This window comes from Spinacia oleracea, chromosome 1 (genome assembly GCF_020520425.1).
Source record: "Spinacia oleracea cultivar Varoflay chromosome 1, BTI_SOV_V1, whole genome shotgun sequence".
In the NCBI taxonomy this organism is placed as follows: Eukaryota; Viridiplantae; Streptophyta; class Magnoliopsida; order Caryophyllales; family Amaranthaceae; genus Spinacia; species Spinacia oleracea.
This window is the reverse complement of record NC_079487.1, coordinates 79,751,733-79,823,821: the sequence shown is the minus strand read 5'-3', so window position 1 is coordinate 79,823,821 and position 72,089 is coordinate 79,751,733. Positions and strand designations below refer to the sequence as shown.

Genomic DNA, 72,089 nt, shown 5'->3' with positions numbered 1-72,089 from the left:
CATTCAAGGTAAAGTTTCAAACCATAGTATGCTGGGTTGCTTACAAACATAAAAGAGAATTTTATCTCAATATCTGTTTAAATGGCAAGACATGTGCAACAAATTTGATAAGGTCATAAGAGCAACATTAGAATCTCCTTATGCTGCATTGCAAAAGCTACAAAAAAATATCAGAATATACAAACATAAGTGAGGCTAAAAATCGTACTTTCCAAATTGATAATTGATGTATGATTTTTCTTTAAGTAATCATATGACTGCATTCACAATGGAACACATGTATAGTTTCAAATGTCACCCACTTCTTACAAGGCACAAGGCATAACTGAATTTACAGGACCCAGTGCAATCAATGAAATAAGAAAGAGCATCTAATGCTAGTGACAACTCAAACCAAGAGACTTTAACCTCCTCAGCTCTGTCAAATGTTCGTCGTTTGAAACAAAAAGTTTCATACGGAGGTTTGTTAAAGCAAATTCTTGTTGCCAACTTAAGGGACCAGACGCATATAATGTTTCTAAAACGCATCGATAACCATATAAATCTAACTCATGTGTTCTTACACAATCTCCTCTTTCTGACTGACCATCAGACATTTCTTCCTCCACTCCCAAATGACTATGTGACTCTGCATCACTACAAAGAGAAGCACTATCCTGTCTACTTCCTGCTGAAGAGTGGCTGAGCAACCTATCAGAAATGGCATTAGTGATGCTACAACTACCAACAGATGATACACTACTGACACAATCATCTAGCCCCAAGAAACCATTGTGATTTCTGGTGTTAGCTTTATTAAATCTGATTGTTTTCTCAGTAAAATTTTGCACATTATCTTTACCAAGATTTCCCCTTTGGTTAGCAGGGTTGTCTACCTTTCCATTGAAGGAATATGCATCACCATCTATGGCATCAAGCTCGACCTCTTCGTCTCCTAATCTTCTTTTCTGGACACACTCAGCATAAGCTTCAGCAGTGGATGAATGGTCAGAAAATGACCTCTTCAATGACTTCGAAAGCAAATTGGATTCTAGAACTTCCTGCTGGGACTTGTTGTGCACATGATTTTCAGAATCCTGTATTCATTGAACATAACTGGTAAATATAATTGTATAGGCAAGGATCAACACTTGAAAACAATAAAAATATGCAATACGTATTGAGTACCCACTACCCACTAACCAAAACCAAACTGATAATATAAAGTAAACAGCAGGAGTAAACATTTGTGATTACATAAAAGCAAACTAGTGTCAATGTCAATAAACAAACAAGGCATATAAAATCCACTTTGGAATAACGTATTAAGCACCACTGAGAAATAAAGAGACGTTAGAGTACCTTATCCATCAGAATCCACTTGTTTTGTTTCCATTCTTGTCGTGCTCTGATACTAGAGTTATTCACTCTAAACTCATCCAAAGATCCAATAACCTTGATGTAACAATAACCATCTTCCAGAACCTCTTCAATCACAGAAACCCTCCAATAACCATCATCTAATACTTCCACAACTTTACCAACAACCAAATTGTTAGTACCCATCACTGGTCTTGGGCAAGGCCTGACTGCTTTAGCTGAAACCTTGTCAACACCGTCTTTAGCTATACCTGGACAACGATAATATTTGACTGTGTAAGCATCTCCATTGTCCTCCACGATTTTTGCACACCGCCAAAGGTCTTTCTTGGACAAGACCTCCACCATGCTTCCTTTCTTAAACCTCGTCATTGATAAATCACCAAAAGAAACCTAAAAAATCAACAAGGATCAGCAAATGAAATATGTATTCATTGACTATATACATTGAAACATTAGAAATAACAACAGTAATTCAAATATTTTAGATGAAGAATACAAACTCAGAAACCGTCAATTATCTGAAAACAATTCACACAAAACCTAGACGAAGAAAGACTACAAATTAACCCATACATTGCAGGCGAAAAACATATTGAAGTTCCAATTCGTCAAACAATCAATAAAATAAACAGAAACACACGAAATAATGACTTCGTAACTAGGGTTAACGCAGAATTCATCACCCGTGTACAGAGAAACAAAAGTAATAGCACAATTCATCAAGCAAGAACAACGCTAAAATCAAAGTAACATCACAGCGATATCAAAAAAATTAGGGTTTTCGATATTATCGGAATAAAAATCCATGAATCGATAAGCAAGTAAATCTGCACAAACGTACCAATAATTGACGAACTTTTATGTAATTTCTAATAAAAAAATTAAACGCCGATGAATCGCGAGATTTACAATGAATGAATAACGATGAATCGAAGCTAAAAAATTGCAGAAACTCAAACTGAAATAATAAATTGGGACGATGAATTGGAAAAGAAGCATACCTTTAACAAAGAATTGAAAAGGAATCGAGAAGTCGTTGAACTACAGATCGATTGATTGAATGAACACGCAATTTGTTGCTTTGCGAATTAAAACTAGGGTTTGTATAATTTCAGATTTCCGAATGTGAGTGGTTATAGTTTGAAGTGACTGATTTAATCAGGAATTAACAAAAAGCCAGGTAATTACAGGTCGGTTTATTAGTCAGATTTGGGCTCAGGAATAGGTTACCGCTTACGGACCGGAACCTAAAGCCCAGTTATATTTGAACTTAGTTTGACCGGATCCAGTAACCCCTAACTGCTGTATCCGGGTACAGCCAGTTGTACCCTCAAAAAAACGACGCGCCTATTATTTGTTGTTTGTCGACTGTTTGTTCTTTCTTGTTGTATTGTTTGTTCTTTCTTGTTGTAATGTGTGTTCTTTCTTGTTGTACTGTTTGTTCTTTCTTGTTGTAATGTTTGCTTTTTCATGTTGTTTTTAAATTCATCATCAAATTTTCATAATTGTTGTATTTTTTGTTCTTTCTTTTGGAATTTTATGTTCTTTTTTATATTGTTTGTTCTTCTTGTTTATTTGTTTGTTTATAATAATCATATGGTTAATGTTCATAATTAAACTCTTCATTAATCTTTTATTCTTTCTTTTTGTATTGTTTGTTCTTTCTTGTTGTATTGTTTGTTCTTTCTTGTTATTTTTTAAATTCATTCATCATTCTCTCTCCCTCTCTTATTTTCTAGGGTTTATTTTCTTCAACGCGGGGATGGTGCAGGGGCCTGCACGTAGATCTACGTGCACCTGCACCAAAACGCAAAAAACAAAAAAAATACAAAAAGAACATAAGAAACTAAACTGAAAAAACATACTAGGGTAAACGAAAAGAACATTAACCAAAAGCTGAAAAGAACACTAATGTTAAAAAACTAAAGAAAATGTACAAAATTGAAAATAACATATTCTCTCCTGATACACTATAAAAAGAACAACTATTTTACAAAAAGAACATCAAGTGAAAAATGCAACAGAAAAACAAAAAAAATATTATCGATAATATTATAAAAAATTAAGAAACAGTAAAAAAGTTAAAAAGTTAAAAAGAACACAAAATAATTAAAAAAAAGAACAACAACTTTTTTTAGAAAACACAAAGAACAAAATCAAAAGAAAAATAAAATAACAAAAACTCAAAAAATTTTAAGAAAAAAAGAACAAACAAAAAAAGAACAAGAGAACAAAACACATGAAAAAGAACAACATTTTCTTTTTCCTTGTCAAACAAAAGAACGGAATGAAAGGGACGAAAAGAACAACAAATCTATGTTCTTTTATTAGTTGTATTTGTTCTTTTCAAACCACTTACTGTTCTAATTAAAAAGACAAAAACGACGATATTTTGATGCACATAAAACTAGATCTATATTTTTATTTAAATGTATTTTTGTTCTTATCCAACACATCAGATCTATGTTCTTTTATTAAGTGTTATTTGTTCTATTCAAACGATTTTATGTTCTAATTAAAAAAAGACGAAACGACGATTTTTTGATGCACTTAAAACTAAATCTATATTTTTTTAAAAAGTAATTTTGTTCTTTTACCACGAATCAGACTATGTTCTTTTTTAAGTGTTATGTGTTCTTTTCAAACCATTATATGTTCTATTTTAACAATTTAATCTATGTACGTTGATATAAAGGAACAAACTATGTTGATTTAAAAGAACAAACTATGTTGATGCCACAGTAAAAGTAAAGTTGTAAAAAGAACATTACAATTTGAAAAGAACATTAGAGGAAAGAACAAGGAAACGTACCTTAAACACTTGATCAACATTTATCAGGAGCATTAATATCTTTTAATAAATCTTCAAAAACTGATCTCAATCCTCGGAAAATATCACGCTCTCTAGATATTCTCTTGCTTCGAAAACTAGCCAAATTGAACTAGTGTTTTTCTTAATTCACTCATTTTTCAACAAAGGAGAAACATTCAGAAAGAATTTTAGAGAGAGAATAAGGAGAAAATATATTTTTCACTCTTTCACTCACCATCTCACTCTTTCTCTCTCAAAAAATCTCTCTTATGTTGATAGAATATAAATCCTCTCCTCTTTCTCTCTCTAAAATGTATTTATAAAATGACTAAGGGTTATGATTCATAAGTACAATTATTATATATATAGTTGCTGAAAAATAGAAAATGAAAAAATAGGAAGTAGAATCAAAGAATAACAGAGAAGGAGAAAAGAAAGAGTGCATAATGAGAACTAAGCACGTGTTTTTATTTTGTTCTTTTAACAGAATATTATAAAAAGAACAAATGAAAAGACTAAAAGAACAAATAGAGAGACTAAAAGAACCAGTCAAGTACCTTATTCAACAAATAGAGAGACTAAAAGAACAACTCGGAATCATCATTTTCATCATTCTGTTATGAATTATCAAGCACAATATTCATAATATCTGAAAAATAATAGGTTAACATGTATAAAACCAAGAAAAAGAACGCAACCAAAAGAACAAAGGATAAATAAAAAGTAAGAAGAAAAATAACACAATAAAATAAAAAGAACAAGTTATGAAGCGCAAATGAAATTGAAAATAATAAAAAAAGAAGAACACAATAGAATGAAAGAACAAATTATGAAACGCAAATGGTCTATTTTTCTACTATAATGAAATTGTTCTTTTAATACGAGCATAAAGAAACTGTTCTTTTAATACGAGCATATGTTCTTTTAATACGTAAAACTGTTCTTTTCTGGAAAAAAAATCGTAATTACATAATCCAAATCTTCAAAATCAGCGATTTCAACGAAATCAGCGTGTTGTTACGTAATTTGATTCATTAAAATCATCAAAACCATCAAAACTTGATTATTACAAAAACAAAATCATCAAAATAATCAAAATCATCAAACACACGATTATTACAAAATCAAAATCATCAAAACCTAGAATTTATTATTTCAAAATTGGAAAATTACCTCCCAAAATTTGATTATCAGCTGTAAAATTCAGATTTAAGAAGAAGAATCGATTTAATTTGATGTTGAAGCAGAAAAATCAACGAATTTTTGGGAATTTTCACTACTTTCTCTCTATAAGAACCATTTTAGAAAACCTAGTTCATACTTTCTCTCTCCTCTTCACAATTTGAGTTCAAAACATAAAATCTAGAAGAATATATATCGCAAGAAAAAAGCAAATCGAATAAAAAACGCGAAAAACAGAGCTGAAAAGAACAGAGCCTTTAATGTTCTTTTGTTCTAGGGTATTGTTCTTTTGTTGAAGGAAAATATTCTTTTGTTCCCGGGATTTAATGAAACACGCGCGTTTTATGTGTTTTTATGTCGTTTTGTTTCCGGTGCACCTAGAGCACGATGCACACGCCTGCACCATCAAATTTGCGTATTTTCTTGGTCGCTGTAGGCCGAAAATAGTTTAATTTCTTCGGAAATTAGACTATTTTCGACCCTTTTCCTTCATTTAATTCAGTTATTTTCTCTTAATTTCAATAAGTTTTCACCATATGGGCGGAGTTCGTCCTTGTTCGTTAGTCTCCCTATGGTGGAGTTAGTATTAGTATGTTTGGTTTGTCGATCAATTGATTTATGTAGAATTGGTTCGTTGGTAAAGTTTTATGCGGGATCGGAAAAGATTTCAATTTTTCGACTACATTCAGATGAATCAAGTGGAAATCATCCTCGCGGCTACAACAAATCGTTAGACCCTCTCTCTGAAAAGGCTAAATGTTCCAGCGTTATATACGGGAGACGTTCTACAGTGAAGATTCATTCAACGACCGTAGTTTTGATGAAGGAAACCTTTATTTGATTCAATTTGTCATGTATTTGTTAGATCTATATTTCTCTTGTAGATGTCGTATGACTCTTTATTAATGAATTAATTTTCCTTTAAAAAAAAAAAAATTCATTCATCAAACTTATTGTTGTATTGTTTGTTCTTTCATGTTGGCTTTAAAATTCATCATAAAATTGTTCATAATTGTTGCATTGTTTGTTCTTTTTTTCTGGAATTTTATGTTCTTTTTTGTTGAATTATTTGTTCTTTTTTGTTTATTTGTTTGTTCACAATAAACATATGGTTAATGTTCATAATAAAAATTTTCACTTCATTGGTCTTTTATGTTTTTACAAGCGCCTATATTGTTTATTTCCAAATAAATAAATAAATAAATAATCATTTCCAAAATAGTAAATATTCATTCCAAATAAATAAATGTTCATTTCTGAAATAGTAAATGTTCATTTTTGTAGTTTATTTCCAAATAAATAAATAAATGTTCATTTCCAAAATAGTAAATGTTCATTCCAAATAAATAAATAAATAAATGTTCATTTCCAAAATAGTAAATGTTCATTTTTGTACCAGTATATTAATGTTCATTTTAAACAACACAAAACGACATCGTTCTGAATGGGGGTATAGCCCGCTTTATAGCCAAAATTTTGGCCTAAGGCCCTATTTGGTTCACTATTAGTAAAGGAAAGGAAGAGAAAAGAAAGGAAGGGAAAAGAAAGGAAAAGAAGGGAAGAGAAAGAGATTTTATTTTACTGTTTTTGGTTCAAGGGAAAGAAATGAAGGGAAGAGAAAGGAAATATAAATGACAGCTTTTAATTTTCTCTTAGTGAAAATTTTATAAAGGAGCTTTCCTTCCAATTTCATTCCTTTCCTTCCACTTCCCTTATAATTATTTGTACCAAATACAGGAAACCTTATTTTACCTTTCCTTTCTTTTCTTTTACTTCCAATTCCTCCCAACCAAATAAAGCCTAAATCCACTACCTCCATTACGAAGACCCAAAAACCCAAAAAAAGCAAAACGAAGAACAACCTCCATTGCTCTCACTTCTACAGTCTCCAAAGCACTACTCTAGTCCGATTACTGGGGCGACATGATTCACCATGGCTGACCACCCAACCTGCGCAAGAAAACTCAATCACGAAAAATAAATCAGAAAAAATATCCAAAATAAACTACTCACCATAGTTGCCGCCTAGCAAGCTGTTGATTTCACCTCGATCGGTTATTCACTCTAAATTCATTCGAAAATTCATCAGAATTGAAAGGTTAGTTTCTCTATCGATTTAATTTTCTACAATTTATGAAGTAATTAATCGTAATTGAGGTGTTTTTCGTGATTTGAATGGGTTTGGTGTGTTTACGGGTTTTGAAATTACTCATTCACGTTTCGCAATACTCGAGTGCAGTGATATCCGGGTTTTATTACTGAATTAGAGGTGAATGCCGTATTTAAGGACAAAAGCTTATTAGGAATTACATTTGAAGTAGAATAAATGATTAACCAAGCGTTTGTTTCAATGGTGGCGGTGTTGGTGTTGTGAGGTATATATGTGTGGACGTAGTCATTGTTCTGGCTTCTGTTAGTTCTGCCAGAACTGGTATTGTTAGGAAGCTACTGTTTACGGCTGAAACTTCTCCCCTTACTTCCTAAAGTATTTCAAGGAAACTGAACTCAAATTAGTAAGTACCTATCACTGTTTCGCAGAACTGCAGAAGGCCAACAGCCTTAAGTGCCCCTTCTCTGAATTCAGTTATGCCTGAATTGTCCAGCACTCGTCCTGATTGCTGTTGTTTCTCCATGCCTCCATTTGTAAATGTCTTCTGAGTTCCTCCTATATCCCTCCTATATCCCTCCTCATCATACTCCATAGTCCATACATAGGAAGTAGTATCGTTCGCTCGGGATCCGTTCAGGTTGGATTTGCAATCATTGACTTGGGCCTTCACCATTGAAACTGAAGTTGTTGTGCACTTTTTCTTCTTCGTAGTAGCTTCCACCTTGGCTCTTGGGTTCCAAAGCCTCTTAGCAGTACTATTCATGGTTTTATCAGTTGACCTAGTAACTACAACTCACAAGAACTTAAGCTTCCGTTTATATATGCCAAAAAAGGCTAAAACCCCTATGTAGTTTAGATAATTATCCACTTGACTCTTGTTTTCCTAGATAGTTTAAGTTGCTTAAGATTGAGGTGGATGCACCTGCTTCAACGCTGACTTTATCTTTTTCCTCAATAGAAGCTTTCTAAGACTGATGGTGTTATACAAGAATTCGAGAGGCTTGATTAAAACATAAAACAACTTCATTATTTTCTCTCTCCCTACTCTAATAGACAATTCTGGTTTCTTAATTCTCACTTTAGGTAGTAACAGAGGACTTGGTGATTTGATGTACCTTGAATTCTCTAAGTGACTTCCTGTCTTTCTATTCCTAATTCCTCCTCTTTTTTTGAGGGGTCTTTTGTTGTAAATCTTGTGATGTGATGGTTTTGTGTTTTTTCCTCTTGTTGTTAGGGTAAGCCAAACTCTTTGCATTTTTATGTATGTGCAAAATTGGGTAGTAAGTTTATATTGAATTATTGATGCGAGAAAACAATTGATTTTAACAAAAGAGCCGTAGTCTTTAAGTGGAGATGGAAAAAATTGCCCCATGGGTATGTTGCACAAGAATGAAAACAGAAATTGGTGGTACAACACTGGGGAAATGTGAAAATGCAAAAGCAGAAACTGTAAATCATTTTTTTTCTTAGAGGAATTAGTTTGAGTATATACAAAAATATTTTATAAAGGTGAAAACTGTAAGAATACTCAAGGTGGGAAAACTTGCTGGTCATTCAAAGGAGAGGTCCCCTTTATGAGAGTGTTCACTGCCTCAATGACGGTTAGGGATGGCATGATGAGTTTGATTAGATCAGATAATTGAAAATGCTATTGCGATTCTTCGAGACCATCCCAAAGCCTTTCTCAGCTTAGATTAATTACCATAAACTAACCAAACAGTAGCTTAATTGACTTGAAAAATCAGAAATTGTATCACAGGCATATTTATTTGTTTCTTGCAGAAGGGATAACTTAAAAAAATCTCAAAATCGGGTCAACTGTTGAGTCTGAACTCACCAATGTGTTTATAGTGTCTTTGAATTATTGGTCTGCCAATATCTTCTACATAAAATAATGGGAAAAAATCGAGAGTAGATGAAGATAGCTGGAATCTCTTGCTAACAGTGCCTATTTTTTGCTGCTAATTGAATCCATCAGTCAACCAATCTATCCCCCTATTTATGTGTCTCTCACTCTTAATAGCTTCTGCCCACCTACAGTCCCCCACTCTCCTCACCTAACCAGAATTCTCTAGCACACCATAATATTACTATTTTGACTTTGAGAAGAACATTACTCACTGAGGCCGGTTAAGAATGCTTGTTATGTAACTTGGGAGTAAAAATTCAAAACAAAGATACTACTTTTTACGGTTTTTTCATGAAATGCCCTCGAGGTTTCACGGAATGCACCAAATACCCCTCCTGTTCTCAAAAAACATATCATACCCCTATTTTTTTTTTCAAAAATGCACCAAATGCCCCTAAACTTAACGAAAGTCTAACACCGTTAGTGATTAACCGCTAATTAACCCCTTAATTAACCCCCTAATTAAACCTAACTACTACCTAACCACAACAAACACCACCCACCACTATCCTAATACCAACACCACCACACCACCATACCTGCACATGCCATGTCCTGACTCTAGAGCCGCCGGCGAACACCAGCTCCCTCGCTCGACACCCGCGCTGGAGCCGTCAGCGCACCTCACCGCCTTCTTTCTTGCTCTCTCTTTACACAGCGGCGCAACCACGCCTCCACACCCCCAACCCTTTTCTTTTTAACTCCCTGCGCTGCCCACCACGCTAGTCACACACTCACCATCGAAAGCACCGACTTCACTCGTATCTGTCGCCAACGCTTGGGCCCAACCATCCTCCGTCTCGTTCTCCCCCTTGCCCTTCTCTTTCATGGCAGCACCATCCTCGATCTGTTCTTCCAGCATTCCTCTTTCGATTTTCTCTTCTGTGGATTTCGTTTCACTCTCCCCTTCGATCTGGTAATTGTCTAAGTGAAATTCATGACTAAATTCGACTATGAAATACTCGGTTAATTCCTAATTCGAATACTTTTTTTTACCAAGAACATAAACCCTAAAAATATTTCCCCCAGTTTAATTTGAATGCAAATTTTGATTTCATATGCTACAATTCCAGACAAATTTAATTTTTTTACCAAATATTCAAACTCATGACCAAATTCGCACCAATATTATTCAAATTTTGCTCAAATTCAATAACATTTTCTTCAAAGTCTGGGCTTATTATGGTGGTTGGGCATCGGAGCAAGAAAAGGGTTGGGAACAACAATGGGCTCAGGCGAGGTGGGTGAGTTGGGGGTTGGGGCGGCAGCGAGTCGTCGGTGAGAAGGGTTTGAGGCAGTGACGGGAGTAGTCCAGGTGAGGACGGGTCCGGGGGTGGCGCCGGGCTCCAGGGTGGTTAGGTGGGTGGTTGTGGTGGTTATGTGAGGTTTAGGTTTACTTATGATTAGTTTAGGGTTGATTAGGATTAATTAGGTTAATTAGCTACCAGACCCATTGTAAACCCTTTATTTAAGCTAATTAACGATTAATCACTAATGGTGTTAGACTTCCGTTAAGTTTAGGGGCATTTGGTGCATTTTTGGAAACATAGGGGTATATTATGTTTTTTGAAAATATGAGGGGTATTTGGTGCATTCCGTGAAACCTCGAGGGCATTTCATGAAAAAACCGTAGTTTTAATAGAATATCAACCTTTATCCTACACATGAAAATCACAGAACTCTATAACTTTAGCACTGTTAAATTTCATAAATTTGCAAAGTAGATTTCTTAGTAGCTAGTAAATCAAGTTACATTTCGTAAAAGATTCGATTATGAACAAATAATATCATCAACAATAATTGAAGTACCTAAATAAAGGGTTTACAATGGGTCTGGTAGCTTCTGTTCATAGCTATAGTCTACATTCGGTAGATTTTTTTAAGCGTCAAGTATACAAAAGGCTTTTGGAACTCAGAAGTATTGAGTTCAGCTACTGCACCTTAATGTTTTTCATATAGATAGTGGTATCTATTTTTGAGTTCCTTAAATGATCTTAAACTTAAGAATTTAAAATCTTTTTGTTCAGAAGTTGCAGCTGCACCTACCCCCTCTAAAATGAAAGCTGCAGTATTTAACATAGAGGACAAAACAATGATTCAATGAAAATTTTAAACAACAGACCATATAAACAAAACATAGATCGAGCAATCTACAAACACAACTATGAGCATTGATTTTGATTCACCTGTAATTCATTGAAACGGATCTTGCATCAACAACAGCACATGTAGCAGCAAAAACAGTAAAAAGTCGCACGTATTTAACGTACTCTAGAGGAAAAACGAAATTAAGAAGATATGTAAGTGTAAATTACAATTGATTCAAGCACATAATAACATAATTATCTAGTTCTAATAATAATTAACAGAGCATGTTAATTAATGTTGTAAAATACCTATGGCATCAAGTTTCTTAGCAAGGTTCTCGATCATCTTGAAGTTCCCAGCGATTTTTAAACCTCGTCCTCGGTCCTCTAGTCATACCTTTTCAAGTTCTAAACGCTCGGTTTTCTAAAAGATACGCCTTACAAACCTAAGATAGATTTGTCCAGAATTCCTGCAAACGTATTACCAGAATAAGAACTAATAGGAAATACATTTAGCAGCACATATCAAGTACATATCAACCAGAGTAATGGGAGCAGCACTGGATATTATTTCAGATGCTGAAACAAGAAATGAAGGAGACCAGATGGGTAGATGGTCAACATGCATAGAGAGTTTCCAGTATATCTAACTGTAAAAAAATGCATTTATGGTCAACAGGCATAGAGACTTGCCAGTATATCTAACTGTACAAAGAGCATTTCTATCACAAATTGACTTGTCAAGTCATGCACGCATGAAACTCAGAGGGCTTAGGAAATCTAATAGCCTTGTTAAGAACAAAAAGGAGTAAGCTTGTGGCAAAATCAAATGTCAGAAATCAAAGGCACCATAACTGGCCTGAAAAATTAAATCCCGATTATTTTTGGTAATTTAAATTTGTTTTAATATTTGGGGTAATTTTTAGGATTTAAATCCGGGTTTTTTTTGGAATATTAATTAATTAAAATAATTAATTATGATGTCATTAGTGGACTAATTAGTAGGAATATGGACTAAGGTAGCAATGGACATTAATTTTTAGAGAGGTAGGTAGTAATTGACAAGTTTTCCTTATATGAAAGGCAATAGCGTGAGAAGAAAATGTGAAGCTGGCTTAACAGCTACTGTTCAGATCGTTTGGTCTGTTTGAACTTAGAAATAGTGATAACAATAGATATATTCCTAATTCCATACTTGTATACTGTTATGAAGAGTTGTATGGAGTCTTTACAGTAGAGAAATGGGGCTTAGACTGAGGAAGTTCAGGGAATGTTCGTTTCTAATAGTTCTACCTTTTATAGTTTTTGTTGCTTTTTTTCTCTCTTCTCCTTTTTTATTCTAGAGTCTAGACATTGTGATCTTGCTGGGAATTTCCCTTCAATTCTGGTTGTCAAATCTTCTCTCATGGGTAGCACACCATGTCAACAATTCAAACATTTATGCACCACTCTTGTGCTGAAATGAAGTTGGTTCTCCACATTTTTCACCCCAGGAAATCGTCATCTGGCAATTGTTCCGAAGCGAAGGATATTATTTTACAGGATGAAGCCGAGTGCAGAAGCAAACTTGCATGATGAAACCATCAAATCTCATCAATCATCACCCTTACCATCCCCTCAGCCACCACATCCAGTTCATCAGAGTGATGCAGACAAGGAGGATGAGAATGTGAAGCAACTCGGGGATTGCTCTTCTCTGTACTTGTCCTTACAGGTAAACATGATAGTATGGTACTAAATTATAACTCTGTACCAGTAGATTTAACGACATTGTTAATAAGTGCAACATGAATATATTTGCAGGATTGTTTAATAAAAACTGACCGAAACTGGAAATCGTGCCAAAAGGGTATGCTTTATCTTCATCCTTCTCTCTGTTTCCCCCTTTTGGTTTGCATTACCATTTTCATCTTTTCTGCTGTAGGAGTAGAAAGTTTGTAACCAGGACTTGTTATATTTCCACCCTGCGATCAATTACCTATTTAGAATTTATATCAGTTAATGTGTGCTCAAGTTTGTGATGATTTCTTCTTACACGTTTTGCACTGGTGTAGAGGTTCAAGCTCTGAAGACATGCAGTGAAAGCAGGAAGAAAGGGAAGTGAGAAATATGTTGTGCCGGAGGATATCATTGATTGAAGCACCAATTCCCAATCGCTTGTCAAGAAACTATCGATGGCAAGCAACTAAGCAAGCATCATGGGTTTTAAGTAGTTTGCCTTTCCCATTGATCCATTGCTAATGGTGGACGACATTTCTCCTTTGTACTTTGGGAAGTTGGCATAATTGGCAATGCTTAATTTGTAAATTCAGGAGACTGGCACCCCGACAAGCTGTTTAGGTGGAAACATGTTGGAAGTTTGATTGAATAAGTTGTCGTGGTAAATTGAAATATTTGTGTTCTTAGGCTCTTAGCAAATGTCCTTTTTGTTAAGGTGTTTGTAAAGCTAGACATGATATACTCCCTCCGTTCCTATTTGTTCTACCCATTGTGAATCTTGGGTGGTTTTTAAGAAAATTGAAATCTTGGTTTGTATGGGTATAAGTGTAATGATTAGTTGTAAGAAAAATGATTGTGTGTAAGAATGTGTAAGAGATTCTTTTTTAAAGAATAAAGTAAGGAGAGAGAAAATAATAAAGAAATAAGAGAATGCTGAGATATTTGATTAAAATAGTCACAAAAAAAAAAAAAAAAAAGAACCTAATTCAAGTGGGGATATTTTACATGAGGTGGATGAGGTGGGGTTCCTCTTAACAAAAAAAAATCAACCAATGAGCATTCAGCAGTAGCAAAAAATAGAAGGGAAGGACTTTCCCAAAACAGAAAGTCCATTTCCCACACAAGATTTTCCCTCCAAAGTTTTACTAAAACTTTTCCCTCTAAATTTTCCACTTAAAACAACACACCTTTATAAAACAAGTGCCAGATCTTAATGAAGTGCCATAAGAAGTTCCACATGAATGTGAAGTGGGAACACATCAAACCCAAACTTCAGGTGTATCAGACCTTCGGTTGGTTCCATTTATTTTTTATTTGAACATCTCAGCACAAGAAGAGTCCATACCATCTCCACTACATCAAACAGAAACACAATAACATCATCATAAGCCTAAGACCCCTAGAATTAACAACGAATTAAGGCTGGAAATCTTGTTGTTCCTGCTCTTAAAAAAACTTAGAGGGTCAAAAAACCTCATTTATGGTACAATTGAGGTGGCTGTTAGAAAGTTTGGTTACACAAGGAAGACAATTAGAGGGATATGGCAGAAAGCTAAGGGACAGAAGGCAACCATGGATTCATATCTTTATGAGAGCAAATATCACAACTGTGGTAGGAAAAGAATTGAAGTAACATATGAATCTATATCATCAATAGACATGGGGATAGAACAAGCATTAGAGATCTTGCAAAGATGTTGAATTTGGGACCAACAACAGTTTGGAGAATGGTGAAAAGAAAACAGATTAAAGCACATTCAAGTCCCTTGCATCTAGGCATTACAGAAGAATGCAAGATGTCAAGGATGAGGTGGGTACTTAGTCTCATAATGGATTACTTTATACCAAATGATCCCACATATTACAACATGTATGATTTCATTCACATAGATGAGAAATGATTCTATCTAACACAGAAAAGTCAAGGAGTCTATTTAGCAAACAATGAACCATTTCCACACAGAAAGGCAAAATCAAGAACAAAGATACCAAAGTTCATGTTCATGGCAACAGTAGCAAGGCCAAGGTGGGGAGAAGATGGACAGTGTGAGTTTGATGGCAAACTAGGTATATTTCCATTCACAGATGCAGTGGCAACAAAGAGAACATCCAAAAACATAGCGTATGGGGACAATTGAGACAAAACCAATCAAGTCAGTTAATCAGATTGCAACTAGGGCCATGCTAATCAACTACTTAATCCCAACAATTAAAGAGAAATGACCACCACATGAGGGGGAAAAGGTGATCTACATCATTCAAGAGAATGCAAAGGCACACATTTTGCAATCTGATCAAGAATGGCAGCAACACTACAAGCAAGATGGGTTTACATTGATATTGACTCAACAGCCAGCAAACAGTCTAGATTGTAACATCTTAGACTTGGGGTTTTTCAGGTCAATACAGTCACTTATGCACAAAAAGATGCCCAAAACAATGGAATATTTAAGTGGGGCAGTGATTGACTCATTTAATGAACTGCATGCAAAGACTCTATCTAATGTGTGGATGTCACTTCAATATGTTGGAAATGAAATACTAACACAAGGGGGACAACAACTACCAACTGCCACACAATAAGAAGAAAAAAAATTAGAAGGTGAGGGCAATCTTTCAGAACAAGTGAAGGCACCAAGGTGGGCTGTGAATGAGTGTACACAACTTGTTGAAGAATGGAAAGCAAATCAGTGAAGCAAAGAGAAAACAAATAGATTACTTTTTGTATTTTGGGGACATGTTTTGAAAGTAACAAGAACAAATATTATGTCACTTTTGTAAGCTTGAATGAAAGCATCACATGTAAGCAAAATATTTTGGAAGCAACATATCTTTTGGAAGATTGAATGAATGAATTTATTGTTGTTAATCATAGTTTAGTTTTTGCTCATCATAATTACATTTTTATTCTAAGTTTAACTAAAACTTAAGACATTAAATGATTTAGTAAGCCATGGGATCAAATGAACATGAATTAAATGATTTAGTAAGCCACAAGGCATCAAATTAATGAATCAGCCATTCCTTCAATCATCAAGGAAACATAATTACATCATTGTTGTTATTCTCAATTATTAGTTGGTTTTCATCATTGAATCCTATGACATTAATATCCTCTTACCAAATGGAGTAAATGACTAACACAAACAGAAACGGGAAAGGAAACTCAGTCCATTTGAAAGAGGATACTAAGGGTCCAGGAAACTCAGGACATACAAAATCACATCCATAAACACATCGGCTTCTAAATTGAATGAATGACTATCACATCATTTGTAAAGGGAAATTATTTCCCCTCAGAAGTAGATGCGACAACAGAAGTAATAATTCAGTTAAACAACCATTTCATCATTGATAACAAACGAAAGACTCCTCACATTACATCATTGGGACATAATCACAGTTTAATGCAAGAACCTAAGGTACATTCATGAACATGGTAAGGTAGTTAATTACAACACAATGAACAAGGCATGGAACAAGGGGACATGCAAGAACCTAAGGTACATTCATGAACATGGCAAGGCATGAACAAGACATCAATAAAGGTGACATGCAAGAACAAGGCAAGGCCTGAACAAGGCAACAATGTACAAGGCAGCAAGAACAAGGCAAGGCATGAACAGGGCAGCAATGAACAAGGCATCAATGAACAAGGCAAGGCAACAAATTGGTCAATGATGAATTCGTTTCTAAATTATTCACAACCTCATCATCCTTTTACCAAAGGGAATACATGATCACTTCGACTCATGTGAAATTTGTTTCTGATAACATTTTGTTGGCTAGTGAGCTGGTGAAGTGCTATTCAATTCCAGAAAATATGTTTCACCTAGATGCATGATTAAGTTGGATCTGAAAAAAGCTTATGATTCCTTGGAGTGGCCATTCTTGAAGTCTATGCTTACTGAATTGGGTTTCCCTGCAAAGTTTGGGTGATGCAGTGTATTTACTCTATGTCCTACTCTATTCTCATCAATTGTTGTCCCACAAAGCCAATCCTTGCAAAGAAAGGCTTAAGGCAAGGTGATCCAATTTCACCATATTTGTTTGCTCTAGGTATGGAGTATCTGTCTAGGAGCTTAGCCTCTCTTGCTGATAACCCAGATTTCTCTTATCACCCTAGATGCAAAAAGCTTGATTTGACCCATATGATGTTTGCTGATGATCTGAGCAGAGGTTCTCTAGAGCTGATGAAGGTGCTGTGAAGGCCTTGTTTGCTACTTTCACCAAATTCTCTCTAGTTTCTGGTTTAGAGGCTAACTTGCACAAAAGTGAGGTCTACTTAGCAGGTGTTCCTAGCCATATAGCCAGCATTATAATTAACACAATTTGGGTACCTCATGGGTCATTTCCTTTTAGATACCTTGGAGTTCCTCTTACAACAAGGAGGCTATCTTTTACAGATTGTAAACCTCTTCATTGACAGAACAATTGCAAGAATCAAGAGCTGGACAGCTAAGTTTCTCTCTTATGCAGGGAGACTTCAATTAGTCAAGTATGTTCTGTTTGGCATCCAGTTATATTGGTGTCAAATCTTTGTTATGCCAAAAAAGGTGATGAAAGAAATTCAGAGAATTTGTAGATGTTTTCTATGGGCTGGTACTGATGCAAGATCTAGAAAAGAAGCAGTCTCATGGGAGCAGTTGTGTTACCTAAAAGCTGTGAAGGGTGGAATCTTAAAGATTTAACTGTTTGGAACACAGATCCAGTACTGAAGCATTGTTGGGCTTTGGCTTTGAATCAAGATAGGCTTTGGGTCAGATGGGTGCACTCTTACTACATACAACATAGGGAATTCTGGACTATGCCTATTCCTAATGGCTTAACCTGGTCATTAAGGAAGATTTGGCATAATAGAGAAGTTTTTTTGCAGACAAATTGAGTTGATCAGTTTGTGCAGGCTGGGAACTTCAGAATTCAGAAAATGTACTCCCTCCGTATTTATTTAAGGGACACATTTGCCTTTTTCGGCCGTATTTATTTAAGAGATACACTTACCATTTTTAGTAACTTATCAATTCCACCATCTGATTAAATAATACATCTAATTTACCCTATGACCCACCATCATATTAAACAAATAATTTTATAAACCCACCCTACCTCCCACCCCCAAAATGACATGGTCCCCACTTGTTTAATTATTAAAATATCTATCCAACCTCACTTGCTTTATTATTTTATTTCATCCAATTCTTCTTCTTAATACCCGTGCCCAGCCAAGTGTATCTCTTAAATAAATACGGAGGGAGTATAAGGTTTTACATCCAGCTGGAGATTAGGTAGTATGGAAGAGGCTTATTTGTAACAACCATGCTAGCCCAAAGAGCACTTTCATTATATTGGATGGTTAGCAGTTCAGAATAGGCTTGCTACAAAGGACAGATTGATAAGTTGGCATTTGAATATTGATGGTACTTGTGGACTTTGTCAGCTGGAGGATCAGAGTTTGACTCATCTGTTCTTCTCTTGCTCTTATTCTAAGGAAGTTTGGAGCCAGGTCTTGCAACAATTGAGGGTGATCAGGGGTGTTTTGCCTTGGCAAGAGGAAGTTCATATTGCAATCAGGAAAAGCAGAAGCAAGAAGAAGAATGCCTGCAAATACAGTGTAGCTTTTCTTGAAACTGTGTATTGTGTTTGGTTGTAGAGAAACTCTAAGGTGTTTAAGGATCATGTTGATCTAGTTAAAGCTGTAGTTAACAAAATTATGTTTAATGTAGAATGTAGGTGTCAGTGATGACTGTTGTGTGCCATTGCTCTTGTTGAGCTTAGGTTGTTTGGTATTAGGTGGATTGGTGTATTGTTGGTGTTTTCAGAGTTTGTTAACACTCTGATTACTTGGTAAATAAAATCTAAAATTATTTGCCAAAAAAAAGGAGAGGAAGGACATTTTTAGAAATGAAAATCTCAGGTTATCAACAATTACATCATTGAATATCACTAACACCACATTACTAAAATCACCACACTACGATCTCAGAATGTCCCCAAGCATCACTGACACAAACCCTATCCACTAACACTTAGCTCCTGAAAAGTATCAATGATGCTAATGGCGCATGAGTGTTAATGGAAGAATGGGTTTGAGTCTCAGCACAAATGATGACTCATCATAGATCAAACATCACAAAATTCAGAAAGGCATGAGCAAGGCAACAATGAACAAGGCAAGGAATGAAACAAGTAAGGCATGGAACAAGTAAGGCATGCAAATAAGAATATAGGGTTTCAATCTCAGTTTAGTTGATTTACATCATTGACCAAATTTGTTTCTAAATTTTTCACAACCTCATCATCCTCTTACGAAAAGGAATACATGATCACTTCGGTTCATGTGAAATGACCTTTATTCCCTTTCGCAAGAGGAGACGAAGGACATTTTTAGAAACTAAAATCTCATAATATCAACAATTACATCATTGACTATTACTAGCACCACATTCATGCATGTTGTTTTAGTGTTTTGGTGGTCCTTCCAAAAGGAATTGAGAAACTGTTAACTATCACATTGGATTGTAAACAATCACTCAACCCCCTTCGAAGGACCACCTAAAGACTAAAAGTCATTCATGCAAAACATAAATATCCATCTCAGAATATCCCCAAGCATCATTGAAATAAATCCAAACTACAAACACCACTAGAGGAAAAAACCTTATAAGTTGCTCATCAAAAGTTGCCCTTATACAACAAGAGCAACTATAATGGTTAAAAAAAAAAAAAAATTTAAATGTTGCCCTTATCTAATAAGAGCATCTTTTAATTGACAAAAAGTAAAAAACAAAAAAATTCTCCCTTTTTCTTCTCGCTGCTCCCCTTTTCTTCTCGTTGCTTTGCTACTCGCCCACACTCAAAATTCTCCCTCGAACTCTATATCTAGTTTTGGACGGCTTTTGCTGATGGGGCTGGCGGTGGTAGTGGTTTGTTCAAGGATTTTGGACGGCTTTTGCTGATGGGGCTGGCGGTGGTGGTGGCTTTCGTTTCCCAAAAATTCATCCAAACTCAAAATCGCAATAAGACGCACAGAACCCAAAATTTCAAAACCTAATTTTGTTACTCACAAACTACTCAAAAGACTCGAGCAAACTACGACCAGTCGACCATCGCTCGATTGATCTATAGCAAACCCCAAACTGCGCACCACCACCAGTCTCAAGGTTGTACGGCCTCCGCACGCGACGGTCCACCACTCTGAATTTCGAGGTTAGCATCCTTAATTTTGTTCTATTAACCCGAACCAAATCTATTGTTCTAAACAGATTCAATCAGTCTCTGGGTATTTGAAAGTCTTATGGATTGAACCGATTACTATAGTTGTGTGTGACTTTTTTCAACTAATTAAGCAAGAGTTCTGCATTAGTCTATCAAGTAAGCAAGTAAACCACCTGTTAGAGAACAATAGAATGCAAGTGCCAGTATTTCTGCATAGTTGTTTCGATTGTCTTTGTGAATTGCAGTCGAACTAATTTCTCAAATGAAACCTTTAGCATCTGCAACTTGTTTTGCTATACTCTTTATAGTTCTTGTCACTCAATTTAGAGTTGATTTTACTTCATATTTTTCCTCTGAATTTTCCTGTTGCAGTTATTTGTTGGTTTTGGATTGCACAAACCGGAAGACAGAGATCCTCACCGGACTCTTAGTTCCGTATATTTTCTTCAGTCTTCTTGGGTGGTGTTTGACCTTCTGAGGTAGGTTAATGTTCAGTAACCTTGTATTTAAATGCTGTCTCTATCTTGATGTATCTTCTTACCTATTTGTTTGGCAATGCAGGGGATAGATTGGAATGTGGATTGCTTTTGCGACTGTCATATTGCACGTTTTCTTTCCAAAAAACTATCCTGGTATACATCTACATACAAAATCTTAGTTTGACATCACTTTTTTCATAGTATTTATTTTGTTAGATAAACATATAACTTTACCTTTTCCTATGGGTCTACTTTATGCATTGGTTCATAGTTAGTATCTACGAGTGCCAATTACTCTTGGTCATTTAATACTCATCCTCTGCCCTTTTAGTACCATTCGGGTAATTTGGGTTAGATTTTTCACTTTGACTTGTGAGTAGCCTTCAAGGTAGGATCTATTTATACTCTAAAAAAATAACCGAAATGTTCCTCTAATCAACCCACAAACGTCGAATCATAACTTATAGAAGCAATGTTCGTCAGACCTTTACTAAACATTGATTGAAAGTCTGAACATTGTTAGAATAATTTATCTCGTATATTTACCCTACCTCCTAGACTTGTGGTAGACTCCCATTCTACATTGATTATTTGTATAATAAATGACAAGAGGTTGAAAATTAGCTTCAGGAATCAAGATATGACTAACATCTAAAAGATGCACCTGCTGGAACTCTTAACTCTTAATTGATACTTGGGTGAAGCCTTCTTAGTGTGCCCATAACACTCAGGTCGAGATAATACCACAGGAGGTGCTATTGTGATGGGTATATCAAATTGGTTGAATGCCATTTTTCTAGCATTGTACATGGTGTTCTCTTCCTTGTGTGCAGCTACTTGTTCTCCACTCTCCATTGAAATATTTCATGGAGTTGGACAATTTTTTCGGATTTGCTATTCCTTCTGCTGCAATGGTTTGGTATGCATTCTAATCTACTAGAATGTTTGAAAGTTGTATGATTAACCGACCTGTTAATTACAATTCAATATCTTTATGCTTGTAGCTTAGAGTGGTGGTCATTTAAGCTGTTGATTTTATTATTAGGATTTCTTCCAAATCCAGAACTTGAGACTTCTGTTCTCTCTGTGTTGTATCGTTATTGTTCTGTGTTCTGTGTTCTCTATCAATTGAGTACAATGTGATTCTTTGTTACCTTTCTTATGGAATTACTAAGTGTAAAATTTTTGTTGTCTACTTGTCAGCAGTCCCTCTGTCGTCTTGAGATGCCGCTCCACAGTCGTATCTCCAATTCCCTTCTCTCTGCCCCCATAAACACTGATGTGAAGGTTTAAGTGTACTTTACTCTTCAATATTTAAAATTTGGTTGTATTTTATCATCTTTTCGATTCTCCGTTGTTTTAATTCTTTATTGAATATTGCTGCTTCTATTTAATTGTGTTTTCCAGATTATGATGTTAGCAATAAAAATCTTTTGCTGTTTCTTGATCAGGCAAAGAATATGTCTCATTATGTAATATGTAATCTATAAGCTTCTTGCCTTTTCTTTATCATTGGTGTATATTGTATCGTAGTCAACTTACTGAACTGTCTTAGGTGTTTTCTGCCTTTCCAGGTGAACTTGGATTTTAGTTCTGAAGCTGACATGATCAGAAAATTTCGTGCTGGTTTAGCATTACAACCTGTGAGTGAAATCTTGATTTTTTTTTTGATGTATTGGCAGATTTCTTATTCCTTTAACAGTTTAACTGACTATTGAATGAATTGAACAGATTGCAACATCATTATTCGCGAACTAACCTTTCAAGGAAGGAAAGCCCAATGGTTATATCAGTATGAGAAGGTTCTATCTATTTTCCTCAGAGACCAAAGTTGATGATGTTGGTTCGTTTTCTTATTTCAATCTCTTTTTTTCTTTTACTTATGCCCCCCTAGTTGATGCTTTTTCAGCTTTATTTGGTCGGTCACTGATAATAATCGTGCTGGGATGCTTCCCTTTGTCTTTACTGCTTCTGTTGTTGCTTTGTGGCTCTGCTCTGATCTTTACTGCTTCTATTCTGCTCTATACTTCTCGTTCTGCTCTGCTCGGCTCTGTACTTCTACGCTCTGCTACTGTTTCTGTACTACTTTATACTGCTGCTGTAGTTGACTAGTTGCTGCTGCAGTTGGCTCTGTACTGTTGTTCTTGTGGCAACTGCAGTTGGCTCTGTATTGTTGTTGTTGTTGTTGTTGTTGTTGCTGCACAACAAATAAGTAGATCAGTAGAGCAGTAGCAGATCAATCGAGAATAGCCATGATAAAGTATAACTTAAGGTCTCATATAATACAACCAACACTATATCATGATGTAAGAACAACTAAACGAATACTAAATCATTAGAAAGAAAATCATTATTGCTGTGAATTGTGTAGATAGTGGTTAAGGCTCGTTCGATTCTTACATGTCATATTTTGACTAAAATAGTCGTTTTCGCTCCCAACACTTAACTAATGAACCAAAATAGGAATTCTAAAACCTTTGCATGTTTAATACACTTAGTATTAGGTTGTCAATCCTTTTTCTCATCTACTTTGGTCAATTTAAGGCTCGTTTGATCCTTACATGTCATATTTTGACAAAAATAGCCGTTTTCGCTCCCAACTCCCAACTCATGAACCAAAATAGGAATTCTTAACCTTTCCATGTTCAAAATACTTAGTATTAGGTTGTCAATCCTCATTCTCATCTACTTTGGTCAATTTATGCACATTTTAGGGTCGTTCGATCCTTACATGTCATATTTTGACAAAAAATGCAGTTTTCGCTCCCAAATGAGACTTATGTGTGCATAAAGAACTTGAAATGAATCTTAGTAACCTCTAACTAAGCATATCAAATATTAAAAATATTTAGAAAGTGTCATTAGGTTCATTTGTTGATATTTGGGATCAAAAATGCCATTTTTGGCCAAATATGACCTATATCGAGCCAAATGAGCCTTAGATGTGCATAACGAACTTGAAATGAATCTTAGTAACCTATAACTAAGCATATGAAACATAAAAAAGGTTTAGAAAGTGTCATTAGGTTCATCTGTTGATATTTGGGATCAAAAATGCCATTTTGGGCCAAATATGACCTATATCGTCCCAAATAAGCCTTATGTGTGCATAAAGAACTTGAAATGAATCTTAGTAACCTCTAAATAAGCATATCAAACATAAAAAGATTTAGAAAGTGTCCTTAGGTTCATTTGTTGATATTTGGGATCGAAAATGTCATTTTTGTCCATAAATGACTTATATCGACCCAAATGACCAATATGCGTGCATAACGAACTTGAAATGAGTCTTATAATTATAGAAATAATCATATAAATCATGAAAAAGGTTTAGAATGTGGATATAGGTTCGTTTGTTGGTAGTTGGGATCGAAAATGCCATTTTTTACCATAAATGACCTATATCGACCCAAATGACCCATAGCGTGCATAACGAACTTGAAATGAGTCTTATAATTATATAAATAATCATAGGAATCATGAAAATAGTTTAGAATGTGGATATAGGTTCGTTTGTTGGTAGTTGGGATCGAAAATGCCATTTTTCTCCATAAATGACCTATATCGACCCAAATGACCCATAGGCGTGTATAACGAACTTGAAATGAGTCTTATAATCATATATCTAATCATAAGAATCATGAAAAAGGTTTTGAATGTGGATATAGGTTCATTTGTTGGTAGTTGGGATCAAAAATGCCATTTTTGGCCATAAATGACCTACATCAACCCAAATGACCCATAGACGTGCATAACGAACTTGAAATGAGTCTTATAATCATATAACTAATCATAGGAATCATGAAAAAGGTTTAGAATGTGGATATAGGTTCTTTTGTTGGAAGTTGGGATCGAAAATGCCATTTTTGGCCATAAATGACCTATATCGACCCAAATGAACCATAGGCGTGCATAACGAACTTTAAATTAGTCTTATAAACATATAACTAATAATCTAAATCATGAAAAAGGTTTAGAATGTGGATATAAGTTCCTTTGTGGTAGTTGGGATCGAAAATGGCATTTTTGGCCATAAATATTGAGACAAATGACCAATAGGCGTGCATAACGAACTTGAAATGAGTCTTATAATCATCTGACTAATCATATAAATCATGAAAAAGGGTTAGAATGTGGAAAGAGGTTAGTTTGTTGGTAGTTGGGTTCGAAAATGCCTTTTTTGGCCATAAATGACATATATCGACCCAAATGACCCATAGGCGTGCATAACGAACTTAAAATGAGTCTTATAAACATATAAATAATCATATGAATCATGAAAAGCGTTTAGAATATGGAAATAGGATCGTTTGTTGGTAGTTGGGATCGAAAATGCCTTTTTTGGCCATAAATGGCCTATATCGACCCAAATGACCCTTAGGATTGCATAACGAACTTGAAATGAGTTTCATAAACATATAACTAATCATATGAATCATGAAAAAGGGTTAGAATGTGGAAATAGGTTCGTTTGTTGGTAGTTGGGATCGAAAATGCCATTTTTGGCCATAAATGACCTATATCGACCCAAATGACCCATAGGCGTGCATAACGAACTTGAAATGAGTTTCATAAACATATAACTAATCATATGAATCATGAAAAACGTTTAGAATATGGAAATAGGTTCGTTTGTTGGTAGGTGGCATCGAAAATGCCATTTTTGGCCATAAATGACCTATATCGACCCAAATGACCCATAGGCATGCATAACGAACTTAAAACGAGTCTTATAAACATATAAATAATCATATGAATCATGAAAAACGTTTAGAATATGGAAATAGGTTCGTTTGTTGGTAGGTGGCGTCGAAAATGCCATTTTTGGCCATAAATGGCTTATATCGAGCCAAATGACCCTTAGGCTTGCATAATGAACTTGAAATGAGTTTCATAAAAATATAACTAATTATATGAATCATTAAAAAGGGCTAGAATGTGGAAATGGGTTTGTTTGTTGGTAGTTGGGATCGAAAATGCCATTTTTGGCCAAAAATGACCTATATTGACCCAAATGACCCATAGGCGTGCATAACGAACTTAAAATGAGTCTTATAAACATATAACTAATCATATGAATCATGAAAAACGTTTAGAATATGGAAATAGGTTCGTTTTTTGGTAGGTGGCATCGAAAATGCCATTTTTGGCCATAAATGACCTATATCGACCCAAATGACCCATAGGCGTGCATAACGAACTTAAAACGAGTCTTATAAACATATATCTAATCATAAGAATCATGAAAAAGGTTTTGAATGTGGATATAGGTTCATTTGTTGGTAGTTGGGATCAAAAATGCCATTTTTGGCCATAAATGACCTACATCGACCCAAATGACCCATAGACGTGCATAACGAACTTGAAATGAGTCTTATAATCATATAACTAATCATAGGAATCATGAAAAAGGTTTAGAATGTGGATATAGGTTCTTTTGTTGGTAGTTGGGATCGAAAATGCCATTTTTGGCCATAAATGACCTATATCGACCCAAATGAACCATAGGCGTGCATAACGAACTTTAAGTTAGTCTTATAAACATATAACTAATAATCTAAATCATGAAAAAGGTTTAGAATGTGGATATAAGTTCCTTTGTGGTAGTTGGGATCGAAAATGGCATTTTTGGCCATAAATATTGACCCAAATGACCAATAGGCGTGCATAACGAACTTTAAATGAGTCTTATAATCATCTGACTAATCATATAAATCATGAAAAAGGGTTAGAATGTGGAAAGAGGTTAGTTTGTTGGTAGTTGGGTTCGAAAATGCCTTTTTTGGCCATAAATGACATATATCGACCCAAATGACCCATAGGCGTGCATAACGAACTTAAAATGAGTCTTATAAACATATAACTAATCATATACCAATTGTCTGTTGGTTTAGTGGTGATTGGGGCTGAACTTGGTAGGGAGAACTCGTGTTCGATCCCCCGCAACAACAATTGGGAGGGGACTGGAACCTATCCACCCAGAACTCGCCCCGAATCCGGATTAGCCCCTAAGGGTGAACCGGGTGCTAACATCAAAAAATCATATGAATCATGAAAAACATTTAGAATATGGAAATTGGTTTGTTTGTTGGTAGTTGGGATCGAAAATTTCATTTTTGGCCATAAATGACCTATATCGACCCAAATGACCAATGGAGTGCATAACAAACTTAAAATGAGTCTTATAAACATATAAATAATCATATGAATCATGAAAAGCATTTAGAATATGGAAATAGGTTCGTTTGTTGGTAGTTGGGATCGAAAACGCCTTTTTTGGCCATAAATGGCCTATATCGACCCAAATGACCCTTAGGATTGCATAACGAACTTGAAATGAGTTTCATAAACATATAACTAATCATATGAATCATGAAAAAGAGTTAGAATGTGGAAATAGGTTCGTTTGTTGGTAGTTGGGATCGAAAATGCCATTTTTGGCCATAAATGACCTATATCGACCTAAATGACCCATAGGCGTGCATAACGAACTTGAAATGAGTTTCATAAACATATAACTAATCATATGAATCATGAAAAACGTTTAGAATATGGAAATAGGTTCGTTTGTTGGTAGGTGGCATCGAAAATGCCATTTTTGGCCACAAATGACCTATATCGACCCAAATGACCCATAGGCGTTCATAACGAACTTAAAACGAGTCTTATAAACATATATCTAATCATAAGAATCATGAAAAAGGTTTTGAATGTGGATATAGGTTCATTTGTTGGTAGTTGGGATCAAAAATGCCATTTTTGGCCATAAATGACCTACATCGACCCAAATGACCCATATACGTGCATAACGAACTTGAAATGAGTCTTATAATCATATAACTAATCATAGAAATCATGAAAAAGGTTTAGAATGTGGATATAGGTTCGTTTGTTGGTAGTTGGGATCGAAAATGCCATTTTTGGCCATAAATGACCTATATCGTCCCAAATGAACCATAGGCGTGCATAACGAACTTTAAATTAGTCTTATAAACATATAACTAATAATCTAAATCATGAAAAAGGTTTAGAATGTAGATATAAGTTCCTTTGTGGTAGTTGGGATCGAAAATGGCATTTTTGGCCATAAATATTGACCCAAATGACCAATAGGCGTGCATAACGAACTTAAAATGAGTCTTATAATCATCTGACTAATCATATAAATCATGAAAAAGGGTTAGATTGTGGAAAGAGGTTAGTTTGTTGGTAGTTGGGTTCGAAAATCATTTTTTTGGCCATAAATGACATATATCGACCCAAATGACCAATAGGCGTGCATAACGAACTTAAAAATGAGTCTTATAAACATATAACCAATCATATGAATCATGAAAAACATTTAGAATATGGAAATAGGTTTGTTTGTTGGTAGTTGGGATCGAAAATTCCATTTTTGGCCATAAATGACCTATATCGACCCAAATGACCAGAGGAGTGCATAACAAACTTAAAATGAGTCTTATAAACATATAAATAATCGTATGAATCATGAAAAGCGTTTAGAATATGGAAATAGGTTCGTTTGTTGGTAGTTGGGATCGAAAATGCCTTTTTTGGCCATAAATGGCCTATATCGACCCAAATGACCCTTAGGATTGCATAACGAACTTGAAATGAGTTTCATAAACATATAACTAATCATATGAATCATGAAAAAGGGTTAGAATGTGGAAATAGGTTCGTTTGTTGGTAGTTGGGATCGAAAATGCCATTTTTGGCCATAAATGACCTTTATCGACCCAAATGACCCATAGGCGTGCATAACGAACTTGAAATGAGTTTCATAAACATATAACTAATCATATGAATCATGAAAAACGTTTAGAATATGGAAATAGGTTCGTTTGTTGGTAGGTGGCATCGAAAATTCCATTTTTGGCCATAAATGACCTATATCGACCCAAATGACCCATAGGCGTGCATAACGAACTTAAAACGAGTCTTATAAACATATAAATAATCATATGAATCATGAAAACGTTTAGAATATGGAAATAGGTTCGTTTGTTGGTAGGTGGCGTCGAAAATGCCATTTTTGGCCATAAATGGCTATTATCGAGCCAAATGACCCTTAGGCTTGCATAATGAACTTGAAATGAGTTTCATAAAAATATAACTAATTATATGAATCATTAAAAATGGCTAGAATGTGGAAATGGGTTTGTTTGTTGGTAGTTGGGATCGAAAATGCCATTTTTGGCCATAAATGACCTATATCGACCTAAATGACCCATAGGCGTGCATAACGAACTTGAAATGAGTTTCATAAACATATAACTAATCATATGAATTATGAAAAACGTTTAGAATATGGAAATAGGTTCGTTTGTTGGTAGGTGGCATCGAAAATGCCATTTTTGGCCACAAATGACCTATATCGACCCAAATGACCCATAGGCGTGCATAACGAACTTAAAACGAGTCTTATAAACATATATCTAATCATAAGAATCATGAAAAAGGTTTTGAATGTGGATATAGGTTCATTTGTTGGTAGTTGGGATCAAAAATGCCATTTTTGGCCATAAATGACCTACATCGACCCAAATGACCCATATACGTGCATAACGAACTTGAAATGAGTCTTATAATCATATAACTAATCATAGGAATCATGAAAAAGGTTTAGAATGTGGATATAGGTTCGTTTGTTGGTAGTTGGGATCGAAAATGCCATTTTTGGCCATAAATGACCTATATCGTCCCAAATGAACCATAGGCGTGCATAACGAACTTTAAATTAGTCTTATAAACATATAACTAATAATCTAAATCATGAAAAAGGTTTAGAATGTAGATATAAGTTCTTTTGTGGTAGTTGGGATCGAAAATGGCATTTTTGGCCATAAATATTGACCCAAATGACCAATAGGCGTGCATAACGAACTTAAAATGAGTCTTATAATCATCTGACTAATCATATAAATCATGAAAAAGGGTTAGATTGTGGAAAGAGGTTAGTTTGTTGGTAGTTGGGTTCGAAAATCATTTTTTTGGCCATAAATGACATATATCGACCCAAATGACCAATAGACGTGCATAACGAACTTAAAAATGAGTCTTATAAACATATAACCAATCATATGAATCATGAAAAACATTTAGAATATGGAAATAGGTTTGTTTGTTGGTAGTTGGGATCGAAAATTCCATTTTTGGCCATAAATGACCTATATCGACCCAAATGACCAGAGGAGTGCATAACAAACTTAAAATGAGTCTTATAAACATATAAATAATCGTATGAATCATGAAAAGCGTTTAGAATATGGAAATAGGTTCGTTTGTTGGTAGTTGGGATCGAAAATGCCTTTTTTGGCCATAAATGGCCTATATCGACCCAAATGACCCTTAGGATTGCATGACGAACTTGAAATGAGTTTCATAAACATATAACTAATCATATGAATCATGAAAAAGGGTTAGAATGTGGAAATAGGTTCGTTTGTTGGTAGTTGGGATCGAAAATGCCATTTTTGGCCATAAATGACCTATATCGACCTAAATGACCCATAGGCGTGCATAACGAACTTGAAATGAGTTTCATAAACATATAACTAATCATATGAATCATGAAAAACGTTTAGAATATGGAAATAGGTTCGTTTGTTGGTAGGTGGCATCGAAAATGCCATTTTTGGCCATAAATGACCTATATCGACCCAAATGACCCATAGGCGTGCATAACGAACTTAAAACGAGTCTTATAAACATATATCTAATCATAAGAATCATGAAAAAGGTTTTGAATGTGGATATAGGTTCATTTGTTGGTAGTTGGGATCAAAAATGCCATTTTTGGCCATAAATGACCTACATCGACCCAAATGACCCATAGACGTGCATAACGAACTTGAAATGAGTCTTATAATCATATAACTAATCATAGGAATCATGAAAAAGGTTTAGAATGTGGATATAGGTTCGTTTGTTGGTAGTTGGGATCGAAAATGCCATTTTTGGCCATAAATGACCTATATTGTCCCAAATGAACCATAGGCGTGCATAACGAACTTTAAATTAGTCTTATAAACATATAACTAATAATCTAAATCATGAAAAAGGTTTAGAATGTAGATATAAGTTCCTTTGTGGTAGTTGGGATCGAAAATGGCATTTTTGGCCATAAATATTGACCCAAATGACCAATAGGCGTGCATAACAAACTTGAAATGAGTCTTATAATCATTTGACTAATCATATAAATCATGAAAAACGGTTAGAATGTGGAAAGAGGTTAGTTTGTTGGTAGTTGGGTTCGAAAATGCCTTTTTTGGCCATAAATGACATATATCGACCCAAATGACCAATAGGCGTGCATAACGAACTTAAAATGAGTCTTATAAACATATAACTAATCATATGAATCATGAAAAACGTCTAGAATATGGAAATAGGTTCGTTTGTTGGTAGGTGGCATCGAAAATGCCATTTTTGGCCATAAATGACCTATATCGACCCAAATGACCCATAGGCGTGCATAACGAACTTAAAACGAGTCTGATAAACATATAAATAATCATATGAATCATGAAAAACGTTTAGAATATGGAAATAGGTTCGTTTGTTGGTAGGTGGCGTCGAAAATGCCATTTTTGGCCATAATTGGCTTATATCGAGCCAAATGACCCTTAGGCTTGCATAAAGAACTTGAAATGAGTTTCATAAACATATAACTAATTATATGAATCATTAAAAAGGGCTAGAATGTGGAAATGGGTTTGTTTGTTGGTAGTTGGGATCGAAAATGCCATTTTTGGCCATAAATGACCTATATTGACCCAAATGACCCATAGGCGTGCATAACGAACTTAAAATGAGTCTTATAAACATATAACTAATAATATGAATCATGAAAAACGTTCAGAATATGGAAATAGGTTCGTTTGTTGGTAGGTGGCATCGAAAATGCCATTTTTGGCCATAAATGACCTATATCAACCCAAATGAACCATAGTCGTGCATAACGAACTTAAAATGAGTCTTATAAACATGTAATTAATCCTATGAATCATGAAAAACTTTTAGAATATGGAAATAGGCTCGTTTGTTGGTAGTTGGGATCGAAAATGTTATTTTTGGACATAAATGGCCTATATCGACCCAAATGACCCTTAGGCTTGCATAACGTACTTGAAATGAGTTTCATAAACATATAACTAATCATATGAATCATGAAAAAGGGTTAGAATGTGTAAATAGGTTCGTTTGTTGGTAGTTGGGATTGAAAATGCCATTTTTGGCCATAAATGACCTATATCGACCCAAATGACCCATAGGCGTGCATAACGAACTTGAAATGAGTTTCATAAACATATAACTAATCATATGAATCATGAAAAACGTTTAGAATGTGGAAATAGGTTCTTTTGTTGATATTTGGGATCGAAAATGACATTTTTGGCCAAATATGATCTATATCGAGCCAAATGAGCTTTAGATGTGCATAAAGAACTTGAAATGAATCTTAGTACACTCAGAAAGTTGTTTTCGTGACCAATATAATTTCTGTTTTCGCATATGAGACTTAATTTATTTTATTGGTTTGCATGTACGTTGTTTTTTAAAGGTTTTCAAAACTCCAAGGGAGGGGCCCTTTACCAAAGAGGAGTTGGATGAAGTTCGAGACAAGTGGGCTACTTACTTCAACGATTGTGAACTACCCTCAGTGTAATAAATAGAGCAGGCTTGTAGTTATCCGTGACTCCTACATTTTTTGTTATTTATCGATTTAATTAATTACATTTGAATTAATTCGGTAATATTATTGGAAATTTGAAATTTATATCATTTTGAGGAATGTCAAGCTGATGTTTGAAGAAACAGTATTTTATAAATTATAATGCAGAATTTTATATTGCAAAATCAGAAATTATATTGCAGATTTTTTTTCTTTAAAAAAAAAAAACTCAAAAGTTGCCCTTATTTGCAACAAGAGCAACTTATGTGAAGCTTATAAGTTGCCCTTGTTTGCAACAAGGGCAACTTATAAGTTTCACATATTATAAGCTTATAAGTTGCCCTTATTAAGGGCAACTTTTGATAATTTTACAAAAGTGACCCCCCATAGGTGGCACTTGTGAAGGGCAACTTATAAGCCTATTTTAAGGGCAACTTATGATGTTTTTTCCTCTAGTGCACTTAGCGTCTGAGAAGCATCATCACTGATACTAATGGCAGCATGAGCGAGTGTAGTTAACTGACTAGTTTCTCAGCATATAAAAGACTCATCATCGATCTAATACAATAAAGGAACTTAAGGGGACAACTAACAACTAAGTAAATAAGACATGAATTGCCTCTCCGGTCTAATGCCAGTTTATATGTGAAGGATTCAATTTTTTTTTGTTTCCTAAGACATTAAAACTGGCAAAAAACCGAAAAGCCAAAACAAATCATGTTAATTTTGGTCTCAGATGTCCCCAAGCTTCATTGAAGCACACCATGTTCACAAACCATTAGCACACAAAAGCCTCAAATAGCCTACGGCTGGATGCTAATGGCGCACTTTGGTTTATAAAACATTGATAGTTTCTCAGCAAATTAACTGAAAAACTCATCACAGACCTCATACAAACCCTAAGACAATTATACTGAAGGGACACACAGGAAAATCAAGCATTCAACAGAGGCAAACATTAAGAGGGGACTTTAATGATTCAATTTATTTTGGGAAAAAATGTATGGCCAAAAATAGAAAAGATTCAAATTGGGTAGAACTTTTAGGAACGCCTAAAATAAAAATGGGTAGAATAAATACGAACGGAGGGAGTACTACGGAGTACTAATACTGTAATGCAAGTGTTGCTGTGGGATTTTTTCCGGGAAATGCTGACAAGGAGTTATTCAGTCCAAGGTGGCTCGATCAACCTGTCTGATATATAAAATAAGATTAGAAGAATATTTCTTTTGAAATACTTCTTTCAAAATATTTCATTTGACGGTTAAGCGGCACCCTTCCATGATAAAAGGGATACAAAGGTCATCTAGGGACAATATAGCCCAGTCGACATTTACGCTATACTAGGTCCAGTTGGCTTGGTAGAGGAGCTACCACGTCAGCCTATAGTGAGATAGGTCGTTGTGCTACGGATCGTAGCCCAATATCTTCTTTACGGGTCACCTATCTATATTTAAGTTTTATTGTGTGGTAGATTCTAGACTTATGTGTTGCTTTAGTTGACTTGATATATTTTAATGAATGTTAAAAAAAATATAAAATGTCATTATTGTTTGGTTAGCTATTTATTCAAAATATAACTCAGATTTATAAATCGTGCATCGCACGTGTGCTTATGTGCTATACTAATTAACCCTAAACCCTTCTAAAAGCAAGAAGTTCTACTTCGGAACAGTAGATTGATTGTATTGCCCGTGAAATCCTTCTTTGCAAAACTAAAAATTTCCTTAAGAATAATGTATTGACTGATTAACCCTAGCTTACACACTACAATACAACTTAGCCCTCTATTTTTGACACCTCCCTTGCCACTTTTGTTTGGGCACCTACTTTTGTTACCCTCCTTTTTTTTTTCCTCCCGTGGGTAGGTATGGCAACGGGTCGGATTCGAGTCAGACTTTGACATATCTGAATCCGATCCAATTACTAATCGGACCTGAAATGCAATTCAGACGCTTGATCTGAAACCCCCTCAGACTCGTTTCCCTCAAACTCCTACCCCGTAACCGATCCGAAACCGACTCCCCATCCCTCAGACTCCTACTCTGAAACCGATTCGACTCGTTTTCAAATTTATTCAAAATTTTACATTCACTTAATTTGAATTTTATTTGACATTAAAATTCCCATCCATCGGTATACGCATAAATTACAAGGAGTTTGGACTAAAGAATTAAACTATGTAATCCAATAATTAATACTCCCTATCAATAAAAATATGCTACGAAATACTGTTTCTAAAAAAATCCGACAAGATAAATTTTCATTTGAGAAATGAAATATAAACACTTACTATATAAAAAAAATACAGTAATAAAGTTTTAGATCTAGAAAAAACAAACTCAACCCACAAACTAATTATTTCAAAGAATGTGTTCTTGGCAGTGGCATATCCAGAATTTAAAAATAGGTTGTGCAGAAATGTAATACGTAGCAAAATTTTAAAAATTAAATAAAATATATATTTATAAATAGCAAAAAGTTGATTAAAGAAAACATGCATAGTTCATTATTTAGAATTTTAATGAAAAATCCAACATATTTAGAAACCTTGTTGTATAGATTTGAATTGTGTAAAGACAAGTAAAGAAAAAGTTTAACAAAAAGAAAAAGTTTAACAAAAACACTAGTGGGAGGATTCGAACCCGTGTTCATGGGATTGCAAAAGTCAAAGTTCCCATCTGCTAAACCACTGAGACAAATATTTTTAGTGACTATCTTTGGGGATAACAATTATTAGTTATAATGACTGCCACATTGATTTTTCGGTTTTTGATTTTTTTTTTCTTTTTTAAAAAAAAGAAGTAGGGTAGACACGAGAGGGGGGGGGGGGGGGGGTTGAATGAGTTGTAAAGAAAATCATAGTGATAATTTTACATTTGGAAAGAGATAGAATATTAAACGGGAGGAGAGGTATCACATGGAAGAGGAGAGTGAGTAAGAGGAGATGAGCGGCGGAGAGTGGTTTGAGACCTAGGGTTTGACTTTTATATTATTCATAAAAATAATAAAATTGAACTATAGAGCGGCGGGTTAGACTCGGGTCAGATGACAAGCGGTAATATTGAAAATTAAGAAGATCCGCTTTTAAATTTTAGCACATCCTATGTAGCACATGTAGGTCTTTACTTTGACAAAAAAGGCGATCATATATTAGGATAATTGTCATGTTTAACAATTCTTACTCTATGTATCACGTCTTTTTGAAATCACAAAACATATGTAGGTTTTTTTAATCTACTCCGTATTATAGTTATTGAGTTATAAAACTCTGACGTAATTGATCCTACATACTTGTGTCTGCATGAATGTTGTTAAGTAGCATCATTATAAAGGTTATACTAATTCTAATTACATACACAAAGTTATATAACATAATTATTATCGGCAAGATTTGAAATAACGATTTGATCTGCATATCAATATCTAATGTCGGGAGTTGTAGATAGTTGTTTCTCGAATCCAACTGCATGATAAAGTTTTTGATTATCAACTAAATGATTACATGAATACTCATACATTCAACAATTGTTTTTGCTATTTATTAGAGGATTTGGTGTGTAGGTACTTTGTGTTCTTAAGCCTTTTGCTAGAAAATATATTTAATTGTTGCATAGTTTGAATCAAAGATTATTAGTGATTAATAATTTCTCCGTTCTTATTTACATGACACAATTGAGTTTTAAATACAATTCACACATGCTCCTTTGACTTCATTTTGTGATTTATACTTAAGAAAAAACATAGTCGTGGCGGGTCTTATTAGATTCGTCTCAATAAATAAATTTTAAAATTTTTATAAGTTTTTTCTTATCCATAATTGAAAATATTAATGTTTAAAATCGTGTATTGACAAACGTGCCTAAATAATTGTACCATTTAAAACAAACAGATGAAGTACTTTTAAAACAAATTGAGAAAATCACATTGATAAATGTTCACCAAATGCCCCCGAGTTTTGGCGTAATTCACCAAATGCCCCTCAACTTTCAGAAATTCACCAAATGTCCCTCACAAATGACTTAATATCCAAAATACCCTTACTAATGACGAGCCGTTATTCCTCCGTTAGCCTAATTTTCAAATTCACCATATACCACTATTTTAATACTTATTTCACCAAATACTCATATTCTAAAACTTAATTCACCAAATACCCATAACTTAAAATTACCCATTTTGATACTCAACGACTAGTTTTTGCGTTTGAAAATTAGTTGTTGCTTAGTGTTTACTTATAAATACCCCTTTTCTGACTGTTTATTGTACTTTTCCTATTGTTTTGTTAATTTCATATCATTTTTGTCACGGGTTTTCTTTCAAAATCATCATCCACACCCATGAATCCACATATGTAAGAGTCTCAAATAAATTCTATTATTTTGGGAGGAAATTTCCATCCGAAGCTCCGATATAACACTCAATAGGTTTTAATTATGTACCCAATAAGTCCAGGCCTCATCCGGTAAAGACAACACACCTTAGATGAGCAAAAGGCAAAAAAAAAAAACCCTTTTCAGTGAAATCTTATGTGAGTGAAGTTGAAGTAATTCAATTTTAAATCTAACACCTTAATTTTCTTATTGTCCGAATGGTGAAGAAACTAAGAAATCAAGTTCAATAACGCATACATTTTTATCACAACCTCGGTTTCAAACTTGGATTCGTGATGTGAAAATAAAGAGTTTGGAGGCAAATCTTTCTCCCAAAATTCATGTTTTTTCACTAGTACATGAGTTTGGAACATATCTTAATTTCATTTCTTTTTCTTGTTCCCTCAAATACAAAAATAGACATTTTCCATAAAATCTGTATCACCGTGTCAATAGAACCTAGCTCAAAAGAAAAGTGGGAAAACTTTCTACCTCGATTGTAAGGTTGAGAGAAAGTTAGGAGATGAAAAAAGGTGTTTGGAGGCAGTAGAGACAGGAGACAAAAAGGGAGTTAACGTTAAATAGGTGGCATGGAAGCTATAAGAGTTGAGGTAGCTGGAACATATGCGTTAGAATAAAATTAATAAGAGCTTTGTTTTTAATATGTTTGCACATGTTAAATATATTGCCCATATTGGCAAAGGAACACCTTTCGATTGCATGAGAAATATTACTTAATTGGTCACATAAAGAATAAGGTACAAAAGCAGTAGTTATTTTCTTGAAAAGTTGCGACGTTTTGAGGTGTTTTTAGGAGTATTTTTTGTTTTAGTGTTGTATCAGAGATTCAGGTTGAGTGTTGTATCAAAGATTCAGATGAAATTTTTTCTTCCACAATAACAAAATTTGTTTGGGACTCTTACATATGTGGACTTATTTGGTATGGATGATGATTTTGAAAGAAAGCTCATGACAAAAATGATATGAAGTTAACAAAACAATAGGAAAACTACGATAAACAGTCAGAAAATGGGTATTTATAAGCAAACAATAAGGAAATGCTAATTTTCAAACACAAAAACTAGCCGTTGAGCACCAAAATGGGTAATTTTAAGTAATGGATATTTGGTGAATTAAGTTTCAGAATAGGGGTATTTGGAGAAATTAAAATAGGGGTATTTGGTGAATTTGAAAATTAGGTTAACAGAGGACTAACATCGCGTCATTAGTAAGGGATTTTGTGTATTAAGTCATTTGTGAGGGGTATTCGGTGAATTTCTGATAGTCGAGGGGCATTTGGTGAATTTCTGAAAATCGAGAGGCATTTGGTGAATTTCGTCAAAACTCGGGGATATTCATGAAAAATCCGAAATTTCTATGTCCATACATCACAAGATATACTTCACTAAATTTTCTCCCCTACAAGGCTACAAGTGCAACTATTATAAAATTGCTAGCATTTTCTTTATGCTACAGTAATTTTTTACTCCCTCTGTCCCTTAATACTTCACCTGTTTTGACCGGACACGCTTGCCAATGCACAATTTTGACCACTAATTTCTTTAACTACATATTATAAAAACTTATAAAAATATTAATATTTTAAAAATATATATTAAGATGAAGCCAACAATATTTTATATACTAACATTCGTTTTCATACACTAGAAATATAATAGGGTCAAAGTTAATTATGTGAAGAGTGCAAAAAGTCAAAATGGGTCGAGTATAAAAGGACGGAGGGAGTAACACTTTAAGGCGTATCAAACCACGCTAGTAAAGTGGAACAATATTTTAGGGGGGTTTTTATTCGACGTCCTCCATCGCTAAAAACGCCCGCGTATTTATAGTGAAAGGACGATTTTACCCTTTTAAAGAAAATTACCCCCATCTCCCTTCACCCTTCCCCTTCACAAGTTTTAAACTTTTTTTTAATCGAAATTAGTATAAACAAATAAATTTTTAAACTACAATTTTTAACAAAAACTTCTAACAATATTTTTTTTCAATTATATTAATTATTTTAATTATGAAATTTAGTAATTATTCAATTCTTATTTTTGACAACACTTTTTAAAATATTCGAAATTAAAAACGAAATGATAAACTTTTTTTTATTATTATTACTTTCGTTTTTACCTGGTGGAAAAAAAATTAATTCATTTTTTTTAAAACACAAGGGCCACCCGAAATTGGCGGCTCGGACCATGGTTGGTCCTCCCGGAATTGGCGGCCCGGACCATGGTTGGTCCACCCGGAATTGGTGGCCCGAACCATGGTTGGCCCACCCGGAATTGGTGGCCCGAACCATGGTTGGTCCACCCGGAATCGGCGGCCCGAACCATGGTTGGTCCACCCGGAATTAGCAGCCCAAACCATGGTTGGGCCGCCCGAAATTGGCGGCCCAGCCATGGTTCGGGCCGCCAATTCCGGGCGACCCTTGTGTTTTTTTTTTAAAAAATAAATTAAATTTTTTTTCCCGCCAGGTAAAAACGAATGTAATTTATTATTTCGTTTTTAGTTTTTGATATTTAAAAAAGTGTTGCCAAAAAAAAAAATTGAATAACTATCGAATTTCTTAATTAAAATAATTAATATAATTGAAAAAAATAGAATTGTTAGAACTTTTTGTTTAAAAAATGTATTTGTTTATATATTAAATTCGATTAAAAAAAGTTTACAAATGTGAAGAGGAAGGGTGAAGGGGGAGGGGTAATTTTCTTTATAAGGGTAAAATTGTCCTTTCACCATAATTACGAGGGCGTTTTTAGCGATTGAGGACGTCGAATAGCGATACACTATTTTAGGGGCAACGAATTTCCAAACTCCCAAATCAATTGTAAACTCCCAAAGTGTAAACCGTCTTTACGGGTTTTGGCTTCACAGAAAGAACAGTTCTCCTTGCAAATTGCAACCCAGTAATGGAGGAAGGTTTTAGCAGACAAAGCCATGACAATGAGCCCTTTAAAGTCCTCGAGTTCTACAGTGGCATTGGAGGCATGGTTGGTTTTTTTCTCTCTCCTCTATGTAAAACTTGCACTTTCTTCTTCCCTTTTTTTACTGATAGATTTTGCCAATTTTTGCTTTGTTGGATGTATAGAGATATTCGCTCATGAAATCTGGGATTTACGCAGAAATTGTTCAAGCTTTTGAGATTAATGATGTTGCAAATGATGTTTATCAGCATAATTTTGGTCACCGCCCATTTCAGGTACTCCCTTTTGGCAAATTTTGTTTTTGATCCAATTTTAATTCAAGTAGTTGCATACACTTCTGATAAAGTGTTATCGATGTCCAGATTTAGTTGTTAAGTTATGTTATGAGTTAATGTGACTATTGATTCAAATGGAAGGAGTAATATTCAGTGTTTTGGTAAGGACATTTTGATACAATGGCTTTGTCTTTGTACCTTTGATTGAAATATCATAGGAAGGAGGTAATATAAGTCTGTTGAGCTCAAGAAATATTGCTTCATAGAATCATATCCACCCTTACATAGAAATTAATCTTATTTCGAGGGTAGCGGTGGTGGGATATTGAAGGGCAAATCATCTTTGAGAACGGATTTTAGTCGATTCATAAAGGGTATATTCAGGGACATTTTTAGAATGCCTTGTTATAGATAGGTTACTACTGTATATTATAGAGAAAAACAATCTTTGTCCACCTTTAAAGATGGGTCCAACTTCATCAACTCCTAGTTTTAGGGTGGGAGTGTTGGATTATGTCATGCTCTGAAGGTCTGAAGCCTGACAAACAGAAGATGCCAGCTAAACTGAAATTGCTTTTCTTACAATCTCGCAGAATCTAGGGAGTTACTTAGCAAGTTTGTTAGAAGCCGAGCTTAGCCAACATTGTAATAACTAATAAGTAGGAAACGTATATCATCAGAATTTTTCTGTTATGATCAAGTTGTATAAATAGGCCTAGTTGTAGCTTATTTCTGTGATTTCATTTATTACATTTTCTTCTCCCATTATTTCTCTCCTAAGGAGAAAGTTCAGCGTTGGAGGTTTCACAATATTTTTGAATAATTGAAACTCATTTATGTTAAGCGGATTTCTTGATTGGTTAGTTCATGAATTTCCTTAGAAGTGTTTGTTTAGAATGGTGGTGCTATTTTTATACTGAGTACAATAAGTTTTAGATCATGTTGGGTGGACTTCTTGATTAACCTTTGAAGTGCTCTTGCTTGAAACTCTCAATTAGTCAGACATGGGTACCAGCACTTGCTCAGTTAAGTTTAAGGTGATAACTTGCACACTTGTTTTTTATAAGAGCAGCTGAGTCTGATACATGGAAACATACCAATATAGGTTAGTTGTATAGTCTGATGCAGGATCTAAAACATTCAAAAGTAATTTGTTTGCATAGGAACACAAATTTGCAGTAATATTTAATGTCATCTTAGACTCAAGTTTCATGGCTTGTACATTTTTTTCATGAGACCATGGCAGTAATTCATCTACAGCAGAAAGTTTATCATCAGAACAATCAACTGAAAAAATGCTGCAATTCTTTCTAACATGAAGATACAGAAGAGATGCTATTGGAATAATAAAGTTCCACAATAATCGCGTTGACTATTTGTCTTACTCATGATAAACAATTGCACAGGGTAGCTGAAACCGGAAGTATAGAATTTGGTAATGTAATTAGTGCAGAGAGTTGTTTAGAAAAATCAGCTAAAATGGTATATCTGTTTACCATATTGTAATTATGGTGTACTCAGAAATTACAAATTCACCAACATAGCTTCCATCATTTGTTTTAACAAATTTCCTGTAATTTTAGTTTTGCAATGTATTTAGAGATGAGAGTTGTCCAGAAAAATCAGCTAAAACTAGATGATATATCTGTAACCTGTTAACCGTATTCAAAGAGATGGTAGGCTCAGAACATCCACCTACATGGCTACCATCATTTTCTTAAAAAAGTAAAATAAAAACAGCTTCCATCATTCGTTTTACAATGTTTCCTATAAAATATGTATACCTTGTGTTACGAGATTCTAATTCTTTACTACTGCAATGCTCTTCTCAAAATCTTCTTTCTGACGGAATGTGTGTTCTACTTTTCTGTGTTCTAGAAACTCTTACATTTTTGTTTAATTCCTGTGTGCTTCAAGCTTCAAAATTATGATCTGTTGGAAATGCTTCTTCCTTTTGTATACAGGGTAACATTCAAAGCTTGACTGCAGCTGATCTTGATAAATATCAAGCACATGCCTGGCTCCTTTCCCCGCCATGCCAACCTTATACGAGACAAGGTAGAGGGTGTAATGTTTGAATAGTTTCATTTTGTGCCTAGCTTTTATCTAATTTTTTTTATTTTTTTTATATGTAGGCCTCCAGAGGGACTCAAGTGATGCTCGAGCATTTTCCTTCCTCAACATTCTCGAGCTTATACCTCAGCTGTCCAGTGCTCCACTCATGCTTTTTGTAGAAAATGTCGTGGGATTTGAGGTATGCTTCAAAGGATTGAATTTTGGCATTTAGCGGTTTCTCTATTACAATTCTCTATTGAACTCTTGACCTTTTGTCGCAGACATCTGACACTCATAACAAGATGATTGGAGTATTGACAAAAACAGGTTATCTTACTCAGGAGTTCATATTAAGCCCATTGCAATTTGGAGTACCGTACTCCAGGCCACGATACTTCTGTTTGGTATTTTTTACATTCTGTCCTTCCTCTTCTTGTCCTCTATCCTTCTAAAACAAGCATGATTAATTGATTACACCCTCACACATGTTTACTTTGACCTCCCTGGTTCAGTCGGGGGACATTGACTTCCTCCATTGCGTCACTTGAAAAGACTTACCATTATGTGTGCATTCTTAAATGCTAACTTAAATCGAGACAGTAATTTTCTTTGTTTCTTGAATTTGAAATACGGCATGCTTAATTTCAGAATGGCTTGGATTCTGGATGGTCTTGGGCCCCTGAATTGTGTGAATGTTGTGAAGTGTGACTAAATGACTGCAAGAATTTCTGCTCACTACTTTACTAGTTTACATGATCCTGTCCGTTATCTTAAATTTTGTGGTGCTTCTGCTCTGGCTTTGTTGTCTTATAATGAAGCTGCAAACTTTTATAAGAATTAATAGTAAGCTTAATGTCTTGAGTTAAAGATAATGCTGGCACGCTGTATTGGCTGGAGGATCTCGAACTGTCTGCTAGTAAATTTTTCTGGTAACATATCTTGTAAGGAGATTTTTTGGTGAATTTGGGTGTTATAGTTAGTATTAACATACAAAGCTTTTTGCCGAATTTGAACCTTTAAGTTAAATGAAGACAGGTAGAAATATGCATTTCTTTCTGAATTTGTTACTCATTGATGAGTCTAAACCCCTTTTTCTTCTTTCCATTGTCCAAATAATGTCCAAGCATACTTCATAATAAATCATGGAAGTTTGGACGGATATCATAAGAAAATGTTGGCAATTTATGCTAATAGGTGCATTTTTTATTGGTTTCTGTTTGAGCTTTGGGCAGCATTTGATGATAATGATATGGTCTTTGTTTTTGGAATTTGAATCATCATCTTCATTGTCTGAGAACTGCAGGCGAAAAGGAGTCCTTCATCTTTTCAATATACAAGATTTAATAACCAATTGCTCTACACACCAAGCCCATTGTTTGGTGATGATGACGAGTTGACACTTAATGCACCTGAACAGTCACCGGAGAGCTGGGAAAGTATGCTCCTGTCTTGTGAGCCTGTTCAGACGTTTCTTGAATTTGACAATTGCAGGAATCAAGATGTAACGGAATCAAGGTGTTCAGATACTGTAACTTGTTCTCCCTTTTCATCTGAATCTGCACAAAGACTGGACATAAAGGTCGGAGTTGATGGCAACTTGTTGGATCAGTATTTTGTTCCGCTAAACTTGATAGAAAGATGGGGAAGTGCGATGGGTATCCTTCACTTTTATTGACTGCAATAGCTTCTAATTTGTTTATCCTAATGCATTATGCAACCTTCTCGATGTATTCCTTATGAAAATAAAGATATTGTATATTCTGATTCAAAGCGATGCTGTTGCTTTACGAAGAGTTATTATCGTTATGTCAAGGGTACTGGCTCTCTTTTGGCAACAATCGAAGTATGTCTTCTATGAACACTTGAATATTTGATATTTACATGCCCTGTTTGTACATGGAATTTATTTTGTTATATAATCCCTCCATTTTCCTAAAATCTACTTCTACTCACTTTCCTTGTACATTCCTTTTAAGTTCTACCGACCTTTTCTTTGTTCCTTATCGGGCTCCCCTCCCTTATCGGACCCCCCCCCTTTTGTTACCCTGTAAGACCCCAAATCATGGGATCCAGTTCACCTTTTCTTCCTCAAAAGTACCCAAAAAGCACTGGGTGGTCCCTTTCTCTTTTTCTCCTTGGTTATGGAGTAGAATATTGGGAGATATCGGAGTATATTATTGTGCATTGGTGTTTACCAAAATGTTTTCTTGTTTACAAGTAAAAGAACATCTGTAGTGCTAGTAGTTATGCTGCTTTGTTTTGCCTATCTGAAGGCACTTCTGTATTTTCGTTTAAATGATAATTTGGTAACAAGGAAAAATGAAATTAACCTGATATGTGGATTAATATGGTAAAGCTATGACTATTAATGTATATCTTTGAAATGTCAGAACATACTTCTTTAACTACTAGATTAGCCAGTTTGTTGTTTCAGCTGGTCTTGAATTTGTATTTAGTGAAATGAATTAATAATAGCACAGAACTTGTATGTACACTACACTTAAATGATCCAAACCCTCGTGTAATTTTGAATGACTGAGACCCCTGGAAATCTGGAATAGGTGATAGGTTCTTAAATAGTGTACCTATTTTTGTTATTAGCTTTGCATATGCATCTGCCATGTTTAGATCAGAATTGCTGTCACCTCAATAGCCGAACCAGTACTTTTTTATTCTCTCACCAAAGAAGTAATTGCACCAGCTGATAAATGGCTCATAAGAGCTCTTGTGACAGTCAAAATGTCCGCAAACATGTTATATTAGGCCATATAAGTCTAAAACACTGCTGTATATTTTGTTTTCTAAAAATATTATGCTATGGTGATGAACCCTCCTCTTCCTTTCCAGGTAAGCTGGTTGTGTGATCCCAATAGACAGTGTATTAGTTTGTTCTCTGCATTGGGTACTGTTAGCTCTGTAGTTTGGTTACTGTCTTAGCAATTTGCCAGTTTTATTGGATCACAGTATTTTGGATACTATGACAGTGGCACAGCCTTCACAGTGGCTGTGGGAAATTGAGTAAGTTAAGATGGTCAGCCTTGCGTAATCTGCTTTTTATCATAGATGACAAGGTTGCTATTGTGTACTTACTGGTATTAACACTTGATGCAGCCAAAGTTGAAGGGGAAAGAATCTTCGTTGAAGAGCCAGGGCCTTAGATATTTCACCCCTAGAGAAGTGTGTTTTCTACTAAATTTCTATATATTTTTTTTCTTTTTTTTAAGGTTAAGAGCTAATCATTTGATGGTGTAACTAGGTTGCCAATCTGCATTCGTTCCCAAAGGAATTTTGCTTTCCCGAGCATGTAAGCCTTAGGCAACGGTATGTTATATTTATCTCTATCTTTATTCATTTAGTTTCATTGTGGAAAGTACCATAAATGAAAGAATGCATTCTTGTGATGTGATAGATTATTCATTACTAGGTCTGCTGTCAAGAATCATCATTTTCGATTTGTACGGAATAGTGTGTGTGGTCGTCTTCACATGTTGCAACATAAATAACCTGACTATCAAGTATCAAGTTTCTAGCAGTTAATGGGCAACTGAACTAGCAGATTGTCCTAGCAAATAAAGCTTTCGGCATATGAGCAGTTGCATATGCAAATTAAAACAAAACAAACAATTTATCAAAGGTAAATCAGTAGGAAGTACAAATTTACAATGATGGTTATTGGCATATATAATTACGAAATGGTATTTCTAAGCAACTAAGAGCTAGTTCTTCACTCAGTAACTTTTCATTTCATTAACACCATTCCAGATCACTTAAACTACCAACCCTTACTCACAAGTTAGTGTCGTCAAATACATCCTGTCAACTTCTATGGCTGTGGATAATCTTGCATTTACAATGAAGTATTGTTTTATTCAACTTTTTGAAACTTATGCTGTGACCATCTACAGTTATGCAATGCTTGGTAACAGTTTAAGCGTAGCAGTGGTTGCTTCCCTGGTCAAATACCTGTTTGCTGATCCATCTTGATGATCAACAACACGGAACGATCTACATCATCCGGCTTCAGTATTATTTTACTGGTGCTCAAGCTAAGATGGACATGGCTGCATACTATTGCGATAATAGGTTTACCTGTTTGTCGCAAAATTTTTGTTGTACCCGTGTACAGCCACAGCTGGCTGTACCCCATCCAAAATGAACATTTACTATTTTGAAAATGAACATTTATTTATTTATTTGAAAATGAACATTTAATATTTCGGAAATGGAGATTTACTATTTTAGAAATGAATATTTATTTATTTATTTGAAAATGAACATTTATCTACTCATTCGAATATGAACGTTTATCTAATTATTTGGCAATCCTCATTTATTCAACCAATTTAGAAATGAACATTTATCTAATGTTTGTGAAATGAGTATTTACTAATTTTAAAATGAACTTAGTTATTGCATTACTATGTTATTACTTTGAACATATATTTACATATATTGAGCAAATAAAACATGTCAAATAACATATTTTACCAAAATAGTTGAACATTTTAGGCGTTGCCTATATAAATTGTACTTGAATTACAAGATATTGGTAGAAATCATCCACTTATTTGTCTATATCTTGAATCTTGTTTTTGATGTAGTCTAAAATTCTTATACTTTTGAATGTGTATATGAAGTGTGGTTTGAACACAATATTTGACTTTCACGGTTTCAATTTCCTCATTGTTGTAGGCTGAATATGAAAATAGTAAGTAATTTGGTACGATGATCACAACTAATTTAAAAATGAACATTTACTGATTTGAAAATGATGGACATGCAAAGAAAACAAATAGGTTAAAAAGAAAGAACAAGGGTTTAAAAGATGCTCTGTAATATAACAAGAAGGAACAAAGAATACAAAAGGTATACACAAATCAAACAAAAAGAATGAACAATTTCATTATGACATTAACCAGATGATTATTATGAACAAACAAATAATCAAGAAAGAACAAACAGTTTAACAAAAAAGAACAAACAATATAATGAACAATTTTATGATGAATTTAAGAAACAACATGGGAGAACAAATAATACATGAGCGTTGTTTTTTGGGGGTACAACTAGAGTTGAATGTGCCCGGATACAATAGTTAGGGGTTTGTGGGAATGTATAATGAATTACTATCTTTATCACGCTAGGTTTCTCAATACATTTAGGACTAACGCATTATTACTCTTACAAACTTGATCAATGCAATACATTCTTATTAAGAATTTTGAGAATACCAAAATCTTTAGTCAAAGGGTATAATTCGGCTAAGGTACCATCTTACAATAACATAAAAATCTTATTCTTAAGGTAGTTTGTTACAACATTTTTTTAAAAAATTATTAAGGTATTTTCTTACAATATTTTTTAATAGTAGCTTCTTATAACATAAAAACATGAGTAGTGTAACCTCCTAAGAAGTGGAAGATTGTGATGTTGTTTAGTTTGAAAAAACATGGAAACCACACTTCCTAAGAAGTTCCACTTATTAGAAAATGGAGGAAGTTGTAAGTGAAACTTCCCATTAAAATTTACTTCCATGTTCAACCAAACTATATTACCTACTTCCTAAGAAATTTCAACAGATAAGGAAAATCAGGAAAATCTTCTTCCTTCCTAGAATGTTTTACTTTGTATGGTCAAGCAAATGATACATTTTACCTATTATTTTTGATCAAGTCTTTCAGCTAGCTGCTTCTTGGAATTGGAATTTTGCCCTGGTTAATTGAGCGTGAGCTCGAATCTTTCTTAGAAGACTACGCTTCATTAACTCTCTAATACTCTCTGAATAACTCTGTAACTCCCGGAAATCATCAACTTCTCCACTCTATAAGGAAGGAAGGGATCCAGCTACAGATTGCAGATTGTGCAGACGAAGGAGATACAACTTTACGAGTTTGGAGAAGCTTGTAAACCCGAAGTTTAAATTTTCACCAACATAAGCATCATCTATAGTTATTCCTAGCAGATTAGGGAGCCCTTTGAGAGTGGTGAGTGGGTCGTCCTTTAGTCGTGAAGAAATCAAGTACAATGAGTTCAAGTTATTAAGCTTGGCAATCCAGCATGGTAACTTCTCCAATACACCACCTAAGTAGAAGGGGTGGTGATGTTATGTGTTGTATATCAAGTATCTCGTCAAAGCTCATTGATTCTAAGCTAAGTGATCGAAGAAGTTTCATTCTTCTATTGCGCGACAAAGTGGCATCCCATGTTCTTTACTGAGCTTTGAGATTTGCAGCCTCCTTAAATACTTAAGATGCCATAATTCATCTAGTATACTGACCTTATTGGCTGCTACACATGCTAGTTTTTGTAGCTGTTTGAAATTTTCTAACATCCCATCTTGTATATTCACGACATTCGTCTCTCGATTTCCAATAAGAAGATGGTGTAAGTGTGACAGTGCGCTATTTCTTTAGGAAGCTCAACTAGTAGAGAACGTTTGAGATCTATAGTTTACAAGTTCCTTAGATTTCCTATTGGTTAAGAGAGCACTTGGACATCTGTGTTTCTTAGACTCAAATATCGCAAGTCTTGCAGATTTCCCAACTCTTCAGGGAAATGGTTAATTGGAGCATCTTCAAGGTCTAATACTTTTAAAAGTCGGGCAACCTTTAGGATCGAGTTTAAGTAAGACTTAGAAAATAAATCAAAGTTGGAAACTGAAAGGAGAGACCGAGTACTGGAGATATTAAGGACCTCTAAGACACTCTTGTTGGTAAAATCTGGATCAATGCTGAATCGCCGAAAATTCTTTCTTGTGTAGAAATCACTTTTTCGGAATGATTATCATCTCACGTAGAATATCATGTATAATCTGTTTCTTTTAGAAATGGTGTTAACTACGTTTTCACTCACCATATCTGTTAGGTTATGATACATATGAATAAACATAAATCATGCGGAAAAACCATAAAGTCAGGAAACATATTATTTACACATAATCATTTAGCATAATTCAGATGCATACACTTTGTAGCGTGCCCTCCCTAGCTGCGCCCGAACCGAACAAGAACAAGTCTTTAGGACTCCAAGTGTCGTCCCTCCGTAGATAGTCCACAGCACGTCCGGATCCGCCTTAAGCTTGACCAACTAGAATCGCCCTTAAGGTTACTAGGATTTTCGGCTATTTGGGTTGCAAGTGTTTGGCTGATTTTTGCTTGAAAATCTTACCTTTTGAATACTTCAAATCTCGATGTAAATATGTGACCCTAGGCACCTATTTATAGAGTTTATGGAAAGGAATTATAATCCTACTAGGATATGGATTTATTAATTAGAATCCTATTAGAACTCTAAATAATAAATTTAATCTTTTAGGATTAGGATTTAATTAATGCACGAATTCCAATAGGATTAGGATTCGTTACGAACACGAGTGTTGCACGACCACGAGGAACGCACGCACCCGCGCAGGCCTTGCGGCTCACACGAGCAGGCGCTGCCTCGCAGCCCACGAGCATAAGCCCGTGCGCGCCTATGGCCTTGCTGGGCCTGGCCTTGCGCTGGACCTGGCGAGGCTGTGGAAGCTCCGTGTTAGGGCGCTTGGCTTGCTGGGCGCGGGCCTGGCTTCGTGCTGGGCCTTCGTCTAGCAAGCCTCGTCCGATGCTAATTCGTACGATGCGCTTCCGATTAAATTCCCGGTTCCGGAATTCATTTCCGATACGAACAATATTTAATATTTCCGATTTCGGAATTAATTTCCGTTTCGAACAAATATTTAATATTTCCGTTTCCGGAATTATTTTCCGACTCCGATAATATTTCCGATTCTGACAATATTTCCGTTTCCGGCAATATTTTCCGATACGTACCATGTTTCCGTTTCCGGCAACATCTACGACTTGGATAATATTTATATTTCCGATACGATCCATATTTCCGTTTCCGGCAATATCATCATTTCCGGAGTATTCATTTGCTTGCCTTTGACGATCTTAGCTCCCACTGAAACCAAGATCCGTCGATTCCGAATATCCATAGATGGAGTATTTAATGCCATTAAATACTTGATCCGTTTACGTACTATTTGTGTGACCCTACGGGTTCAGTCAAGAGTAAGCTGTGGATTAATATAATTAATTCCACTTGAACTGAAGCGGCCTCTAGCTAGGCATTCAGCTCACTTGATCTCACTGAATTATTAACTTGTTAATTAATACTGAACCACATTTATAAGACTTAATATTATATGCATACTTGGACCAAGGGCATTATTTCCTTCAGTCTCCCACTTGTCCTTAGGGACAAGTGTGCATTTCCTAATTCCTTTGTCGCTCGATGCTTGCTCTTGAACATAAGGTAAGAGTTGTCATCCTTATTATGTCCAGAGGTGTTTCTCGGTTTCAGAGTTCAACTGATCAAATAAACAGATAATCATTGCCTATGATTCATCCGAGCACGGCCATGCATTTTACAGTTTCTAGCTCTCCGAGTGGCCTTGTACAACTTTTAAGCATCTCATCCCGATTTATGGGAGGACAATCCCAATCTTGCGATCTTGAGATTAGACTTCGTTTGATAGGTGATTACCTGAGCGTTGCCTTTATAGCCTCCTTTTACGGTGCGACGGTTGGTCAACGTCAAAGTAACCAGTTCTCAAACAAGTAATCTCAAATCACTCATGTATTGAGGATTTAGTGTCTAATAATTTTAATGAAATTTACTTATGATAGATTTTTATCTCTTACAGTAAAGTTTCATAGGTCTGTCCGATACTAGTCTTCCCAAAGTAAGTATCTATGCAAATGATTGAGACATTGCCATGTCCACATAGTTCAAGAAACAGAACTACTAGTCATCTTGCATTCTAGTCGTCTAACGTTTTCTATGCGTCCAGCTTTATAGAAAACTCCTACCAGGGACCATTTTCAACTTTTGACATTCAAGTTCACTTGATAGACATTTCTTAGTCACAGGGCTGGTCCTGACAGTCTATCTTGAATATTTCGTCAAATTGAAGGGACTCATCATTTAATAAACCACAAATTAAATGGAAAATGAATTCTATTCATTTATTGTGAATGATTAACCAATAATGTTTTACAAAGTATTAAACTCTAAAACTTTAAAACATCAAATAAGGACATCAAAGCCATTCTCCAAAATGCTTGATTCCCATAGCTGCACTGTGCGAGTTGTGCTTCGCCTGCGGCAGAGGTTTAGTCAATGGATCTGATATGTTGTCATCAGTTCCAATCTTGCTTATCTCGACTTCTTTTCTTTCAACGAACTCTCGTAGAAGGTGAAATCTACGAAGTACATGCTTGACTCTTTGGTGGTGTCTAGGCTCCTTTGCCTGTGCAATAGCTCCGTTATTATCACAATACAGGGCTATTGGTCCTTTAATGGAGGGGACTACACCAAGTTCTCCTATGAACTTCCTTAGCCATATAGCTTCCTTTGCTGCTTCATGTGCAACAATGTACTCCGCTTCAGTTGTAGAATCCGCAATGGTGCTTTGCTTAGCACTTTTCCAGCTTACTACTCCTCCGTTGAGGCAGAAGACAAACCCAGAATGTGATCTGAAATCATCTTTGTCGGTTTGGAAACTTGCGTCCGTATATCCTTTAACAATTAATTCATCATCTCCACCATAGACCAGGAAGTCATCTTTGTGCCTTTTCAGGTACTTCAGAATATTCTTGGCAGCAGTCCAATGTGCCTCTCCTGGGTCTGACTGGTATCTGCTCGTAGCACTGAGTGCGTACGCAACATCCGGGCGTGTACATATCATAGCATACATTATTGAACCAATCAATGATGCATATGGAATCCCATTCATTCGTCTAAGCTCAACAAGTGTTTTTGGGCACTGAGTCTTGCTTCGAGTCATTCCATGAGACATGGGTAGGTAGCCTCGCTTGGAGTCTGCCATCTTGAACCTATCAAGCACCTTATTGATATAAGTGTTTTGACTAAGTCCAATCATCTTTTTAGATCTATCTCTGTAAATCTTGATGCCCAATATGTACTGTGCTTCTCCTAGATCCTTCATCGAAAAACATTTCCCAAGCACAATCTTGACAGAGTTCAACATAGGAATGTCATTTCCGATAAGTAATATGTCGTCGACATATAATACTAGAAAATCAATTTTGCTCCCACTGACCTTCTTGTATACACAAGATTTGTCTGCGTTCTTGATGAAACCAAAGTCACTGACTGCTTCATCAAAAGGTATATTCCAGCTCCTGGATGCCTGCTTCAATCCGTAGATTGATTTCTTTAGCTTGCATACCCTTTTATCATTCTTTGGATCCTCAAAACCCTCAGGTTGTGTCATAAACACAATTTCTGTTAAAACGCCGTTTAAGAAAGCGGTTTTGCAGCGATTGCTAACATTATCCGAACAGACTTTAGCATTGCAACTGGTGAAAAGTTTTCATCGTAATCCACAACATGGACTTGCCTGTAACCTTTTGCAACCAATCTAGCTTTGAAAACTTCAAGTTTCCCATCCTTGTCCTTTTTCAGTTTGAAAACCCATTTGCTTCCAATGGCTTGGTAGCCATCTGGCAAATCAACCAAATCCCAAACTTGGTTTTCAGACATGGAGTCTAATTCAGATTGCATGGATTCTTGCCATTGCTTGGAGCTGCTCGTCATAGCTTGCTTGTAAGTCGCAGGTTCATCACTTTCAAGTAATAGAACATCATAGCTCTCGTTCGTCAAAATACCTAAGTACCTTTCCGGTTGAGATCTATATCTCTGCGATCTACGCGGGGTTACATCTCTAGATTGTCCATGATTCTCACCAGAAACTTCTAAAGATCTTTGAGTTTCATCCTAAATGTCATCTTGAGCATTCTCTAGAGTTTGTTATTCGACTCGAATTTCTTCGAGGTCTACTTTTCTCCCACTTGTCATTTTGGAAATGTGATTCTTTTCCAAAAAGATACCATCTCGAGCAACAAACACCTTGTTCTCAGATGTATTGTAGAAGTAATACCCCTTTGTTTCCTTTGGATAGCCCACAAGGATACATTTGTCAGATTTTGGATGAATTTTGTCTGAAATTAATCGTTTGACGTATACTTCACATCCCCAAATCTTAAGAAAAGACACTTTTGGAGGCTTTCCAAACCATAACTCATATGGAGTCTTTTCAACAGCTTTAGACGGAGCTCTATTTATAGTGAGTGCGGCTGTATTTAGTGCATGTCCCCAAAATTCTATTGGAAGTTCGGCCTGACCCATCATTGACCTGACCATGTCTAGCAAGGTTCTGTTCCTCCGTTCTGACACACCGTTCCATTGTGGTGTTCTAGGAGGAGTCAATTCTGATAGAATTCCACATTCTTTCAGATGGTCATCAAATTCATAGCTCAGATATTCACCGCCTCTATCAGACCGCAGTGCCTTAATCTTCTTGCCTAATTGATTCTCTACTTCACTCTGAAATTCCTTGAATTTGTCAAAGGATTCAGACTTATGCTTCATTAGGTAGACATAACCATATCTACTGAAGTCATCAGTGAAAGTGATAAAGTAGCTGAAACCACCTCTAGCATTTGTACTCATTGGTCCACATACATCTGTATGGATTAAACCCAATAGTTCATTTGCTCTTTCTCCAACTTTAGAGAAAGGTTGCTTTGTCATTTTGCCAAGTAAACATGATTCACATTTACCATAATCCTCTAAGTCAAATGGTTCTAGAATTCCTTCCTTTTGAAGTCTTTTCATGCGTTTCAAGTTAATATGGCCTAATCGACAATGCCACAGATAGGTGAGATCTAAATCATCCTTTTTGGCATTTTTGGTATTTATGTTATAAACTTGTTTGTCGTGATCTAATAAATAAAGTCCATTGACTAATCTAGAAGATCCATAAAACATCTCTTTAAAATAAAACGAACAACTATTGTCTTTTATTAAAAAGGAAAATCCCTTAGCATCTAAGCAAGAAACAGAAATTATGTTTTTAGTAAGACTTGGAACATGGAAACACTCTTCCAGTTCCAAAACTAGCCCAGAGGGCAACGACAAATAAAAAGTTCCTACAGCTAATGCAGCAATCCGTGCTCCATTTCCCACTCGTAGGTCGACTTCACCATTGCTTAACTTTCTACTTCTTCTTAGTCCCTGTGAATTGGAACATAAGTGTGAGCCACAGCCTGTATCTAATACCCAAGAAGTTGAATTAGCAAGTATACAGTCTATAACGAAAATACTTGAAGATGGAACGACTGTTCCGTTCTTCTGATCTTCCTTTAGCTTCAAGCAATCTCTCTTCCAATGCCCCTTCTTCTTGCAGTAGAAGCATTCGGATTCAGAAGTGGGTTGACTGACCTTCCTCTTTTCAGACTTGACGCCAACTTGCTTAGTTGGGCTGGCCTTTTTGCCACCTTTCTTGGCATTCCTCTTCTTTCCAGATTTCTGGAACTTGCCCCCACGCACCATAGGCACATCTTGCTTATCACTTTTGAGCGTCTTTTTAGCGGTCTTCAGCATACCGTGAAGCTCAGTGAGCGTTTTGTCCAGACTATTCATACTGTAGTTCAGCTTGAACTGATCATACCCGTTATGAAGAGAATGGAGGATGGTGTCTACAGCCATTTCCTGAGAGAACTGCTGATCCAGCCGACTCATATTCTCAATGACATGTGGACTTACGGGCTCGCCTTTCTTAAGCTTGGTCTCAAGAATTTGCCTATGAGTCTCGAATCTTTCGACCCGAGCTAGATCTTGGAACATGTTCTTTAACTCACTGATGATCGTGAAAGCATCTGAGTTGATGAACGTTTTCTGTAGATCTGCACTCATGGTTGCAAGCATTAGACATTTCACATCCTTGTTGGCATCAATCCAACGATTGAGGGCTGCCTGAGTGACCCCTTCGCATGCGGCTTCGGGCATCGCCTCTTCCAGGACATACTCCTTTTCTTCCTGCATAAGAACTATTTGCAAGTTCCTTTTCCAGTCAAGGAAGTTTTTCCCGCTCAACTTCTCCTTTTCGAGAATTGATCGAATGTTGAATGAATTGTTGTTTGCCATAATTAAAACTACAATTGAAAAATAATAAACAAATAAATAATCATTCACAGTTTCTCTTAATAAACTTAAATTCTAGCATACATGCATAATTCAATGTTTATTAAGCATTTTATTCAAGTTATGTGTTCCGGCAGGTGTGAATAAAATGATTCCAAGATCCTAAAATCCATTGAAGAATTAAGCACATTATGTATTTAGACTCAATTCTAAAATCTTTTAGGTAAGCAAAAGCCTTTTGCTAATAGTCTAGAAACTACTCTTGGTTGATAGGTACGTCTAAGAACTTATTAGGTAAACCTATCGATTTTGCCACGACATAAAAGGACTCCTTACTTATATCGTTGAGTTTCACCAAAACTAACATGTACTCACAATTATTTGTGTACCTTACCCCTTTAGTATCGATAAGTAACACCTCGCTATGGCGGAAAACTATTACTAAGATCGATGTAAAGGATATCCAAGTAAGTGTTATTTTGGCATGACACCTTTTAACTCAATTTTTAAGTTTGGAACTTAAGGCTCTTACTATGTTGGTTAGATTTTAAGTGAACTAAAATCCTTAATCATGCAACATAATCAAGCTTTGATCTCATGCATATTTAAGACATATTTAAAAGCAATAAATAACTTAAAGCATGCATAAGATAAATGTGATCTAGTATGGCCCGACTTCATCTTGAAGTTTCAACTTCAAAGTCCGTCTTGAAAATGGATTGGAAACTCCGTCTTGAATCTCACCGTGGGAGGCGCCATTTTCTTCAAATAGGATAAGCTATAATTAAACTAATTACAACTATTTGATGGTACGCAGACCATATTTGAATTGAAAAACAAATTTGGTGCTTTAGACCAATTACATTCAAATTAATGGTACGCAGACCATATTTTCTATCCTATTTGGGCCATACTAGTCACTTCATAACCTGCAAAACAGTACATATACAATATATACCATTCATCCATTCATTATCATTAATGACCCACATAATTGGTTAGTGAAAACACTTTGTATGCATCACATAAATATTTACAGCAATTAATTAAGGGCACCAATAATCTACCAATTATTCAGTCCTTATTAATTCTAATCAAGTTGTTTAACCTTAAAGGATTTGTAGACCTAATCAAGAGTTTATGACTAAAATTGCTCCCACTTAAACCAATAAATTCATATGCTTTACTAATTTTAAACATAAAAATGTATTTCTAGTCTAACCGGAAACATACAAATTTAATTAAAATTTAAAGCTCATATAAATTTATAATTGAATCCACTTATTTAATTTATTTTCAGTCGAATTTAAATTAATTTAAGGTTTTTAATTTTAGTAAAATAATTAGAATAAATAAAAATTTATAATAATTATAATATTCAAAATTAAAATCCAAGAAAACAATTTAAATTATTAATTTCAACGTTAATTAAAATTATTTTTGAACTGAAAAATTCAAATTAAAATTTAAAACGAACCAATCGGGTCAAGACAAGGCCATGGGCTTGCGCCCATACCTCGTCAAGTCCAACAAGCAACAAACCCCTTGTCGCTCGATTGATCGTACCGCAAATCCCAAGCATCAACGCACCAATGCGTCAGGCCCAGCGAGCCACGCTTGCGCGCAGCCCACTCGCCCAACGCCTTGGCGCGCTGCTGGGCAACGCTCGCTGGACAGGCCAGCCAACGCTGTCCGCGTGCACGTTGTGCTGCGCTTGTCGCTACCTTGGCGTGCTGCCTTGGCGTGCTGCTGAGCGAGGCAGCGCATGTGTGGCGCAGCATCCATCGCTGCCCACGCGTGCTTGCCTTGCTCGCTGCACTTGCCCGCCCGTTGCCCCATCGCCCACATCGCGTAGCACACGCCCCTTAGGCGCACAGCCTTGCGCATGCCATGCTCGTTGCTCGCTGCATTCGTACCGCACGGGCGACGAGCTCCCTTGCTCGTCGTCTCGTGCCCACACTGTACAACACCCCTTAAGGGTAACACGTAGCTTCCATTGCTTTGTGCGTGCAACATTGATGGGCGTTTTCATAAAAAATTAAAATTTTTAATTTAAAATTAATGACAAATTAATAAAACATATTAATTTCATAATTTTAGGGCGAAAATTCGAAAATTTATTAATCAATTAATTTCCGATTAACATGGACTCAAATCTAGGTCATAAAAATTAAAAATTTAACATAAATTAACAATTTTTATGGTGGATTTTAATCATGGATACCTAATTAAATTATTAATTAATTATGAAAAACAAATCAATTCTAAATTATTCGAATTTCAACAAATTAATCATAATTACAAATTAGGTTGTATAATTAACAAGGCTAGGCATTCATAATTGTTAAACATATACAGTAGGTCAATCAAAAACTCAAGATTTATCAACAAGAATCGTAAATACTTAATTTAACATCTTAAATTTACAAACTTTTGCGTTCGAAAAACTAAAACCTCCGAAAAGTCATAGTTAGGCTTCGAACTTGGGAATTCTGGATTCGGCCGAAAAAAAATATTTTTGTCAAAATTTTAGAATGCCTTTTACATGCGAAATTGACACAAAAATCACTCGATTTGGATGAGTAACGAAGAAACTGCCGGAAAACTGCGTACATATAATTAAATAAACGCAATTTGCAACTAATTACGAAAATTAATCACCCCTTTAATTCTTTGCAAATTTGTAAAATTTAACCATGTTCATGCAATTTAGATTATGAAAATAATAAGAGGCTCGTGATACCACTGTTAGGTTATGATACATATGAATAAACATAAATCATGCGGAAAAACCAGAAAGCCAGGAAACATATTATTTACACATAATCATTTAGCATAATTCAGATGCATCCACTTTGTAGCGTGCCCTCCCTAGCTGCGCCCGAACCGAACAAGAACAAGTCTTTAGGACTCCAAGTGTCGTCCCTCCGTAGATAGTCCACAGCACGTCCGGATCTGCCTTAAGCTTGACCAACTAGAATCGCCCTTAAGGTTACTAGGATTTTCGGCTATTTGGGTTGCAAGTGTTTGGCTGATTTTTGCTTGAAAATCTTACCTTTTGAATACTTCAAATCTCGATGTAAATATGTGACCCTAGGCACCTATTTATAGAGTTTATGGAAAGGAATTATAATCCTACTAGGATAAGGATTTATTAATTAGAATCCTATTAGAACTCTAAATAATAAATTTAATCTTTTAGGATTAGGATTTAATTAATGCACGAATTCCAATAGGATTAGGATTCGTTACGAACACGAGTGTTGCACGACCACGAGGAACGCACGCACCCGCGCAGGCCTTGCGGCCCACACGAGCAGGCGCTGCCTCGCAGCCCACGAGCATAAGCCCGCGCGCGCCTATGGCCTTGCTGGGCCTGGCCTTGCGCTGGGCCTGGCGAGGCTGTGGCAGCTCCATGTTTGGGCGCTTGGCTTGCTGGGCGCGGACCTGGCTTCGTGCTGGGCCTTCGTCTAGCAAGCCTCGTCCGATGCTAATTCGTACGATGCGCTTCTGATGAAATTCCCGGTTCCGGAATTCATTTCCGATACGAACAATATTTAATATTTCCGATTCCGGAATTAATTTCCGTTTCGAACAAATATTTAATATTTCTGTTTCCGGAATTATTTTCCGATTCCGATAATATTTTCGATTCTGACAATATTTCCATTTCCGGAAATATTTCCGATTCCGGCAATATTTCCATTTCCGATAATATTTTCCGATACGTATCATGTTTCCGTTTCCGGCAACATCTACGACTTGGATAATATTTATATTTCCGATACGATCCATATTTCCGTTTCCGGCAATATCATCATTTCCGGAGTATTCATTTGCTTGCCTTTGACGATCTTAGCTCCCACTGAAACCAAGATCCGTCGATTCCGAATATCCATAGATGGAGTATTTAATGCCATTAAATACTTGATCCGTTTACGTACTATTTGTGTGACCCTACGGGTTCAGTCAAGAGTAAGCTGTGGATTAATATAATTAATTCCACTTGAACTGAAGCGGCCTCTAGCTAGGCATTCAGCTCACTTGATCTCACTGAATTATTAACTTGTTAATTAATACTGAACCGCATTTATTAGACTTAATATTATATGCATACTTGGACCAAGGGCATTATTTCCTTCAATATCAACTTCAACCAAACTTCTATTCACAAGTTCATTCACATAGTCCTCTGCTGCATCTTCAAGTGATTTGCCTAGCTTGTTGATTTTGTATGAAACCCTCTGCAATCCAAACCCGAAATAGCTTGTTTCCGTTAATAGAGAAACCTTTAGGAAACATACAAAAGTACAAAAAACACGGCTTAATATAATATGGCAATTCATAATAGCTTAAAAGTAGTATTTTTTTTAGTGCTTGATAAACGGCAATTTCTTCCAAGCTCGACGTTAATGCTATTACACATCTTATTCCATTCAGACGGAACCTTCTTCTTAGTTGACAAAAGCCCTGCTATTGCTACAATTGCTAGTGGCAACACTTTGCATTTCTTCACCATGTCACGTGACGATTCTTCAAGATCACGAGGACACTTCCCTTTACCAAAGATTTTATGAATAAAAAGATCCCATGCTTCTTGTTTAGGCAAAGGTTTAAGATCAAAGACATGAACCCCTACTGATGCTTCCCATTCTAGAGCGATGTTGTTTTCTCGTGTTGTCATTAGTGTCCTACTACCCTTATTATTAGAGCGCAATGTAGCTTTTACCAATCTCCAAAGCTCTATGTGCCAAACATCGTAAAACACAATAATGTAACTACATAGTGTAACAAGATTTATATAAATTAGTACACCTATAAAATAATCTTAGTTCCAATTTACTTGGACCACTTTGACTGATACAAGAAAGTAGGAAAATAAGTTGACGTTGTATTTTATTGTCTGGTACTTGATAGTGAAGTACTTTTTTTTCTTTGTTATAGTTAGTGAGAAGTGGGTCATTGATTTTTTAAAATAACAGTGAAAATTCCTTTTAAAAAATTTATGAAAATAATTTGGAAACAATTGTTATAGAGGAAAGAAAGTGGTACGAGTAAATCGGGACGGATGAAGTACACAAAACACAATAATATAACTTTGACAGCTAACTGTTATCCGTTACTATTTACCGCTAATTGCTACCACTAGTTTTTATGAACATGGCTCAAGTATTAAGTAAGTAGGATTTTGTATGGACATCAACATCATTTAAGAGTTCCCTTATACTCCGTATAATACTATAAATAACAAATGAATGTTGTAAAACAAAATGCCAACGACGATAAGTTGAATGCAGCAAAAAGTAAGTTAATTATATTAAAAATAAGGCGAGTAAAATAGGAGTAGCTTAAGAGTAAAGTACCTCTTGTCCTGCAGGCTAGTCCTTAGTATAGTGATGATGGATTCTTGAGAGGCATCAGGTTCTAGAGATGGCTCCCTTTGCACTTGATTAAATATGGTCTTCAACAGCTTCTGTAGATCCCTTCTTTTGTATGATTGGGAGACAATAACCCAAGCATATACATCGAAATCCTTCCTAACTTTCTCATACACTTTTCGAGCAAGGGTTGTCTTCCCAATTCCTCCCATACCCACCATTGCTATCATTAATTGTTCTTCCATGTTCAAATTCATTAACTAAAACAGTTCTAACTTACGATCCTCGATGCCAACAACCTCAAAGTCATCCATGAAGAGTGAGGAAACTCGAGGGTCTTGCAGATATTCATAGCCCTCATCATCATAGCCCTCATCATCATAGCCCTCATCCTCTGTTGTGGTGTTGAATCAATATCGTTCCCTTCTGGTGCTTATCTCAGTTATGTCTGGTTTGATGATTTTGGAGGCTAACTCATCCTTGTTGTTGTTGTTGTTGTTGTTGTTGTTGTTGTTGTTGTTGTTGTTGTTGTTGTTGTTGTTGTTGTTATTGTTGTTGATGATGTTTCTGATGCTGTTTGAGTAGGAGGTATTCATCAATGACATCCTCGATATTGTAAGCAACCTCTCTTACTTGCATTAGCCATTCGTTGATGGTATCGTCTTCTTCAGATTTCCTCTCAGCATTGTTCAGGACTTCTTTGATGCTTCCTAGTTCCATTTGCAAGTCTCTAACATCTTTTGACAGACTACCTAGAAACTCTGCCTCTACACTTAAGAATGCTGATAGCTTTTCCATTGCAATGTTCACCACACTCTCAACCATTTTTTGTTTAAGTTTTTAGCAAATGTAATTGCCAGCTTTGGATTTGGATTTGGATGAACTGTTTAAAATAAGAGAAACCAGCTTTTGCTTATAAAGAACCCCCACACAAAAACTTCCATAAGAAATAATTCATACCTTGTCAGATCAGGTAAATTATATCCATGGCCTGCAGGCTCAAGAAAAGAACATTCTTTACTTATTCAAATTGATACAATCTTCGACCAATCCATGTAAGCAATATGTCTATTATACACCCCCGTGTAAAATTTATTATGTAAGAATTTGGGATTCTTTGCTTATTTTTTTTACCAAAGTGTTTGCGTCTAGCTAACTTTACCAACTGTACCTGCTTTATGTTTATATAGTTTCAAATCGATCAGAACCATTCTTACCTGATGATACGATAACACGAAAATAAATTCTTTAAGAATAATGGAATTTCTTTGTTCAGTAATTAATCTTCTGAAATCCATGAAGATCGACTTATTAGTTTCAGCGTATCGAGCATATATACATGAACCCCTGCATGTGATAATTGCTATGCTAAAGGATCTCCCCTGTTACAGCTTGCTTTTCTATAGTACGTTCGTTCATGAACCCTTGTGTTATGCTACTAATCCTCCTTACTCTATAAAATTGATGTCTTGATATTGGAATGTACAAATGCTAACACTTATTTAAGGAAACAACTCAGTGCATTCATTCATAACAAAATTCCTCCGTTTTGACATATCTTCGTTTATAAAGTTGCGATTCTTGTGAATGTACGCAGTATAACTTTAACTATTAATATATACAAGCAGTGACGGATCTTGAACAATTTACGATGAGAGCCAATAAAATAATTTAGCAGTATAATATTTAATTTATACAATTATATTCAAATTCGTGGGGGGTGGAACTAAAAGTACACTATGAAATTTTTCGCCGGGAGGGTCGAGCCTACCCAAACCAGCATGAAGAACCGCCATTGTATACAAGTACCAAATAGAGAATATTAAGATTTAAGAGTATATTTTTATAACTAATATAAGTATATATACAAATTATATGAGTCTCAGTAACCGGTATTGGTGCAAATCGTATTACTCACTTTCCTAGGACTAAAAGTCTATCTAAGATAGGTCACATGAATACATGATCAATACCCTCTCTAGCATTTGTGGTTTAGATTTCTCTTGTACGTGGCTCATTCCCACAATAAAAAAAATTTAATTAATAATAATTAATAATCAATTATTAAAACTATAAAACATCATACTTAGACAAATCTTAAAAAATTTCACATAACAATATTTTTCCTAACGTGTTAATTACAAAAGACACCTTAGGAGAATAATTTAAAAGTCAAATTCTTATACTGGACTTGAACCCTGAAGAATTCTGATAAATACATCTGTGAGGGGGTCGAAAAAGCACGAGGCTAATGCGTGACCTTGTCCCTCGTGGGTGTGACGATTCTTTTTATTCAATCAAGTGTAATTGGATTTCCTGTGAGTATACACCCAATTGACTAGTAATATAGGAGTCGCCATTCAGTTTTTAACGACAATGAGAAAAACTGACAAAACCCGGTTATCGTGACATAAAGGGAGTGCAATTATGTTTGACCACGACGGCCGTAGGTTCCCTTGTGATCCCTGGTGTGGGGATCTCTCAATATACACCCGCAAGGTAGAGATTGAGGGTTCTGGGGACTGTAACTACCGAGAGGAGTACTTCGCTCGTCGATAACTCCAGAGGCAGGATATCCTTACTAGCTCAGCATAAATAATTGAAGGGACATGCGTTAACTATTAAACTAATCTGAGTTGATTTTAGCAATATGCAACATATAATACTAATTCGATCGTGATTATCTGATTTAAATATCATTAAGGGACCTAGCATGATAATCCGATTTTCCAAAAAATATTATATTTGTTAGGCGTGATAGAACAATCAGATTAGGTTAGTTTAACAGTTCATAAAAAGGGCGAGGAAAGCAGTTAAATCATCGAAAAGGGACACATTACGACGCACCCTTGAGAGGTGCGTCACGGTTCTCAGAAAACTAACCACTTTGACTTTGCTATTTCTCCTTTTTATTTAACGAATCTCAATTATGGGACAGGATACGTTCTGTTCGATTTATGGATCGATTGCGACAGAACGCGTGAACAGTTTCGCAGCGTGAGGCTTAGGCTAAGGGTTGGAGTCAATACTCAGAATATAATTGTGTGTTGTGTGTGTTATTTTCACGTCGAATTTAGGGGCCTATTTATAGGGAAGAGTTCGTGGAAAGATAGAATTGCAGAGTTCTAATCCACAAAGAATTAGGAAAAAACACGTACCTAGGTATTTTTAGCGCCAAGAGCCAGGCGTTGAAAATAGGGTCTGGGCTGTTTTCTTTAGTCAGATTCGGATTCCTGAAATCCGTAGAGTTTGAGATTAATTCGAGTCTTTTAGCGCGTATCAATTTTATGACGGAATGCGTCTGGGCCCGTTACGAACTCTAGGCTCGTTAGGATTTTAATTAATACGTAACTCTTATTTCTGAATCATATTAGGAATAAGATTCTCGCAGTTTTCTATCTCATTTAGGATTTATGTTGGAATGCAACACCTAATTCTGACAGGTTTCTATCTTTTATGATTTGCCACTTTTAGAAGCTACCTTTTACGGCAGTTACTATTTTTAGCAGGTTTCCATAAATAGCAGGTTTCGGGTGAAATGAAAAGGGGAATTGAGATTCGTTTATTTCATAGGAGATGCGTTGTCAAGTGGAGATTTACGTTTTCATCATCGAACCTTTCCCTTGCGTGAATGGGGACAAAAGTAGGTGTCTACAGTTAGCCCCCACTTTGACTGAGTCTTGGAGTAAGACGATGGTCAAAGTATTAGACGGAGTGCGTCACACAAGCCACGGTGTATTGTGACCTGTTTTGCGAGGGTCTCACGAGCCCCCGAGTGATAACTTTGACTTAAGGGTCATCACTTGAAGTGTCGACATATCCCTCACGTGTCATTGGGATTTGTCAACTGATAGTATAGAAACTTCCTCACTTTGTCATTGGAAGGATCTAAAGGTGCGTAGAAACTTCCTCACTTTGTCATTGGGAGTAGCTACAGAGTTTTTCGAAATCAAAGCTATAAAGTGTAATTGGGCCTGGCCAAGCCCAATCACGAGGTAAAAACGTTTTTTTAAAGATTCTCATTTTCAGGGCTAGCTAAACGAGAAAACCCCCTTGTTTTTATAGGACGTAAAACGAAGGAAAATCCAGCACCCTTGTTTTTATAGGACGTAAAACGAAGGAAAATCCAGCAAAAGTTATCGCTGCAGCGACTAAGGACCTGCGCGGTTAGTGACGCAGACCCCGCCAGCTGAAGATGGCGAGCCTGTCCGCTGAGGGTGGACGCCCCGTCCGATAGAAGTGGACGAATCTGTTTTGATGTTTTGAAAATAAGGACCTACGCGGTTTGTGACGTAGACCCCGCCGGCTGAAGATGGCGAACCTTGTCCGCTGAGGGTGGACACCCCGTCCGATAGAAGTGGACGAATCTATTTTAAAATTTATTTTGCTTTTTTGAAAATAAGGACCTACGTGGTTTGCGCCGTAGACCCCGCCGGCTGAAGATGGCGAGCCTATTTTAAATTTGAAGACTTTATGTTTTTGTCGAAAACTGAGGACCTGGGCGGCTAGTGACGCAGACCCCGCCCGCTGAGGGTGGGCGAACCCTGTCCGCTGAGGGTGGACGTCCCTGAATTCGTTTTCTTTTCGATTTGGGAACTTGCGCAGTTTGTGACGCGATCTTGCCGACTGCAGATGGGCAAGTTCCTATTTTCTTTGGTTCTTTGTGATTTCTTTTGAGAATTTCTTTTATTCATTCTTGCAAGAGCGAATTCTTTCGAGGGGTGCTCGAATTTAGTTGTAACCTGAACGTGGGCTGACAACGTGTTCAGACGGATCTTTGTCTTGCGACCGTCCGCTTTCGTGATTTTGAGCTAGTCTTTACGGCTCGACTTGGTCTTTGATCAGAGGACCGTGCACAAGCGTCAGTGACGTCCTTTCGATGAGGTCGAACCTATTTGTTGTTCTTTTTTTGAGATATCCAAACACGCTATGGTGTATGGCGCAGTCTGGGAATGTGATTTTGATCGCGCGCTCCTCGTTGGAGTCTATTTTTTCGCGAGCCCCCAAGCACTGGGGCTCGTCGGTTGTTTTTCGCATCTTGTAATCATGTTTGGGGTCATGCTCGTATGTGCGAGCGACCTCCTATAGTAGTGTGCTACTTTAGCGAAGCCGTGGAGTGCGACTTTAGTTTTCAGGCGACATCCGGTTTTAGCTTGGCCCGGATTAACCCTTTGACAGACAGACATTTTTTATTTGGAAAACCAATGACTTGACGACACATATTTTTGGTGTTTCGAAGAATGACCATGATATTTAACTTGCTTTTTTTTTGAAAAGTGTACATGAGCATTTTCTGAGACGAGACTAAGTTTCGACCAAGCTTTATTATATTTTTTAATTTTTTTTTTCTTGCTTATTTGGGAGCTAAAGGTGCTTTGGGCTTGATCCTACTTGCAATAGGGCCTCGTGTTTAGCAACACGGTCTTAAGTCCTTTCCTGTTCCGTGTTTTGTGAAAACTGGGCCTTGGGCTGCATTTCCAGCGCCCAAGGCCAGGCGTTAAACATTTCGGCGCCCACCCGTGGGCGCTGAAAGTCCTTTCCTAATAATATTTGACTTTCGGATTTCCTAACACGTCTCCGAATGGGATCAGGATGTCATGGGGTGCGTTCAGCTATATATAAGGGCTAGATACGTCCCTTATTTTCTACTACTCTCAAATTCTTTCTTTTCTTTTTGTTGTGCTTTAATTATTCACTGCTTTTGCCATGTCGATCCCTACTTTCTCACTCCAACGGACTGTTAGCGTTGGCTACGGGCCCTTACTCCCACAGAAAAAACTTTGTTAAAAGAATACAGCTTAGAGGCACTTTTAGGCTTACAACAAATTATATTGATTATAGCTTTCTGCATGCTGCCCTAAGCTTTTGGGACTCCGATCATCATGTTTTTTCCTTTCGGGGCAATGAAATATGTCCTTTGCCTGATGAATTTGCTGCGATCCTTGGTTATCCTACTAATGCTACTCCTGTTACCCCTGGCACTATTGAAGAGGGTAAAACAACCATAAGGGCTTTCCTAGGGCTAGATGATAACATGTTTGCTGAAATTGTTGTAGATGATAAGGTTAACTTGGCGAAACTTGTAAAACACCACTTTAGGCCTAGTAAAAAAATGACTGAACAGAAATTGAATATTCGAGCCCTTGTATTTTGCTTGTTGAATCATTATTTGCTGTCGAATAACAATGGTGAGTTCGGTGACATAAGGTTGATCCCCTTGATTAGCCAGATGGAAAGTTGCTATTCTATCATGCCGTTGGTTGTTGCCGAGACTTTGCTGAGTGCGGATGAGCTGAAGAAGGATGCCAAATCCGAATATTTAAAGGGGAGCCCCCTATTGCTGCAGGTAATCGATCTTTTCCTTGCGCACATGTATGTTTTTTTTTTTTTTTTTTTTGCGTATATTTCTTTTTGCCTGGGGCTGAGTTTCAGCGCCCAGGGCTGGGCGCTGGAATATTCGGCGCCTGGTCCTGGGCGTTGAAACTGCGCCCCATGAATCGTTTTTTCTTTCTTTTCATTCTTTTGATTCGATCGTACCTGTTTTTGCAGATTTGGCTTGCGGAACGGCTTAAACTTTTGGAAGCTCCTGCCGATCCTAAACATTATCGCCCTATAGCTTTGGGTAACCGAAAATACTTGCACCAAGGCCAGGACGAGGCCGAATGGACCTCCTTTTTTACTTATGGCATTTGTTCTATTAAGTGGGTGGTACCATGGTGGGGTTTGACTACTATGACAGGGGGGTCTGATGTATCGGTTTATGTTTCTTTGTTGGGGCTATCTCGTCCCATTTATATTTTCCCTTACCGAGTCATGCGTCAATATGGTTTAAGGCAGACTATCCCCTTTTCTAATACGGTACCACCTAAGGTAGCGGCCTTTTCACAAACACGGGTCTTAGCGTGGGCTAAGTATTATGATGGTCCCCCGCGTTGGGCCGTAGCTACAAATGGCTTTTTGGGTCTTTCTGAAAATTACAAGTTGTGGATGAGCTCCGATGACAAAGATGTGAGGACCGAGGCTCGTAATGGGGAGCCGGCTGAGCTTTTGATACCTCGTATTCGTGTTAAGTATGAGGGTCCTGATTCTGCCAGACCTCGTACTTATAGTATTAAGACTGTGAAAGCTCGTCCTGATCGAAAGCGAAAGGAAGTTCCTCCCCGTTCCAGTTTCAGGCCTAAAAAGATGCCTAACATGAAGGGGCCTGTTGTTGTTAAAAGAAATGCAAGCTCTCGCGGAGATCTTCGCCGGAACAATGTATGGGTTAGGAAGGCTCGACCGCCTGTAGAAACAGTGGCTAGTCTAGTTGATGATAATAACCCTTCTCCCACCATTGCCTGTGCCTTCGAGGCTGAGCGGGCTATAATTGAGAATGTTTCTGAAGCCTTGACATCTTTGGAAGTTAGTGTCCAGGAGCCGGTTCTTATGGAGATTGATATTGGGGGAGCGCAGAAGACTGTGGGGGTGGATCCTGCGAACATTGCTCTCTACAAGACTTTATTTGATGATCCGGAAGAACTAGAGTAGTGTAGTTCTTGCTAGGGTGCAGGTTCCCTTCTTATTATATTTTAATAAAGGCGTATTTTTAGTTTTCATTTATTTTTGTTTCTCCTGTATTTTATATGTCTAACACTTTTTTTTTGCAAAGAATATATTATTATTTTTTTATTTGGACCGAATCCTTGGTAAGGATTGCCTACGTATCTTGTCAGAATCAGGTCGCGCGTAGTTCTAGCTTTAGAATAAGTTCTAGTATGCCGGATTTCGGTAGATATGTCCTGAAGTGGAAACATATTACTTAATCGGTCAAATGAGTGAAGTATTTATCATTATTTTCATCTGCCGTTTTTTTTTGCCATAGGTTGCGTAAAATTCGACTAATTTGTATAGCTATATTCTTGGTAAACCTATTTGGATACGTACTGTACCCCCCAAGTGTTCGTTATTTTTCCGTTGTGTGCGGATAAAATGACGAGCACTTTCAAAAAGAAAACTTTTGGCAGGCAGAGAGTTTCAACGCCCAGGCTGGGGCGTCAGAAATTTCGGCGCCTAGCCCTGGGCGCTGAAAATGACTTGGGCGGTCAATTTTTCCTTTGCTTCACATGTTCTTGCGTTTATTTCTATTCCCTTTTTTTTTGTGCCTTGATATTTTGCTTCGTATTTAAAGTTAATTTTGAGGCTATCTTGGAGGCTTTTTTGACTGTTAGTGTGAAATGCACTTTTGTCTGGATTAATTTTTTCTATTGGTGACTTGAAACAGTTTTGAAAATGGAGTTAGGGTGCGGAAGTTATGAAGATCTTTGTGTAGGCTTTGGAGGTGGGTTGTTAGTGAAGGGTATGATGGAATCTATGTTTTATGAATCTGTTTTTTTTTGTAACATTTGCATTGTTTTTAAATTTTTGATTTCCTTTGATTTTGGGTTGCATGGATTGGCTCTTATGATGACACTGGTTGGCTTTTTAGGTTTTGGGGATATGAATGGGATAGTGTGGTTTATTTTGTGGGTTTCGGGAATTGGTTCCCATGGCACTATTTCAAAACCGAGTGGGCTTTGTTTGTTGGGCCTAGAGTGGGCCGCTTCTTTATTTTTGTATTTTGCAAGTACATTTGGTGTTTATTTAGTGTTAGAATAAAATTTTTAGGAGAAATATTACGCCTTTATTGATTCGGAAAGTAAGGAAAACACACTGAAATAAAACTGACCCATATTCTAAAGGGCCTTAGGACCATCTAAAGTCTCTATTATTTTTTCTATCAATCTAAAGAACTACTAGGCGCTTTTTACTAATGGTGCTCTATGTGGCTCAAGCCTGGGGTTTAGTCTCGTAAAACTTCGGTCCTTCACCGGTACTCATCTTGAATTCCATTCCTTTTGCATTGACCCACTGATATGTCTTCACCCATCCGTTCTCGACCTCTTCTAGTGTTGATGCAGGAGAGATTAACCGGGTTGGATCGAAACCTTCATCTTGTAAAGCTAGGGTAGTCATCACAGTCTCGTTCTCCATAGGCCTCGATTCGTTAAACAATGTCCATAGAGCCTGGTTGTCCAATATTTCAGCTGTTTTAGTCTTGGCGAGGTGGGGTGCCTCATCCAAGGTGTGGCAGTCATGGAAAATTTCAAATGCGGGTTTTAGCAAGCCATCCTGAACGAAGGGTTCAGGGAAATCACAGCATGGGTGTTCTTCTCCTTCCCGAATGAACATCCCGTTAAGGGTCCTTTGATATGGGGGAAGGAGGGTGGTTTGTTTGGTTTTGTTAAGGCGTAGCCTAGATAGGCGGTCAGCAATAACTTCCTCCGTTGGTTCATAACCTAAGCCAAAGGGAGTAGATTTGTCGGGAAAAGGATGGAATGTGCATTCCTTCTTCCTTATGCCCAATGGGGTTCCTGGAAAATAGCCTTGAGCTAACAGCATTCTAGGGATGACTCGGGATGCATGCGGGTCTAGGAATGCTGGATCATAATCTTCGATGAACTGGATTGTTTCTTCCATTTGAAACCCATAAAGGTCGTCTGCAGCTTCAGCCGTTCCAACCATAGTACAACTAACGTCGAGAGGAGGGGCGCGGATTTCTAGTATTACCCCGTTATGGTTAAGTTTAACCATTTGGTGCAAGGTAGAAGCCACACCTCCTAAGTCATGGAGCCAAGGTCGCCCCAAGAGGAGGTTGAAAGTGGGCTTGATGTCGATTATTTGAAACTCCGTGGTGCGTGCCACAGGCCCGGTTTGTATGGTAAGGTTGATTTTTCCCAATACAGGCCTTCGGGAGTTATCATAAGCTCGTACCCCTTGCGTGGAGGTTTGGAAGCCATCGCTTCCTAGCCCCAAGCAATGGGCGGTTCGCAATGGGCAGACATTAACCGCCGAACCATTATCTACGAGCGCTAGGGGGATGTTTTGTCCTTTGCATCCAACCACTAGGTAAAGGGCTTTATTGTGAGCACCCCCCTCTTTGGGTAAGTCTTTATCAGTGAAAACTATGGCCTTTTCCCCGGTGACATGGCTAACCAATGAGTCAGGTGTGACATCTGTAGGTACTGAGATGAGGTCAAGTGAGCGAATAAGCTTTTCGCGATGTTCCTTTGAAGTACACATAAGATCCCAGATGGTAATCTCGGCTTTGGTTCTTTTTAGTTGTTTCAGGAGAGGATTTTCAATGACTTCCGCGACGGTGGCATGCCGTCCATTCTCAGGAGTTTGCCTAACCGGGACGTCGTCCATAGGAGGTGGGTGAATATCCGGTTGGTATATTCTTCCGGATCGGGTGAGGTTGTCGACCTCGGGCTCCTGAGGGGTGGTGTCAATGAGGGCATACCCGGGCCAAGTTTCAGTGAAGAAGTCCTGGCCCGAGACTTGAGATAGGTAAATATCTTCAGCATTATCATTCCACACACCGCACACTTCCCTCTCGATTCGATGCATAGGGACCACAACGAGTGGTGCACCTTGAGGTGTAATATACACCGTGGGGTCGAAATTCTCTGGTTGGTCGAGAGAGATGTGACAAGAGCCGAGTGGGCTCTTGTTGTTGTTGGGTTTGCCAACGTTAGGGAGAGGTATCACTTCATCCTCTATCATGTCCTGGATCGTATGTTTTAGACTCCAGCAGTTTTCAGTGTCATGCCCATTTCCTTGATGGAATTTGCAGTAAGTACCTTCGACCCAATATTTGCTTTTGACAGGAGGGTCAAGGGCGGGGCCTATAGGTCTCAACTTTCCTTGATTGGTTAGTCTTTCAAAGGCTTGTACCAAAGTTGACCCGAGTGGGGCAAACTTTCGGTCTCGGACCCATCTTGCAGGGTTTTCTTCGGGCGGGAGTCTCTTCTACAGCATGGACTTCTTGGGCTTGGGATGTGTTACCCCGATTATAGGTGTTGGTCTTATATGTGGGTTTGTTCTGTATGGTTTTGGCGAGGTCGTCCTCGATCTTTATTCCCACATCATAAACTCTTTTGAAAGTGTCGAGTCCCAGGTACCTAAGGTGTTGTCCGTAAGCCGGGTCCAGGTTGTCAATGAATTTTTGGACCAATTCTGTTTCGGGAGGCCTATTGATTAGCTGGGCCGCCTGGTCCCTCCATCTAGCAAAGTAGGTTGTGAAACCCTCATTTTTCTTTTGGAAGAGAACTTCCAGCTCGCGCATGGTGACTTGGAAATCCATGTTCGACGAGTATTGCTTGATGAAGACATTGACAAAGTCTTCCCAAGTGGGGAAGATCTTAGGGTCCTGGTGATAGTACCATTTGAGCGGCACAGGTTCCAAGGACAAAGGAAAGGCAGGTAAGTACATGGACTTGTCCACGCCTTTCAAGTTCATGGTATTCACAAAGCTCAGTAGATGATCACGGGGGTTGTCCGTGGCCTTGAACTTTGGTAAGTCAGATGAACTGAACTTTTCTGGTAATTTGCCAGGAAAAGGTTCAGGATCGAGGGAGAAGTATTTGCTCCCCATGGTTTGCTGTAGGACCATTTTTTCAATCCTCTTCTCGTTATCGAGGTCATTTTTGGCTTGCGCAGCCGCTAA

The 72,089-nt window shown here is 36.5% G+C and overlaps 3 protein-coding genes, 1 long non-coding RNA gene and 1 pseudogene across 9 annotated transcripts in view; 3 read left to right on the top strand and 2 right to left on the bottom strand.

The window, feature by feature from the left end:
• Window positions 1–2,573, bottom strand: part of LOC110776055 (uncharacterized) — a 5,349-nt gene extending 2,776 nt beyond the window's left edge. The window contains exons 1-3 of one of the 3 annotated variants that reach the window (XM_021980630.2): window positions 2,364–2,573; window positions 1,342–1,752; window positions 1–1,076 (exon numbers count right to left, since the gene is read on the bottom strand). The exon at window positions 1–1,076 is cut by the window's left edge and continues 2,776 nt beyond it. In XM_021980630.2, the coding sequence (XP_021836322.1) occupies window positions 378–1,076; window positions 1,342–1,731 (1,089 nt within the window). In that variant the 5' untranslated portion in view covers window positions 1,732–1,752; window positions 2,364–2,573 and the 3' untranslated portion in view covers window positions 1–377. The remainder of the gene's footprint in view (window positions 1,077–1,341; window positions 1,753–2,363) is intronic. The other 2 variants (XM_021980632.2, XM_021980631.2) reach the window with 2 other exon arrangements.
• Window positions 2,574–7,154: 4,581 nt separating this feature from the next.
• On the top strand, window positions 7,155–14,161 carry LOC110776058 (uncharacterized). The gene is made up of 4 exons (XM_021980636.2): window positions 7,155–7,454; window positions 12,956–13,176; window positions 13,266–13,311; window positions 13,517–14,161. The coding sequence occupies exons 2-4, from the start codon at window positions 13,006–13,008 to the stop codon at window positions 13,564–13,566; spliced, it is 267 nt and encodes an 88-aa protein (XP_021836328.1). The 5' UTR covers window positions 7,155–7,454; window positions 12,956–13,005; the 3' UTR covers window positions 13,567–14,161.
• Window positions 14,162–19,972: 5,811 nt separating this feature from the next.
• LOC110776061 (uncharacterized) lies at window positions 19,973–32,678 on the top strand. Of its 3 annotated transcripts, XR_002529960.2 has the most exons (8): window positions 19,973–20,387; window positions 20,769–20,875; window positions 20,958–21,028; window positions 22,082–22,162; window positions 22,283–22,354; window positions 22,450–22,518; window positions 22,607–22,718; window positions 32,448–32,678. It is a non-coding gene; the product is annotated as an uncharacterized lncRNA (long non-coding RNA). The 3 variants fall into 3 exon arrangements; XR_002529958.2 differs by lacking the exon at window positions 22,283–22,354 and having other exon boundaries at window positions 19,979–20,387; window positions 22,079–22,162; XR_002529957.2 differs by lacking the exon at window positions 22,283–22,354 and having other exon boundaries at window positions 19,982–20,387.
• Window positions 32,679–39,760: 7,082 nt separating this feature from the next.
• On the top strand, window positions 39,761–46,486 carry LOC110776057 (tRNA (cytosine(38)-C(5))-methyltransferase 2). Of its 2 annotated transcripts, none has more exons than XR_008926163.1 (10): window positions 39,761–39,933; window positions 40,032–40,142; window positions 42,107–42,200; window positions 42,278–42,396; window positions 42,479–42,601; window positions 43,501–43,852; window positions 43,946–44,040; window positions 45,045–45,215; window positions 45,309–45,374; window positions 45,454–45,523. XR_008926163.1 is itself a non-coding variant. In XM_021980635.2 (10 exons), the coding sequence occupies exons 1-10, from the start codon at window positions 39,853–39,855 to the stop codon at window positions 46,179–46,181; spliced, it is 1,185 nt and encodes a 394-aa protein (XP_021836327.1). In that variant the 5' UTR covers window positions 39,761–39,852; the 3' UTR covers window positions 46,182–46,486. The 2 variants fall into 2 exon arrangements, 1 of the variants encoding a protein (XP_021836327.1); XM_021980635.2 differs by lacking the exon at window positions 45,045–45,215 and adding an exon at window positions 46,103–46,486 and having other exon boundaries at window positions 45,454–45,518.
• A 1,532-nt stretch (window positions 46,487–48,018) lies between these two features.
• LOC110776056 (disease resistance protein RPM1-like) lies at window positions 48,019–61,390 on the bottom strand (annotated as a pseudogene).
• Between the last annotated feature and the right edge of the window lie 10,699 nt (window positions 61,391–72,089).

Excerpts from the sequence above, each read along its gene's own strand:
- LOC110776058 (XM_021980636.2), top strand. The coding sequence starts at position 13,006 with ATGAAGCCGAGTGCAGAAGCAAACTTGCATGATGAAACCATCAAATCT. Across the intron at positions 13,177-13,265 it reads CTCTGTACTTGTCCTTACAG|GATTGTTTAATAAAAACTGA; the intron begins GTAAACATGATA and ends ATATATTTGCAG. Across the intron at positions 13,312-13,516 it reads CTGGAAATCGTGCCAAAAGG|AGGTTCAAGCTCTGAAGACA; the intron begins GTATGCTTTATC and ends GCACTGGTGTAG.
- LOC110776057 (XM_021980635.2), top strand. The coding sequence starts at position 39,853 with ATGGAGGAAGGTTTTAGCAGACAAAGCCATGACAATGAGCCCTTTAAA. Across the intron at positions 42,201-42,277 it reads CCAACCTTATACGAGACAAG|GCCTCCAGAGGGACTCAAGT; the intron begins GTAGAGGGTGTA and ends TTTTATATGTAG. Across the intron at positions 42,602-43,500 it reads GGCCACGATACTTCTGTTTG|GCGAAAAGGAGTCCTTCATC; the intron begins GTATTTTTTACA and ends TGAGAACTGCAG.